At 50.2% G+C, this 71,479-nt stretch overlaps 1 long non-coding RNA gene across 1 annotated transcript; it reads left to right on the forward strand.

Moving 5' to 3' along the window:
* The first annotated feature begins 6,323 nt into the window (after positions 1 to 6,323).
* Positions 6,324 to 52,823, forward strand: LOC116591857. The gene is made up of 3 exons (XR_004286182.1): positions 6,324 to 7,099; positions 7,376 to 7,704; positions 50,380 to 52,823. It is a non-coding gene; the product is annotated as an uncharacterized LOC116591857 (long non-coding RNA).
* The last annotated feature ends 18,656 nt before the right edge of the window (positions 52,824 to 71,479 follow it).

Below are 71,479 nucleotides of genomic sequence, written 5' to 3' on the forward strand. Positions count from 1 at the left end.
AATGGCCACCAACGTTCATTTTTCTGGGAAGAGACCATTTTGCTTTTCTTTGCAACGCTGCTTGGAAAGAAAACACATCTCTGTTAATAGCGCTGAGCAGCAATGTTGTCCTGCTGGATAAATGCACCTGGCTGAGTTAAGTCTCTCGCTGCCTTTGGGATGTGACAGATTCTTCTCTCACTCTGGCCGAGCTAGCTGGGGCCTCAGCCACCAGCTCTTCAAGGTCTGGCGCTGAGTTTGCTGAATGACATCCCCAGAGACCCCGACAGAAGGCGAATGCAGCCAAGTTAGCTTATACCGCAGCTAACCCCTTCGTGTAACACGGTAATGTGTGAGCCTCGTGGCATGCTGGTGGCCCGGAAACGATCGTCGCAGTGATTCATCAATGAATTGGCACGTGAGTGCGTCTCTCCCAGCGGGAGAGGCTGGGGTGTAAAAAGGTTTTCCGCACACGTTCACCCTTGGGACTGCCTGAATTTGCACATCGTCTATCACGGATGAAACAGGCTGAGGAAACTATCACTCTCTTTGACAGGCTTCAGTCTGGTGATGGAGACCTTACCCCGTGTGGCCCTACTGAGGCAGCTCAGAAGCGGGATGGCTTATCGATGGTTGTGACTTTTGGGATTGGCGGGCAACAAAGAAGTTTGAATGAGTAACTGAGTCATTTGAGTCATTAAGTGTCTCTTACTGTCTTACCATAACTGGACTCTTAGCCTTTCAAAGGGACTTTAAAGGTCATGTGGGCACTTTGCAACGTCACCGCTTAACAGGTCTCAGCTTTTGCTTGAAGACTACAAGAGATGGGGAGCTCACCACCTAATGAGGCAGCCCCTGGGGGACTGGGGTTGCTCTAATTCAGGGGTTGGCAAACCGTTCTGCACTAAATCCGTTAGGCTTAGTAGGCCATTCGGTCTCTGCAGTAAATAGTCGACTCGGCTCTTCTGGCGTGAGAGCACTGTGGGCAAGACACGAAGGAACGGGCAGGCGACAGTCCAGCAGAACCTGGCTGACAGAAGTAATCCGCGGGCAGATTTCATGGATCGTTGCTCTTCTAAGTGCCATGCTCCCTGGTGGTCTAGATCAACCTTGTCGGGCCACACCTAAGAGTGGACAAAGCCAGATCCGATAAGGAATCCCTTTAGCTTCCGGACGTGGGTGATACCATCTTCACAAGTGATCTGTTTCCTTGTCTCCAGTTGTCTCGTCCGTCCTCAGGGGTCCTGAGCAAGTGTCTCCCCCCTTCTAAGTAGGGTGGCTTCAATGATCTTATTTTCATAACCACTCTAATATGGGTGTTACAAAGGAAGAGTTCAGACTCCAAAGCCTCCTATTTACAGGGAAATGATGCTAGAGACCTCTTGGTTTCATTTTACCTGTCCTTTGTGTTATCCGTAACCCTGCTCGCCCCAACACACACACACAGGCCCTGTCTCTCCCCGCCACAGGCTGCCCTGTTCACAGAATGCAGATGATTCTGATCAGCCCCCTTGCTGACCAGGGGGCTGGTGTTTTCTTCCTTTGAGGCTGGAGACACTAACACAGTCAGGCAACGTGGACCGCGGGAGGCAGGCATGCTTGGTGAACCACAGGGAGTCAGGTAAACTTATTAGGGATTCTCAGGACCAGACCACCCAGGAGGAAGGCCCAGGTTCAAGTTATGGGGTCTGCCAGGTATCAGCATTGAAGCTGAGGGCCCATCTTGACCAAACTCCCTTGTATGTGACAAGGGCCATTGAAACGGGTTGTGGAAGGCTCTGGAAAACCACAGAGTGCTGTGAATAACTGGGAAGTCATTAACAAGCAGAGATACCCATTCTTTATTTTATTTTATTTTTAAAGACTTTATGTATTTACTTGAGAAAGAGAGAGAGAGAGAGAAAGCAGGAGCAGGGGAGGAGCAGAGGCATGAGCAGAGGGGTTGAGTCCCGCGTCCCTGAGATCACGACCTGAAGTCAGACACCTAACTGACTGAGCCGCCCACCTGCCCCGGTACCCATTTTTAAAGAGGAGGAATGCTTCTGGCTTTTCCCGAACCATTTCAGAGGAGTTCCTTCCTCCCTCCCTCCCAGACTCCGCTGCCCCCACCCCCACATCAAATGCTTACTGGGCTGGACTACACATGCTTGTTCCCCACGAGTTACAGCAAGGTTGGACTTTTCTCAGTGGGCCGTACGTTTCAGTATTTGGGATGCCCTGCAGTTCCCTGCGCGTGGATAACTTTGCCATTGCCTTCCACTGGGCTAACTCCCACTCATCTTGGAAAATCTCTACCAGGAAGTCCTCCCCAACCCCTGAAATCTGGGGAAGGGCCCCGCTTACCACCACGCAGCCCACAGGTGCCATAGCGCTGAGCCCAGGTCCTGCCACACACCCCGTTGACTGCTGTGTCTCCCCATGAGACTGTGAGTGACCTGAGGGCAGGCCGCGGCAAGTTCAGGGCTGAACGCCTGGAGGCAAGAGGCGGGTTGGGTAGTAAGTAAGTGCTCAGTACACATTTATCAGATGAATGAGTGCACAGAGGAATGAATGAGGTGGGGGGAAAAACTCGAGTGCAGGTGAACTAGTCAGGCCTCCCATGCGTACAATGTACCCAGTCCAGGTGACAAGTCCTGTCTCACACACGGTGAGCCTTGTGGTGGACTATGTCCCTCGCAATGGCCTTGCCAAATGCGGAGGTTGGCAGGGATTATGACTCTCTTGTCCCTGAGACCGGAGATCAGGCACAGCTGGTCATCCAGCCGCCTGCAGGCTGGGCACTGTCCTCTAGCTCCTAGCTTGCTGTCTGTCCCGACTTGCCACCGAAGAGACCAGTAGATGGCTTTGCCTGCGCCTTCGGGGAGGGGACCAGCACTAACAGAGGCCGGTCCTGTCTTCTGCTTTCCTGTCTTGGGTCTCTCTCAGCTCCAGCCCAAGCAGGCTGCTGTTCGCAACTCTGTGCTTCTCCCATTTACATGCTGGATCAGCTCGTTCCCGCTCTCCACCACCTAACACTTACTCACATATGGAGACCCCATTCAGATGCCCCCTCCTCTATGAGCCCACGAAGTCCCTGCAACAAATAGAGTGGCTTTGGTCTACGCCGCCCAAAGTATCACTTGGTGAAACTTATAAGATAGATCTTATCATCAATGAAACAAGATGGAATTGGGAGGGAGACAAACCATAAGTGACTCTTAATCTCACAAAACAAACTGAGGGTTGCTGGGGGGAGGGAGGTTGGGAGAAGGGGGGTGGGGTTATGGACATTGGGGAGGGTATGTGCTTTGGTGAGTGCTGTGAAGTGTGTAAACCTGGTGATTCACAGACCTGTACCCCTGGGGATAAAAATATATGTTTATAAAAAATTAAAAATTAAAAAAAAAGATAGATCTTATCACTTCAAAAGAAAATCGAGGGCCTAATGACAATGACAGATATCGTCTGTTGAGAGCTTTCTCTGTTCCAGGAACTACTCTGGGGACTTCAGGCACACATCTCATTTGTTATCCTCAGTGTCAGATAGGCACGTTCTATATTTTTGTTGTCCCATTTTCCTTTAGTCTGGCAGACAAAATAGGGTAATGGCTAGGAACGTGGGCCATGGGGTCAGGGAGACCAGGCTGCGACTCCCAAGCCCGTCCTTTGCCACCTGTGCAACTTTAGGAACCCTATGTAAGCTTTTAATGCTTCCCCTGTAGAAGGGAGAAGCTGCCCCACAGGCTTTGGTGAGGTTAAAATGGGCTCTTGTTGATAAAGCCCTTGGCACCTGGAGTGTCTGCACAGGTTTAAGCCTCCATAAGTGTCCCTAGGAGGCCCCGCGTGAAAGAGGGCTTATCTGATTCCTCTTTGCATCCCAAGCGCCTAGCGCTGTGCTGACTTTGGTGGGTGTTGGTTTCGAATTTGAGGTGTTCTTCCACTGGACTGCGGAAGGACATCTTGGAAAGATGCGGCCGTAGGGATTCGTGGGCCTCCTGGGTCTCAACCTGCTCTATCGAGAAAAGTGCGTGGAACGACCACGCCCAGCGTAGGGGAAGACTTTCCCGCGGCCTCCCGACCCCAGCCCACATGCAGACCCCTACAGGATGAGCACACTTGCTTCGCCTACCGCATAATCTAATGTTTTTCTAATCTCTGTGTCCTGTGAATGAGACGCTTCTGCCCTCAAGGCCCATCCCCCCCTCCCCCAAGCTGCCTGCTGTCCTGGAATAGTGGGGCCCCTGGTACTGGTTGTGGGTAGATTACAAGGTCTGAGGTCTCATTTGTTAGGTCTCGGTTACACCCGCACCTGGGGAAGTGTGTGCTGAGGAGGAGGGAGCTGGCTGCCACCGAGGCACCGAGGCACCCTTCTCCTAGAATCCCCATGGCCCTGGCTGTCACCAACCATAAAAATGTGGTTGGGGTTTCAGAGGTGTTGCTTCCATTTCGCTGGAGCACATCAGACTTCAACCACTGCACCTGGGCTCAGCTGCAAAGTGGTTTTCCTAGAAAAGTGCTGCCTTTGGCCTCAGTTTCTGAAGATCCAGGCTTCTGTTTGGATGGGATTGTAGGGTTTTCCCACATGAGTTGCGACCTCTCAATGGCGTTGATGATGACGATGATGGAAGAAGTATCCTATCACTGGACCAGCAATACCCACACAGGTCCTGCTGGTTCCCAAAGCTCCCGAGGGAGGGGGTCTGCACGGTGGAGATCCACAGCTGGGGTATGGGGTGTTCTTGGGCAGGTAGGATGCTGCTTGTCCTCTGGAGGGCGTGTCTTCTCCCTCTTCTTCCCCACATGCATACCAGAAAGGAAAAGAAGACACCAGAGTGGGGAAAGGGCATGAGTTTGGTCCTGCGGCTGTGGCCACAGGTGGCCCCTATTCTGTCACAGGAATAGGAGGTCATCTGAGAAGTAGAGAGGCGAGACTCCCTGAACCCAGCTGTTGAAGAGGGAGCAGTGATGAGGTATGAAAGCCTGGGAACCAGGAAGCCTAGGTTCTGGGCCCAGATCAGCCCGGAAGCACCCGGTGGACTTGGGCAAGTAACTTTGTAGAAGCAGTGATCCCTGCCCAGTATGACAGCTTTCATATGTCATAGCATCATGCCCTGGGCACTGGGATGTATTTTGGTGAGGTCCGAGCAAATCCATGTTCACATTCACGGAGCATCTTAGATGCTAGTACTTAGCTAGGAGTTCTGGGGACAAGCACTCCAGCTTATTTATGTTTTATTTTGTTATTTACATCCAATTAAGCAACATACAGTGCATCATTAGTGTCAGAGGTAGAGGGCAGGGACTCATCGGTGCCCAGGGCTCTTTCCGTCACGTGCCCTCCTTAATGCCCGTGCCCCAGTTACCCCAACCATCCCTTCCCCTCCGCTTCAGCAGCTCTGTTTGTTTCCTGTGATTTAGAGTCTCTTACAGTTTATCTCCCTCTCTTATCTCGTCTTGTTTTATTTTTCCCTCCCTTCCTCTATGCCCGTTTTGTTTCTTAAATTCCACATATGAATGAAATCGTATGATAATTGTCTTTCTCTGATCGAGTTATCTCGCTTAGCATAACACCCTCTAGTTCCATCCACATTGTAAATGGCAAGATTTCATTTTCCGGCGGCTGAGTAATAGTCCATTGTGTGTACCCACCACTTCTTCTTTATCCACTCCTCTGTCAATGTCCATGGACGTCTGGGCTCTTTCCATAGTTTGGCCATTGTGCTCACTGTGGCTGCAAACACTGGGGTGCACATGCCCCTTCGGATTCCTGCATTCGTGTCTTTGGCCTGAATACCCAGTTATGCAATGGCTGGGTCCTAGTGTAGCTCTAATCTCAACGTTTTGAGGACCCTCCATACTGTTTTCCAGAGTGGCCACACCAGCTCACATTCCCACGCACAGTGTAAGGAGGTTTCCCTTTCTCGCATCCTGGCCGACACCTGTCCTTTCCTGACTTGCTGACTTCAGCCATTCTGACCTGCGTGAGGTGTTTTCTCATTACGGTTTTGATTTGTGTGTCCCTGACAAGCTCTCCGGTTACTGAAGATGTGAAGTAACTAAAGGAGCATCCGACGTACTACAGACAGTTGAAAAGGCCGAAATGTGAACCCCAGGCTGCAAGGCCCCAAACGCAGAAACAGGAAGGCACCCTAAGGCACGTTATAGGGTCCCCAGGGCAAGCTGGGGGACGCGGGAGTTGGGGTGGGGAGGCATCGCCAGGGGCCGGGGAGGGAAGGTGGTGGTGGTGTGATCAGGACAAGGCAGCTGCCCCAACCTCCTGTTTTCAGAAAGTAGGAGGAGCTCAGAGCACGGAGCTGAGGGACCTGCGCTTCCATGACGAAGAGACAGTCGTCGCTGGAGCAGAATGTCTAGGAAGGAGGGAGGGAAACCAAGGAAGCAGGAGGCTCCTCCTTCACTCGCGTCCTCCGGTCCCCATGTATGCCACGTGGGTGGGAGGGTGTCACACACACCCACGCGTCCACAACCACACTCGCCGCGCTCCCGCCCGGGCCGGACCCGTCTCCACGCGCCTGTAGGCGCCGGGCCTCAACCGGCCACGCCGCCACCTGCTGCTGCGTCCCCAGTGAGGGAGGAGCTTCTCTGCGCATCCCCTACCCGCTCCCGCAGCCTCCCCATCCTCCCCGGCGGGGCTGAGGCCAAGTCTTTCCCCGGAGCCCCCTCCTCTGCGCTGAGGGGGAGGCGGAGGGAGGAGCTCCGGCCCCAGCCGCCCGCCCTGCCCCTCCCTCCCTCCCTCCCGCCGCTCCCCCTCCCCTCCCTTCCCCTCGGTTGCCGCAGCCCGGTTAGTCGCGCGCGTCAGCGTGGGCTCCCCGGAGCGAGTCGCTAGGTAACGGGACTGGCTCCGCAGACCCGCGGCCCAGGGAAGCCCGCGCGCGCTGTCAGCAGCTGCGCGCGGGGCGCGGGCGGGGGCGCACGGACCCTCCCCTGGGGGGGCTGCAGACCCCGACCCGCACGCGGCCCCCTCCCAGGATGCCTTAACCCGTTCGGATCGCCACCGCCCAGGTGCCCCTCCCTCGCAGGGACCCCGACCCCGCCGGCCCTCTCCTCTTCCCCCCGAGCCAGTGCACACCGCTCTGCGCGCAGCCCGGTGGGCGCCCCACCTCCGTGGTCGCCGTTGCCGCCGGTAAGCTGGGTTCGCGGGGCGGGGGCCGGGACTGGGGCAGGGAGTGGGGGACTCGCGCGGAGCCCAGCACCTCCCGCGACCGCGGCCGCCGACCGGCCATGTGCTAAAGTTTCTGGGGCTCGGCGCCCCGCCTGGCGCGCAGCGCGGGGCTCAGCGGCGCGGTAGGTGGGGCGGCGCGGTCCTGCCGGGCGCCCGCCGTCCCCGGCCCCCGCGGGGTGCAGCTCTGCGCGCTCTCACGCTCTCTTTCTCTCTTTCCCTCCGCGCTGCCTCCCCGAGGTCCTCCTGCCGAGCCCCTGCGCGGGGCATGAGGAGCCCCGGGGCGCCGCCCGGAGACGACCCGGCTGCGCGCACACCTCGCCAGCGGCGGACGGGGACATGAGCGGCGCGCACGGGGTCCGTCGCCCGGCGGCCAGCCCCAGCCGGCGGCGGCCAGCGGGTCGGCGCTGCCCGGGAGAATGAGGCAGGAGCCCGCGGCAGCCTCCTCCTTCACCACCTTCTCCTCCTCCTCTTCGCCTTCCTTCGGCTCCGGCGCCCGGGCCCCGGCCGGGCTGTGGCTCTGCTGCGTGCCCCGCGCGCCCCCCGCCCGCCTCCGGATGCGCTGCTCGGTAAGCCAGGCCCTCCGCCTCGGGAACAAAGCCCCTTCGCCCGGCCAGGAGGCCGCCTCCGAGCCCCTTGCTCGGCCCCCACCGAGAGCCTGGAAGCCTGCGGGGCTCCCGATTGAACCCCTCCATTTCCTGTATCCCCAAATCCTGCCTGGGAGGCTAAAGCTCCCGGGCGCCTTCGAGACCCGGAGCTTTCCTCTGCCACTGCCATCGGGCAGGCAGATGCAGGCTTGACACACAGGCGGGAGACCTGTTTGGTCCAGATAAGGATATATGCATCTTGGCTCAGACTGGTCTGTGTGTGTGTGTGTGGGGGGGGGACTCATTTGTGCAGGGAGACGACTTCTATATAGTGACTACGTAATGGGCGTCCAAGCTGTGCCGGGTAGCGTGCTTGAGAAACACCCAGGGAAGTAGGTCCCCCTTCTTCCATGGCTCAGATTTGGAAACTGAGGCCCAGAGAGGTTGGATGACTTAATCAAGGTCACAAGGCCAGAGTGCGAGAGACCAGGTTTGGAAACCAGGGTCTTCTTTCCGCCAAGCTGACCCCTTTGTAACAAACACGCTTGTCCCAATTCTACAAACTGCCTCCTTCTGGAATCATTGCATGTGTGTGCGAGCACCTGTGCCGGGGAGGATCTGCTGGGGGAAATAAATTGCCTAGAGCATGTATTCTTCTTGTCCTTCCTCTCCACCATGGCCGCTAAGCCCTCTTGTGAACTGTAAGCACAAGATTACTTCTTAGTTAAGGGGGGAGGTTAACATGGTCCCCTGGGTGCTCCCTTTCCTGCCATCCTGTTTCTCTCAGGCCTCTTCAGGGATGCAAAGGGCAGAGTTGGGGTCCTCTTCCCAGCCCCTCCTAGGCTCTGTCTGCTGGCATGTGCTCAGCCCCGGAATCCATGTCCTAAACCTTTCCATGGGGTGAGGGCTAATCCAGGCCACCTTCCCCTGGTTGTGTAAGTCTTAGAGACGGTTACTTCGCAAGCACAGGGGGGCTGATCCCAGAGGGGCCCCATTTAGGAACTGACCCTGTCGGAAACATCATTTTGGCTCACACTTGCCCAGCGGTCCCTGTCAGCCCAACTGCACACTTGCTAGCCCAGAAAAAAGAGGGAGGGGCTTGATGTAGACATGGGGCCTTCTGCTGGTGCCCATTTCTCCAGCTTGCGGCATTTCAAGCAACCTGGTCTGAGTGGCTCGTTTACTGATCAAGTGTCCAAATGTTGGGCTTGGCAGTTGTCTCCCCGACATGTATAGTGTTAGTATTGGTGCAGGGAGAGCCCTTAGCAGGAAGGGCCTCAGTTTCCTGACTCCCGGAGCTGGACTGGATGACCTCTTGGTTCCTTTCCAACTAAATGATCCTGGGATCAGGAGGAGAGTGGGTTGCTGGCCTGAGCCGGGGTGCGTGAGTTCATCAGACACATGCATTCGGACTAACAGCTCTGCCCTGAATATGCTGTTGATTTCCAAGAAGAAGACATGGTTGAAGGGGGGACTGCAAGATTTAGCTTCTACCCCAAGGAGGGCAAGGCTGAGCAGTGCCCTGGTGGATGGATTATTTATTGGTCTAAAGCATGGTGGCTGTAAAGTGTCCCAAGGTGCCAGATTAGGGTTATGGGGTTAGGCTTTCATTGGGAGAAATGACATTGACCCCTAGGAACTGATCAAATACAGTGCATCAATTAGAGGTCCAGCTGGCTAGAAATCGGCAAGCTGGTGAGCCTGCCTATCCTTTCTGGAAAGAATCCATCATAGTTGAATAGGTAAAGACTGCTCAGCTTAAATAATTAACCATGTAAATAAAGTGGTTTTTAGAACCCCCCCCATCATGTTTGCTGGTTATATTAGCGACAGGTGCAACCCACCCAAGTTGGGACCCAGAGGGACTGTGACAAAGAGTTGGCCATAGGAATGTTTAGACCCTGACTTGTTCTTTGCCTGTTGCAGCTAAATCCATCAACTTGACCTATGGGCCCTTAATGGGGTTGTCATAGGTCTTTTAAGATGTGGATTAATGAAGCTTTTAAAGTGTTACTGAATCCCAAGTGAAATGGGCATATCTCACCTTTTTCCCAGAAACTAAGCTCCCCGCGGGTTTCATGACTGCTTGAAATTCACAAAACCAGAGCAAAGCTTTCATTTTGACAAGGTAGGAGAGTCTGGAAACAGCAAGTGATGCATCTCATGCGGGCATATTAATCTAATCTCCCCGCATCGTGGATGCCATGCTTCAGCTTGTCATGGCTAACGTGCCCAGTTTGGTATAAAAACGAATGCAGAGAAACAATCTTTGTTGAATTACTTTTTGAAAATGGTAATGTAATTATGAAAAGACACTTTTTATGTCATAGATCATACGACTGATATCCAAAGCCAGATCACACAGTAAAACATTACTTCCGTGCCTGATAATCTAGTTTTTAATTAGTCAGTTCTTTCCCTTTCTTTTGCCCCCCCCACCCCAGCATGAGAATGTGTAATCAAGAATCAATCCTCCCTTTTCAGTTTTGGGTTTGTCTTAAACCCACCTTTTTTGGAAGATCTCTAAGGCTGGGTTCGTGGGTACGGTACATACAGTGGCCTCATGTACAAATACATTTGGGGTGCCTTTGATTTCTTTTGGGAGGACAGGACGGGCTCGTATCACAAAGGCATAAGAACAATGAGGTGTTACCCTGTTGGCATTCTATCTGTGAATCGGGAGCCTAGACATGAATCCTTGCTTAGAGCTGAGATGCCCGGCATCCCGGGAACCTAGGGGGTGCCGGAAGTTTGTGTAACATTAAGGATGTGCGAAGGTACTTAAGGGATGTGTCAATGAAAGGAACATCCCCAGAGGTAAGGAAGTGGGGGATTTGTCCCTGACTCTGTTGTTCCTTGGCTCTGGGACTTTGGACAAGTTATGCCTGTTCTCTAGGCATCCGTGGGTGTACCTGCGGCGAGTGTGGCTGTGTTCCTGTGTCTGTGTGCGTGCCTGCACTTGTGTGTGTGTGTGTGTGTGTGTGTGTGTGTGTGTGTGTTAGAAAAGGTGATCTCTCCAAATCTAAGTGTCAGGAGTCCTCGGCTGGGGATACAGCTGGTTATTAATAGCTCGAGGATGCTCTCTATTGTAAGGTTACATAACATTTCCAATTAGACATCTGTATAAACAGTAAGGCGAACCAGTCATTATAAAACATTCCCTTTAGTACCCTAAACGGGGACTCTCCCCTGAACATGTGATGATGGGGCTTTCATTCTAAAGGCGATTATGCCGGCATCCCCGCCCAGTGGAGTCTTGGCACACATCGGAGAGGGCTAGAATGAGCCGTGACCCTCTCTAGGGTCCGTGTGGCCGGAGCCGCAGGAGCCTGTATGTAATTTGGGTCATTGGGGTAGGAAGAGCATGACGTTCTGTGTGTGTGACTTGAAGTCCTGGGGAAGCTGAGGCTCTGCCTCTGTCTCAGGCTGTTCCTGGAAGGTAAGGAGGGGAAGTATGTAATTACTGTTTGCCGTTGTTTTGCAAATGGGAAGTACTTTAATTAGAGCCTAGAACTCAGCTGAAGCTGAAAGCTGGTGAGAAGTTTGGAGGTTTGGCAGTGGTGTTTTTGCCGGGTTCTCTGCACGGGCTTCCCTGTAACACTTGAAGCAGGCTGCTGTCCGAGGTCAGGCTCCCTAGCAGAGCTGCAGTCCCCGGCAGATACCGAGGGGATAGCGGTGGCTAAGGGAACCGGAAGTCCTCAAACACACTTTGTCTTGTCTGCAGAGGAGACGTCGCCAACTGGCCATTCTAGATGAGGAGCCTGGGGCTCGAGAGAGTGTCCCCTGGAGCGTGGCGCTGGGACCCGCGTAGTTAGTGAATTGACAGAACCACAGAGGATTTAGAATTAAGTCACCCGCGCCACACCTCATTGCCACCATCCCTGCAATGTGTCCGGCAACCAAATTGTGTCCTTTCATCCCAAATTTCTCAACAGCACCGCGGCACCGAGAGAACAGGCAGGGGATTCTATGTGGGTGACCTGTGGGGCTGATCTAACTATCCTGAGAATTTTGAATTCGCTGGGGGTTTTTGTAAGTCTATTGGATTTCTTTTAACTCTTGCGTCAGGTGTATTAGATTCTGGACGTGTTCAGAAATAAGTCAAAGTTTCCCCCAAAAGGGTTAGTGTTGGTAGTTCTTCCGGGGAGGCTAAAAATAACTTCTCCAGGTCCCGTGTCACCCTGGGGATGTGAGCCCACCCTGGCACATGGGACGTTTCGGGAGGCGTTGTCAGCCTACACCTCCGAGAAGGACCTCACAATCAAAGTTATGTAACAGAAGCTTCCCAAAGGAGCATGACCGCACCTCCAAGATGCTACATGGGTTAATCCTCCCTAAACAACGAGCTGGGAGGAAAACAAGAGGGACGTAGACCAGAATCTCAAGGTTTAGCTGCAGCTTGTAAGAGTGTCCAGGACTGGGGCACCTGGGTGGCTCGGTCGGTGAAGCGTCCGCCTTCCGCTCAGGCCGTATCTCCGGGTCCTGGGATCCAGCCCCGAGTCAGACTCCCTGCTCAGTGGGGAGTCCGCTTCTCCCTCTCTCTGTCTGTCTCTCCCCCACCCTGGCTCATTCTCTCTCTCTCTCTCTCTCAAATAAATACATAAAATCTTAAAAAAAAATGAATTTCCAGGACTTGGAGGAAATGCAGGTTTTGAAGAACGTTTCAAGCTACCGCCTAGAGATGCCATCACCACGAGCTTTTCTAGGGGCCATCGGAGTCTGCGTGCCTTCGCTGAGCTCCGGCTGATCTTTGCCGATTGGCCTGCAGATCTGGACAAGCGGCATCCAAACGTAGGACAGGAGATTCCAGACACACAGTTTACAACCAGTAAGGGAGTCCCCGAAGTCACCTGTCCCTCCGTTCTTTTTTTTTTTTTTGTAAAGATTTTATTTATTTATTTGACAGACAGAGATCATAAGCAGGCAGAGAGAGAGGCAGAGAGAGAGGAGGAAGCAGGCTCCCTGCTGAGCAGAGAGCCCGATGCGTGGCTCGATCCCAGGACCCTGGGATCATGACTTGAGCTGAAGGCAGAGGCTTAACCCTCTGAGCCACCCAGGCGCCCCTGTCCCTCCATTCTTGTAACGACACTCAGGCTGGTTCTCCTTGCCGGCGGCTTAAAATCCTGTGGGCTGCAATGCTGGCCTGGCCGTGTCCTGCGAGCGAAGTCTTAACAAACCAGACCCTCCCTCTACCTCGCCTAGATTCCTAAACTGCTTATCTGCCAGAGGTTTAAGTTCTGTGATAGGTGATTAACGAGAAAAAGCGGACAGAAGGCATTGGAAAACTCAACTGTGATTCATCTGCCATCAGCGAGATACTAAAACATCTTCCTGGCCGGCCCAATTTTTTGATTCGGCGAATTAGAAAGAACATTGCACGGCTCCCGTGAGACCCATTGAGTCTGCACCTTTGGCCCCCAAACCTTGAGAGAACAGATGCCCAGGCTTTGCAGCTCTGGGCCAGATTTCTAGTACATATGGCTATTAAGTGGCAGGAAATGCAAAAGTGGCCGTACAGACGTATCGGGCGTAAGGCAAGAGGGCACCGATGTTTGTGATCTGTGGTTATTATGAACGGTATTTAGGACACGGTCGTAGAAATGATTTAATGTCTGCTTACAGCCCCAAGAGTCCTGGCATACATTCACTAAAGGATTTTAGAAGTTTTCGTGCCGTCTGTGTGTGTGGCTTACAATGAGCGAGGACAAGAGGGGTGCTGTACGCGGGGCTCAACCGCCCCCTTCACAGGCTCTCCGAATTTGCGAGGCTCTGTGCTTGGGAGGCTCAGTGTGGCCCTCATTGGTTCCTGTTCTTAATAATCTGTGATGAGCCGACCTTTACCCCACTCAGCATCCTGAAGCAGACCGGCAAATAGGGAATATGATATCCACGACCTTGGTCACCCCTGTGTCTCAGCCTCTACCTACTCACATTGTCCCAGATCCTGGCCGACTTGCTGCTCTGTTCCACCACGGGTAAACCGTCCCAGTTCCTAGTGGCCTTGACGTGACCCCCGTAGGATCCCCGATTCCTTTTAATTCAGGAAGCGGATAACGGCAGTCAGCATTGGCGTCACGATCAATATTGACCAGTCTTCTATTTTTTAATACAATGCATGTGGCCTGAGAGCACAGTGCCCGGCTGAAGATGATGTATGAATGCGTACAGCTAACTTGCTGAGAGGGCTTTATCGAGTACTTTGAGAAGAGTAAGCCTGGCCGTTGCGATGTGAAGTCTAACGGGAGAAATGGAAGTCTGCGCCCCATATCCGCCCCCAGAAAGCAGGTGGGGAACAGTACACCCGGCTTCTAGAAGGGAATGTCGAGACCATCCTCGGTCCGTTTGCTGACAGTATTGACGTTGCCTTGATCGGTCCCTAAATTCTCTCTAGATGAGGCAGTGTCCCTGCTTGTCCACAGGCCTGCCCCAGGACATGGCTGTGGACTGGGATGGTGGCTCCGTCCATGGGTGCAGGCTGGGTGCCATCTCCTCCTGGCATCGGGTGTGCCTGCCCCTGGTCCTGCCTGAGCCCTGGGAGCCGCCCCCTCACTCTGCCGTCCCGTGGGTGCTGTCCGACGTCCATCACAAGCACGCTGAGCCCCAGCTCTCAGTGCGGCTGGGCTGGGGGCTGTGCTGGGAGACAGCGGGCAGCAGCAGAGTGTCTATGACCTGCTTCTGCTCCCTGAGGCCTGGGATGAGGCCCCCCACCCCCACCCTTCAGAAGTCCATTCAAAATCTGGGAGACGTGGCTGGTGCAGCGGAGCAAAGAGCCCAGCGGGGAGAGCCTCGGGGCGAGTTAGGCACCTGTCCCTCAGGCCTGCATTCTCTCTGTCTCACCTGGGTTCCTGGGGCAAGCCTCTGCCACACTCTGTCCTCGCCCCAAGCTTCCTGGGCCGTCAGATGGAAGGTTTATCTCCAGTGTGATCCAGGGGACCACTTCCATGAACGTGCCTGGGAGCTTACTAAAATACAGGTGCCCTGAGCCCCTTTGCAGACCTGTTGTATTGGAACCAGGTATATTTTTAACCCCTGCCCTGTAATTCCTCTCTCAGGCATGACGACATTCCAGACCCAGGGGTTCTCACAGCTGGTTGATCACTAGTGGCCCTTCCTGCTGCAGAATCCTCAGAATAACACCCCCACCTGGCTGGCCACTCTCATCGGCTCCACCCAGGCCCCCCTCCTCTCTCCCAGCCACTCTCCCGGCTTCCCTCCTGCCCTCTACAGTTTGCTTTCCAGCGGGTCTCACCACCCTCCTCTGTTCAGAGCTCTCGGGGGCTTGCTGTCTCCCCAAGAGCAGTGGCCAGCGGCTTTGGGAAGGCGCCAGGCCCTGCACGCGCTGGTCCTGGGTCTGTCTCCTGCCTCCCGCCCCTCGCTTCTGCCCTTCGAGCCACACTGCGTTCTGTGCCATTCCTGAAACCGCGCAGCCCCCCAGCACTCCCTCTGGCCTGTGGGGGCCGGGGACTGACGAGGCTGGGTGCTCCGAGGGTGGTGAACGGTGCCCCATTCCAGGGGACACGCTTAAGTGGGCTGGGGCAGAGCTCAGTTTCTGGGCCCTCCACCAGATACATGTTGTTTCAGGTGAAGCCCTTTAACCGGGCACCGTAGTTTAGGGTGACTCATCCCTGGACAGGGTTATCAAAGTGGATCTAGAAATCTCTTTCAGAAGAACTTTCTAGAATTAGGCCAGATCTCTCCTGACCTTGGGCTGCACAATTTCTTCAGCTGCCATTAATCCTGGTGGTCCTGCTGTCCTCCCTGCTCTGCCTCCACAAATGCTCCCCGACCCCAGCTATGTCCAGGCAGTGTTCTGGGCCCCAGGATGTTCTGGAGGAACAATGGTTCTAGAGGAGCAGAGTCTGTCTGGGTTCCTGTCTGACTCCTGCTCTGGCTTTCCTACAGATGGGACAGTGAGGCCCAGACATTATTCCTCGGGCCCTTATCTTCTGCCACCGGGAAAGAGAAGCTCTGGCCTTTTTACCAGGAGCGGCCCTCCTGGGTTTAAGCACAGCAAATCTCACTCATAAATAGTGATCGCACGGTGAGTAGGAGGGAGAGAGGGACCACCTTGTACATTTGCCTCCACAGCCAGCTGAGTGAGTAACGGGGTGCAGTTATGTAAGATACAAGGAGTCTCGCAGGTGGGATAAGTGGTTAATACAGGGCCCTGGTCCAGGTCCCCGTGAAGCCAGCCTGCCCAGCTGTATATCAACACGGAAAAGGCCGAGAATATTCAGACTCTTCCCGGCCCTGCTCACTGCAGATGCTTCTCCTCGAATCTTATAGGAGGAGGAATTTTCACTGTCACCTTTGGTGTTCTTGCCAATCCCTGTCACCGTAACATTGACCAAACCTCTGCTGATAGTAGACAAGGTGTCCCTTGTCTTCAACAGACTCCCAAGACCCTTGGGAAACGTGTTACGTCACGCCCGTAGCTCACTGCAGTGGTTGCTGTGAGCGAGCAGGCAGAGGTGGGGAAGGTGGGTTTGGATGCGGGACGCGGGGCCATCTGACGTCAGCCTTGAGAGATGGGCAGCAACTTGTCAAGCAGAGATGAGGGGGGCAGGGCACCCCAGGGCATCCCAGTATGAGCAGCCGTGCAGAGGCTGGACCGCTTGGGATGGGTGAACTGGGGGAGGGGGGGGGCTGGCTGTAGGGTCAGGCCGAAGAAGCAGGTGCTTCCATCCTGGCCTGGTGGGATTGGGTCTTGGATGCCAACAGAAGGAGCATTCCATGTCTTATAAGCGATGGGGAGCCATGGAAGGTGTTTGAGTGAGGGTGTGGGTTTGACAAAGCCAGCTGGTGGTCCTGTTTCATGCTCCCTCCGTAACTTCCGTATTACAGTGAAGATGTAGAAGGCGCTCACGGGGGCGCGCGGTGGGAATGCAGGCGGGACTGTCCGCAGACAGTGCGGGAGTGACCTCCAGACCATGCTTTCCTTGTGCTCCACTTGCTGCAGTTCCCGAGTGGTCTTCCGGGCGCTGCTGCCCAGACCCCAGCTCCGCCGACCCTGCGGGGGCTCGGAGGGAAAGGGAGGGAGCTGCTGGCTCAGGCACTTGCTGCCCAGACATGGTGGACTCCGGCCAACAGGAAATGGAGCGGGCAGTGTCCCAGCCTGATTCACCGAGCCGTGGGTCTCCCTGCGCCTCTGCAAGCACGTTCAGGCTGCTCCTGGCCTCAAATAATGCTCCCAGACCTACATCCACAGCTGAGAGAATCCAGGGCACGCATCTGCCGGCCACCTTCCCCAAGCGTCCCCCCAGCAGGGGGCCTAATGGGTGGGAGAGGGGGTCAGTGTCAGGAGCCGAAGCCTGGACTGCTCTTTGTCCTTCTGCTTTGAGATCACCGCGCTTGGCCGGGCGCTGACCTCTGCAGAGTGGACAGGGTAGCTGGGACACAAGGAAGAAGGTTCCAGGGGTCACTGGTGCTTTTCCCACCTCTGTCCTTCTCATTGTGACAGGGCGGAGCACGAGAAGGAAGAAAAGCATGGTCCACGGGCCAGTGGGTAAATTCGTAACTGTTTCTGGGTAGTTGGGACCTGGCCAAGAGCCTTTCCTCGTTCTAGGCTGACTGCCAGATCATGCCAAGGGCAAAGCATCCCGGGCAGGGAGAGGAGCTGCCGTGGGCTGGAGAGCTCACTGCCCCAGAATGTGGGCCCAGCGAGGGAATGCACCTCTACCCTCACACTGGCCCCATTTATAGGTCAGCAAACCAAGGCCCAGAGAGGGGAGGCCACTGGTCCAAGGTTGCACAGTGGGCTTGTCGCCGAGCAGGGCATCAAATCATTCCGGAGTCAGTGATATTTGAGGCTGGCCAATGCCCAGTGTTGGCGGGCGTCCACGTGGCGGTGGACAGTTTGTACTCATACCGCCTTGCTGCCAACCAGGCACGGAGGACATGGCTTCCTCCTCGTTCCTCTGCCTGTCCTCTTGGAAGCCAGCGCCGGAGCCAGGGTCCTGGGCAACCAGCATTGGAGGGGGCTGGGCACGCTGCCTACGTCTCCGGCCCTTTTTTCACTCCTTTGGTTTCTGGAAGCTTGTGTGGATGTTTAATGCAAGAAAAGGGGGATAAGGGTGCAAATTAGAATGCTTCAGGGTCTGGGCAGAGAAAGAAAGGAGGCTGAGATCTCCGGAGCTCTGGGTATCATGAAAAGCCCCATCAAATGTCCCAGGAAAGCCTTTCATATTGGTTCTCCAAGCCCCGTGGACGGCCATGGCATCGCACAAACCACCCCTTGGCCTCCGCCTCCATGCGTCTTGTCTCCTCACAGCTGTATGTTCCCTGGGTCCCCAGCACCGGGGACAGAGCTGGCTCAGTGCAGGTTGCTCGCGGCGTCTCAGTGGCCACGCGAGGGGTGCCATGTGTGAAGGGATTTGTCCGTTACCAACCCTGGCTCTCCTGGCTGCTTCTCGCCTTTGTCAAGTGGGTTCCCCCAGATGCGAGGGTAAAGCCGACAACAGTCTTGCTGGCTGCCCCCAACACAGTAAAACCTTCCAGGCTTGAGTAGATAGATCTAGAAATACAGTTCCTGCCCCTAAACTGTGTCTGTCACCTGTCACTTCCCCAGGTTATTATCCCCAAACTCGGGAGGTACTTGCATTAGGTGAGTAATCTCGGGATTACTGCAGTACACACGTTACTGCAGCTGGGATCAAAAGAAATCTGCCTGCCGGCCCATTTCGTAGACATCCCCACCTTACTGACTCTTGATGAAAGCGGGGAGCGGAGCTGTGACAGGTGGCAGGCTGCTGCTGATGAAGACACTTGGAGCGCCTGACCTCAGTCCCTCTTGTTTTTCTGGTCAAGGTCCGAGCGCCTCACAGACTGGAGTGACCTTTCTTCGGGGACATTGTGATGATGGTCACGGCCGCTGCCAGGGGCATGCACTTTTATTTGAAGCTGTTCTCAGGGTCAGACTGTGGGCGATCTCACTCACCATGTGATTCTTGAATGATTTGCAATCATCATTTTGCGTTGGTCTTTCGGAGTCCCGTTCTTTCTTATGGACGATGGCCAGGGTGATAACAGCGAGTGATAATCGCAGCTTTTATATACTGGGTGCTTCCTCTGGGTGGAGATTGTGCTAAATAAGGGCTTTCCGGGGACCCCTGCATTGGATCTGAGCAACAGCACAATAGAGTAGTTGCTCTTATTCCCATTTTATAGACATGCAAGCTAAAGATTCAGAGAGTATTTCTTGCTGCATATAAGATATTTTCAAATAGTGGCTTCAAACACTAATCACCCTTTTTTTTGCTCATGAGTCCAGTGGCTGCCTGGGCTCAGGTAGGTGGTTCTTGTGGGAGGCCTCATGGGGGATTGCATTCAGATGGGCTGGGACTGGAATCATCTGGAAGGCTTCCTCACTCACAAGTCTGCCCCCCCCCCCCCCGCGCCCCGCCTCCCTGGGGGTGTGGCGCTGGGAAGATCCACACAGCCTGGGGACATGGAGAGGCTCCTTGATCTCTGTGTGGCCTGTCTGTGGGGTCTTTCCTGCCTGGCTGTGGCCAGATGAGCCCGACTTCCTATGTCATGGCACAGGCTCCAATGCACATGTTCTGGGAAAGAGCGACATAAGGGGTGTGTCTGTACCTCGTTCCTTGGCCCAGCCTCCTGAATCACACAGTGTCCTTTCTGGCATACTCTGCTCCTTAGAAGCAAGTTCTTGCAGCTCTCACCTTGGGGGGAGGGCAGTGGCACTCAGTCTCTAGATGGAGGATCATCGGCCTCTTTTCACCGAGTTATTTCTAAGCGGGCACAGAGCACATGGTTGGGTTGCACTGGTAGGCAATGGCAGTAGAGTGGGCTGTGACTCCGGAGGTCGGAGCACATCCTGTCACCCTCAGACATAAACACCTTGACCACCTGGCCCTGGCGGAAACCCCTGCACTTCTCCTGTTCACCTGTCGGACATTCTCCCTGAAGAAACAAGCAAGAGTATGTAAGAGCACAGGTGTCTCCTCCTTTGGTTCAAAGAGGCGCTAGTACAGACCCTACAGCGGCCCCCTCCCATCCCCTCCACTTCTCCCCTCCCCTCCCATCCTCTCCATCTCCTTGCCCTTCACCAGGCTTGTGAGCTCACTTTCTTGGGCCTTAGCCTCTGTGGGCCCCTTCCTCCACAAAAAAGTACTGAAAATTATTATCTTATGACTGAGTTGATTTAAAGATGAGTATTTTAATAGTATATGTTCAAACATTTTCTTCTAACTAAAATTACTTTTAGATGGCAGGATTGCTTGAACCTCCTCTCCCTGCCTCCTCTCTCTCCCCTTCCCCCACCCCCTACCCGCTTTCGTCCACTTCCCCTGTCTCCTCCTGCTCCTCTCTCTGCCTGTCCTCCCCACCCTGCACTACTTCAGTCTTTATTCTGGTCCCCACTTCACAAGCCCCTCTCCCCTCCTGGACTATGAACCCCACGTTCCTGTCTGTGTCCGTTAAGCTGGTCTCCACACTGGGCATGGACTGTCCCCACTGCCTCTGGGCCTATTCTGTCCTGGCCCTTCCCTAGGGGGTGGACCCTCCTTGTGGGAAGGGACTTCAGCAGAGGCATCCCTGTCTGGTTTCTGGCTTGTCTCTGAAAGCTGAACCCAGGGAGCACCTCCCTTTTTTCCCTGCAGCTCAAGAGAGGAGTCTTGCCCCCCCGGCTGCTGCAGCCATGCAGGGTGGCCAGTCTCAGACGCCCCCGGCCAGCTTGTAATGAGCCTCCCATCCATTTAGAAGCTTTACTGAGCTCCTGTGCCAGCAAGACCTCCCAGGTTTCTATCCTCGTGGAACTTAGAGAGGTACGGAGACAGAAAAAAATCAACACATGAATTTTATAAACAATAGGAGATTTTTGAGAAGGAGTCAGCATTTCATGAGAACCAAAGTGAGCACGGTCACGGGAGACTCTGCGGCAGCAGCCAGGATGCCTGCCTTCCTGTCCATTGGGGGGTCCTCATCTCACCACCTGGCACTGCCCGCCCCCACCCTCCCCCTCACCACTGGCCATCTCCTCCTGCTCCTCTGAGCACAAAGACAACTGAGACCCTCCCCCACATAACAGCCTCATCAGGACTTGCTCCCTCTGCTGGGGTCCTGGGTTCCTGAGAGGGAAGCAGAGTGGCCTGGCTTGGGTTGGGGGTTGCCCTCCAGGCTGAGCAGCTGTGGCTGGGCAGGTGGGGCCCTGGGGTGGGGTGAGCTACCTGTCCTCAGATACCGTTGGGACAATTGCTCATGGAGGGTGTGTGGGGTGGGGGAGCCTCAAAACTGGCTCATGTTAAGGTTGTGTTTAATGTACAGAGACGAGGAAGTATGTTGAATCAAGGAATTGCACGAGATTGTGAAACTTTCACTTGCCAAGTGTTACCACTGTGATATAATAAATAATTAGAAAAATGGGATTGGGGGTTGGGGTGCCTGGCTGGCTCAGTCGACAAAACATGGGAGTCTTAATCTCGAGGCCATGCACTGGAGCCCTGCATCAGGTGATCTTTGAAAAAAAAAAAATCTTTAAAAGAAAGAAAAATAGAAAGATCCTAGCATTAGAATTTTCAAAAAAAAATTTTTTAAAGATTCTCTTTATTTATTTGAAAGAGGGAGAGAGGGAGCACCAGCAGAAGGGAGAGGGAGAGGGAGAAGCAGGGTCCCTGCTGAGCAGCGAGCCCGATGTGGGGCTCAATCCCAGGGCCCTGGGATCGTGACCTGAGCTGAAGTCATCCTCTTAACAGTGTGAGCCACCCAGGCACCCTCCAGATTAGTTATTTTTAATTAATTCGTTTCACGAAGTTCAAATAATTCACCACTCAGCGTGCCTTGTTCTTGGACTTTTCATTTTGCCAAATGCATTTAAGACTGTGTTCACAGACCTGGAGTGCTCTGGGGACACACACTGGGGACTCATGGGCAGGAAGGGGTCCTCAAAGGTGACTTAGCAATAGTACCAGCCCCCTTAGCAGCAGGAAGGGCTGACACCCATCAGCACTGGGTTCTGAGCCTCGCGGGCTCCATGCTGTCCTGAGTCCCCCGTGGGCCACTGCTCGTTGGAAGCCGGAGATGACACAGCTCAGGGAAGCTGCTGGCCTCATCCGGGGTGCACAGTCCATGAGAGCAGGAGCAAGATTTAATTCCAAGTTGTTGGCTGCTCTAAGCGTGTCCTTTTAGGGGAGGGAGAGGAGTGGGGTTCCGTCAGCTAGAGCAGAGGCAAGCTGTGATGTGGGGGTGCACACAGCAGAATGAACCGACTGTTCAGAGACTGTGAGGGGTGGGGGGAGGGGGGAACTCGGGAAATTTCCCTGAGGAGGTGTTGGCTTAGGCAGACCTGGACCAGGATGGAAGCATCCGAGCCAGGGATGGACACAGAAGCACAGACGCAGGTGTGAGCGAGCGTGGAGAGCCCAGCCTGGACATTCCTGTCCTGGCCGAGTAGGGCTGGGGTACTGGGAACGGACGTGATCCAATCTGGAATTTAGAAAGACAGTCCTATGGCAACACAGAGGTTGAACCAACATTTGCAAATTAGAAAACGGTGCTGGCAAACACGTTTAAAAGAGCAAATGTTTGGCATATGCAGATACAGTCAAACTGATTTCTGAAAACGCATTCCAGTTTGGAAGTGACGCCAAGGTCCCGCCTCCTTCGAGCCTTCTGTGGAACTCGAGGGAAGCCCCGTTTGCTACCTGCCTTCCCGTCTCCAAAGACACAGGCAGGGGGCAGACATGACAGTGCCGTGGACTTTGGAATGTTGATGGTTTTTTCAGACAAAACACCGGCCTTTAATTTTTTTTTTTGAGATTTTATTTATTCATTTGAGAGAGAAAGAGCGTGCATGTGAGCAGGGAGGAGGGGCAGAGGGAGAGGGGGAAGCAGACTCCCCGCTAAGCAGGGAGCCCAATGCAGGGCTGCATCCCAGGATCCTGAGATCACGACCTGAGCCAAAGGTAGACGCTTAACCCACTGAGCCACCCAGGTGTCCTAAACATTGGTTTTCATTAACTTCCACCCTCTTCTACAGAGTCTCCCGACTCAAGCGACTGGTTTTCTGTATGCAGCCGTATCACGGGCACAGTCGAGTTTGCAACTCTGGGGCGTGGGGCAGGACCTCATGTCCCGAAATGACAGATAAGAAAGGCTCAGGTGGCCTTGGCAGCAACCCCAGGGTCACACAGGTGAAGAAGGAAAATGGACCAGGGTCTCCTGGCCGCCAAGTGTCAACCCTGAGGACTTCCTACCCTGTTATTATGCAGGACACGCGCGTGTGGGAGGGTTTCTCCGGTCTCTGCTCCCTGTTGTCATGTGTCCTTGCCGAGCCCTTAGTTCTGGGCTGCGGAACCATGCAGCAAGCTGGGTGGCTGAAAACAAGAGAAACGGCTTCTCTTGCTGTTCTCAGGGGCAGAAGTCCGAAATCCAGGTGCTGGCAGCGCTGTGACCTTCCGGAAGATTCTAAGGAGATCCTGTTCCATGCCTGTTCCTGGCTTGGGGATGCGGCGAGCAAACCCTTGGTGCTCCTGGGCCCGTAGCAGCATCCCCTTGTTGTATTCTCGCCAGCCTCCTGTGGCATCCTGTGTGTCTGTGTGCCTGCCTCTGCGTGCAGACCGCTGGGTTTAGGGCCCACCTTCACCCGCTATGACCTCGTTTTAACTTGATCGTCTCTGCAGAGGCTGGATCTCCCTATGAGTCACAGGAGAGCAGCAGTTAGGATTTGAACTTACCTGATGAGGAGGCACAGTTCAGCCCATTGCACCCTGAGAGATGGACCGCCCCGGGGGCAGGTTTGTCCTGGACCACACCCTCCTCTAGAATGTTCTGAGAGCAGTCAGTGCTACCGGGCTGTGGGGATCTCACCTGTCCCCTGCACAGGTTGGCTTGGCACATGCCCCCAGTGGGCTCCTGTGGCTTCTGGCCCCTCAGCCAGGAGGGGCGTGAAGTCAGCGGCTGCCAGCTCCGTGCTCCGGGGATGGGCTGTGATGCTTTGGTGTCCGTTTGGGATGCTGCCAGCATCTGGATGTAGTGAGTAGGTGGCGGCTTGGGCACACCGCGTGTCCTAGGGAGCAGGGCCGCCCCTGGCTGGATATGGTAGCCTTCCGTGGGCTCCTGGCAGCACCTGGCACGTGTCTCGGTCTGCGACCGCTCCAGCAGCAGGGTGGCCAGGGGACAGCTGTGTCTGGGGAGGCAGCACAGGGCTGAGACGTTGGAGCGAGGCTGATTCCTTTCCCCCACCAGACTGCAGACCTCTCTAGGGCAGGGCCGTCTGTCGTTCCTGCACAGGTTCAGATGTGTGGCAACTGCCCCGTGTTCTCTGATTCAGTCACCGTGTGGCTGCTCCTTGGAGACTCTTGAGATTCCCCTGGGCGAGTCTCTGTGCCCATGGCTGGGATTCAGTGAGATTGTGAATATTAATTTAAAACTATGCACGTGAGAGATGCCAACTCCAGGTATAATCTGGAAGGTGGCTTAGGGAAGAAAGGTCAGAGTGTGATGGAGAAACAGAGCAGAGTCCAAGACGGCACCTGGCTGGTTGGCCGCAGGGATGGGTGGTCGGGGGGCCCCAGTGGGGACAACTATTGCTGGGGGGGGTGGCGCTGGGTTTGGGACAGAAATGTGTTCCCCTGTGAAAAAGGCATTGCTGCTGCAAGTGAAAGCATGACCTGTCAGGTCTACAGGGACTGTGGCTTGTGTGGTGGGAAAAATGTTCTCACCCCTGGATCCCAGAGAGGGGGAAACAGGGACCCTCTCGAGAGTTTTGTTAGGGGGTCTTCTGCCGAGGGCGGGAGGAGACGAGGGGCAGCAGAAGGGCTGGAGGCCACAGGGGAGCTTGGGCAGGGGCGTCTGGCCCGTGGGTAGCACCGAAGCCACCCTAGAAGGTGAGGTTTGGAGGATGGGGATTTGCGGTCTCAGGAGACGGGAGTCAGGAGCAGCCCTTGTGGGCAGGGGGTCGGCAGACCTGAAAATAGCGTCTGCTTGGCCCTTTAAGGGAATTCTTGTGCCAAGAAGAATCGGAAGTTACGGGCAGATAAGGACCCATCCTCTAGGAACTCTCTAGGGCTTGAGGGTGTGGGTCGGCTCTCACCCGTGCGGGGGCCCGGTTTCTCCAGCTGCATGAATGCCCCTGGGGGGCAGAGATTGCTCTGGAGAGACCGCAGGACGTCAGGTGCATAGTAGGTGTGTGGTTAAAACTAGAAGACCTTCTTGTTGCCTAAGGTATTGTGCTCAAGGAGTGGGATTCTGGGAGCCCCGGAAAAAGCTGAAGCCCACCCCACCCCCCACTGCGCGTTATGGTGCAGCTGCTCTGAGACCTCTGGTGCCTGAGCACCAGCACTTTTAAAAGCTCATCGCCAACACCGCACCCCGTTGGCGCCACCCCTGGGCCCCCTTCCCGCCTTGCTGGACGGGGCTCCTCATGGCCCCAAGGCACTGCCTTGCAGGCCTGAGGCACGAGGAGGGTCTAGCCCAGCGCCTGGCACACAGACGCCCCCTGCTACTCTTGATTCAAAGTAGAAAGAGGACATTGCTGTGTGTTGAGGGAAATGGGTCTCCTTTGGGTAAAACCAGTGCCATCTTTGTCACTGTCTCTCTGCTTGGGGATGAGGTCATGCCATTCCTGTTAGGGAACCGCGCCTGAATGAGGGGTTGGGGACCCCTAAATGAATTAGTTGGAGCCCAATGCACTGGGACGCCCTCCCGCCACCTCCCCTGAACCCGGGGTGGCAGGAAAGCTGGGGAAGGGGTGGGCAAGAGGGGGCGTGGAGGCCGTGGTCAGCCATCTCGTGCCTATCGAAACTTTTTTTTTTTCTGGGTGTAAACGGTTGCCAGTCGAGTGAGAGAGGGGATTTGGAATCAAGCCGGTGAGCTGCTGCAGGTGCTGAGCCGCGGGTCTATGGATTCTTCCGTTTTTTACATTAAAAAAAAAAAATCCTTAAGGCCATGCCTGAAAGAACAAGGCAGGCTCTCCAGCTGACCTGCTTCTCTTTGCACCATTGCAGAGCCTCAGGACATCTCCAGAGACAAGCAGCCAGCCCCTTCGGCAAGCCGCAGATGGGCTTGGTGTGACATGCGGCCCGGGTGTAGACTGAGTTAGGGTGTAGGGTGGCCGAAGGACCCAGACTCGCGGGGTTGCCTCATTTGGAGCAGGTGCTCTCGGACGAATGTGGGGGGCTGGGGGGTGTCCTTGTCGGGTGGATTGTTCCATCACTTGTGGCTCTGCTGAGCGCCTTCTGGCGCTTCTGCTGGCAGCTGGGGGGCAGCTGGGCCTCCGAGATGGATTGAGCGGGCCGTCCCCACCCTCCGGAGTCGGGTCAGACAGCAGTGTCTCTGGGGATTCATGACAAATCCTGGGAGCCCAGAGCCAGACCTGAGAGCAGGTGAGGGTCAGACAAGCCTTCGTGGGGAGGAGGGAACCTCCGAGCTGTGTTCTGAGAAGGGGTAGCCATCAGTCCCTTGAAGGAGGGTGGTCCAGGTACAGAGAACAGCTCCTGTGTCTTAATGGGGAAGAGAGAGCCAGGGAAGACGCACCGGGACTTAACCACAGGCTGGTGGCAGGAGGGACGCTAAGCCTGGGATGAGAAAGAGAGATTTGCACGCAGGTTTGCTTTGGTGGGAGAAGTGCTGGGACCACCCCCCAGTCTAGCTCCGTGTCCAGAGAGCTTAGTTCCAGCAGAGCGCACCTGTGCCTGCATCTGGTGTGTGTGCACCTGTGCATGCGTTCGTATGTGCTTGCGTGCAGGGGTTGGGTGGAGAGCTGTTAAGCCCAAATCCAGGCCATCAGATGGTCAGGTCACCTAGTCAGCGTGCTTCTGTGATACGTACCAATACTAGGTCCCAAGGCTCCGTTCCCCGCCCCAGGTCCTGGTTCCCTAAACCTCACATTTCTGCAAAGTGGGAACGGTTGTCTGCGTTTACCGATGCTTGAGAATCCTTATAAGGAAGCCTCAGGGGCTGACAGAACCTCAGATCTTCCTGGCAGGGTTTTCTGAAATCTGGCCCACTCTCTGCCCCAAACCTTCAGAACTTCCTTCGATCCTTTTGCTTTATTTGAGCCATTGTACCTACCGTTTGCACCTCTGGACTGTTTTTCTGTTTCTGCTCCTCCTTCCTATCCGAGCTTGGGTCTCCCCTTCTCCCTCCCCTCAGCCCCCCCCCCCCCCTGCAGCTCCTGCTCCCATCTCTCTGGGTGACTCCTGCACAGAGCGCTTGCCCTTCGGAGCACGCACTGCACTGTGGCTTTTTCCTTGCCAGTTTCTTTGCAAACATGCCACACGCGTTGTGCACCTGGCATGGTACCTGGGCCCAGGGAGGGTGGTTCGTGAAGTATTTACTAAGTAAATTAGTGAATCCTGGAGAAGGCCAGAGCTCAGTAAGGTTCAGAAATGTTCCCAAGGTCACCCTGCCAGCAAGTGGCAGAGTTGGGATTCAGCTGTCTTTTTTCGACCCCCACACCTGTGTGGGTCCTGCTGCACACCCAGCCTCTGCTGCCCTTGTCAGGCTGAACAGTCCCGCAGCCAGCGGTGGGAGGAAAGGGGGCTCAGTGAGACTGGGCCGGTGCTGGGAGGGCACTGGGAGAGCCAGGTGGGGTGTCAGGGCCTCCGTATTTGGGCTTCATTGGGAAGCTAAGGCAGAAGCCCAGAAATAGACATCGGGCTGATCCAGCCAGCTGGGGAGACGTCGGGCCTTAACTCCGGGCCCGCTGGAGATGGAATCTCTGGCAGCAAGCTTCATTCCAGCCCCAGCTCCAGGGACGAGGTATCCCCTACCACGTTTGTCTCAGAATAAAGCTGGAACTTCTGGGAAAGGTCAGCGGGGGTGGGGGCAGAGTCAAACCACAAGCTGCTGCATCACACCCTCCAGCCATCCTTCTGAGCCTCTGTTGTTTCTCTTTTCCCTGGAAACTTAGCGAAAGTTTCTGCATGCAGCATTTGCTTTTCCTGCAATATAATGTAAGTAGTAGGGTGGCAGTTCGGACCTGCTGTTTAAAAAGTCCCCAGGCTCCCCCCAAAATATAGAGACTTGTGATTGCCAAAAAAAAAAAAATAGTAATAGCAATCATGTTCCATCCTGTCCGTATTATGCAACTGTAGAGACGTTTGCAAACGCTTGGGACACTCAAAGAATGGAATCTCTGTCCAGGCTGTCTCTGGGAAGCCTTCTTCACCAAAGAAGAGGTGGGTCACCTGTTAGCCCAGTGCAAGTTGCCTTGTCTTACTTAGCAGACTTGAAAACTGTTGTCGTACATTATATCCTGATTTGGCTTCACTTTTGCATAGATTTCTTCAAATTGTTCTGCTTGACATATCTTTTTACTTCAACCCTTGAAGCTCTTTTCTGGTCAATATTTGCACATCGTAAGGCAGGGGTAGGCACAGTAAAATACCTGATGTATTTCGAGCCCCGCAGATATTATACATCTAAACTCGTTTAATCCCCAACGGGACCCTTTTCCATGTTTTTACATAAGCCACGATTCCCACCCAGGTAAATTGGTCACCTTCAGGCTGTAGCTGTGAGTGTTCTAAAATCAAAAAGGAAGATGTGACTCCTCCTTTGCCTGTTCTTATTTTTATTCAAGTGCTTCTATCAGTTCCTTTTTAAAAAAGATTTATTTATTATTTTAGAGAGAGAGCACGCCAACGCAGGACTCGATCCCGTATTCCTGAGATCATGCCCTGAGCCAAAGTCAAGAGTTGGATACAGACCAAGCCACCCCAGTGCCCTCATTTTTAATCTTTAAATAAATGCTTTTCCCCATCACCCTCTTACGCTGCTTCTGTCTCTTCTTTTTGTGAGAAGATGTGACTAGCGCCCCGCTCTAAATCCGACCTTTCCTCTTGCCCTCGGCTTCATGCACCTGAAGCACTGGGGTTGACCTTACAGCAGAGTGGCTTCTGTTGACATCCTGTACTGTACTTTCCACCATGTGTTTTGTCCGGAGCCCGACTATAGGAATCAATACGGGTACTGCTATATCAGAAGTACCTAATACTTCATGAAACCCTATGCTGGGATTACTTTTCCTTCTCCAGAGATCAACTTCTCCGCCCCTGGATCACTCAAGATAGAATGTCCCAGAACAGAGTCAAGTGCATCGTATTTGTTTGCATTCCATCCACTGCCTCACATCATGCCTTTTGTTAGTTTCCTTTGTGTTTGGATCATGACTTAATTATGCAGGATTTTGTGTTTATGTGTTTCCTAGAATTGCTAATTGCCTTTCTTTTTCTTTTTCTTTTCCTTTTTTTTTTTTTGTTTCATTTATCGCTGTCATATTTCCCTTTCTTCATACCCTCTGCTCTGCTGAGCTCCTCCCTGGTGTGTGTGTGTGTGTGTGTGTTGGTTTTGAGTTTTTGTCCTCCCAGGACCCTCCTTGTCCTGTACCAAGCTGTGTATCTCTTCTGCACACGCCCTCCACAGTGGTCATCCGGGGCCCATCCTTTATCGCTTGGAGCTTCCTAGGAAAAGATATATGGATCGTAAGCTCTCAGAAAATGTCTTTATTTCATACTCACACTGAGGGTAGATCTCCAGGTTCAAAATCATTTTCCTTCAGAATTCTGAATGCTTTGGAGGTTTCCAGGTTGCTGATGAGAAGTCTGATTCTAGGTCCCTTGTAGATTTTCTCTTTTCTTTTTCTGGCAGATTTTAGGAATTTTTCTTCATCCTTGTCATTCGTATATCACATGAAGATTCTCTGTGGGGGTCTTCCTCCACCCTTCTGGATACTCAGTGTAATCTGAAGGTGAGTCCTTATGGTCTGGGAGATCCTAAAGCATTTTTTTTTTTAATTTAAATCTCCATCTTTTTCCCATTGTGCATTTCTGAACCTCTTATTTGTTGGCTCTTCCCCCTTCCAAGTAAATGGGCCTATTTACTTCTGCATTTTTTTTCTATTTCCTTGTTTCATTGCTGTTTTGCTCCTTATTCTAGATTTTGTCAGTGTCATCTTCCAGTCTATCTTTTTCTTTTGTTTACTTTTAAAAGACATTTTGGCACTAGTTCTTTTTTTTTTTTTTAATTTCTAAGGGGTTTTTTTCTTTCTTAAAAAGATTTATTTATTTATTTGAGAGAGAGAGAGAGTGTGTGTGTGTGTGTGTGTGTGTGCACAAGCAGGCAGAGGAACAGAGGGAGAGGGAGAAGCAGACTCCCTGCTGAGCAGGGAGCCCGATGCAGGACTTGATCCCAGGACCCTGGGACCATGACCTGAGCTGGAGGCAGAGGCTTAACCCACTGAGCCACCCAGGCATCCTGAGAGCTTTTTTCTTATTCCTTTCTTGCTCCTTTTCTTAGAATCTCATTTTAGGTCAGTTCTGAGTGTGTCTCTCTTGATCGTTCCCTTCATGGTGCTTATCTCCTCGTGTGCCTGCTCATCTGGGGTTGGGATAGTCTAGCTGCTCTTGACTTTCTTCGTTGGCCAATAAGTCATTAGACTCAGAAGGACTGAATCATCAGCCAAGGTCACACAGTAGAAATGGCACAGCAGTTGAACCCCAACTTTTGGATTTCTGACCTGCCTTTTTTACCTGAGAGCTCTGCTTCTCCGTAGCCCTGATATTTTCTCCTTAAACATGGTGAACCCCTCCTGCCCATACCCTGAGCACCCTTGGGGGCAGGCCTCCATCTATCATGCCTAAGTGCCCTTGCTTTGGCATCCATACATTCTGGAGGTTTCTGGGACTCTGCATGTCAGTTTTTCTGTTCTGCTGCCTCTGTCTGACCTGTGCTTCCCAGACCATGTAGCCTGATTTTAAGGTTACGAAAAGCAGACAGCAAATTTAGGGCATCCAGCCCGGTGTTTTCTACCTAGTAGGACCTCCGTGTCTGTGTTCTGCTCCAAAGACTTGACTGATTTGAGGTAGACTTTAGGCTCAGATTCATCTGCTTTGCTGAGTGTGCAAAGATCGGAATTTTCTGCAAATAGTAGGTCACAGCACAACTGTGGCACATGTGTATCAGTAGGAGGACATGAGATCTGGTCCCCAAAAACCCTAGAAACACCAGTTCCAAAGGAAAAATGGCAACTACGTTAAGCTTTTTAACCACCCTCCCCTTTCAAAATGCAGCCATTTTCTTTTTAATGTTTGTTTATTTATTTTTAAAAGATTTTATGTATTTACTTAACAGAGAGAAAGAGACAGCGAGAGAGGGAACACAAGCAGGGGGAGGGGGAGAGGGAGAAGCCAGCTCCCTGCAGAGCAGGGAGCCCGATGCGGAGCTCGATCCCAGGAACCTGGGACCATGACCCGAGCCGAAGGCAGAAGCCCAATGCCTGAGCCACCCAGGCACCCCTCCTTTTAATTTTTAAATGATAGAACTAACGTATTCATAAGAGCAAGCAACGTAACCGTCAGACACATCCCAGAGATGTACTGGCTCCGATACCGTGGGGGTTTATTACTAACATGTAAATAGTCTTGGTGGGTGTCCCTGGTTGGGGGACGGCTGTGTTCCAGGCAGTGATGCAGGACTCGGCTTCCCCACGTGGGCTCCACCATGCTCCGGGTCCTCGTGGGCTCCACCATGCTCTGGGTCTTCTGACATCCTCGTCATCTGTTCTAGGCTGGAGGGAAGGCAGAGAGCGACTGGCCACTTGCCCACCTGGAGCATTTTGCTCACATTCCTCTGTGAAGACCTGAACAGCTGCACCTCACTGCAGGGCAGATGGGCAGTGTAGCCTGGCTGTGCCCCAGGTGAAGGCGGCATGTGGATTTGGTGGGACAGCTAGCAGTCTCTACCCAGGAGGGTGTCTGAAGCCATCCCGGGCAATCCGTCCCAGCCTCAGCCCGCCAGCCAGCGTTTAGGGTATGCCCATGGCATGCCAGCCCCTGGACCAAGTGCAGGGCTGCAGAAAGATGCACCTCCAGAGTGCAGCTGGAGAGGGTTAGGGGAGGTCAGAGAGTGTCACCGAGATGCTGCGTGCTCTGTGTGGTATCCGCTGAGAGCACCTGGCTTGGCATGTCTGCGAAGGAGGAAGAGTCCATCTATTCTTCTTTCCTTCCTTTTTTTTTTTTTTTTTGATTTTTATTTATGGGCACAAGCAGGCAGAGGGAGAAACAGACTCCCTGCTAAGCAGGGAGCCTGAGGCAGGGCTTGATCCCAGGACCCCATGATCATGACCTGAGCCAAAGGCAGACGCGTCACTGACTGACCCCTCCAGGCACCCAGAAGGGTTCTTTCTGTTGTTGGTCCCAGTGGCTCTAGTAGATGCCTGGCTTTCTGACCCCCCTCTCTCTCACAGAACTTTCTCAACTTAGGCTATTGGATAATGGGATGTAGGAGCAGGCAGCAAACCCAGAGATCGTCCGGTAATCTGTCCACTCCAGTCTAATGGAAAGATGGGGACAGAGACTCACGAGGGGAAGGGGCCGGCTGGGAGTCCCACAGCTGAGGCCTCTTTCCATGCCCCCCTGCAGGGACAGACCCGTGTTCTTCTCCTTTTCTCTAACTTCCTTTTTGACTAGTTTCGGATTTCCTGTCCACCTGTCTCCACTGCCCCGGCAGGGGGCAATGCTGGAGTTCCTTCTGAGTCCTGTGGTTGTCAGGGGGCATGCAGACCCTTCCTGAGACGGATGCTTCTCCCCTGCTCAGGGCCTTTCCAAAGGCTCTCCACAGCTCCCAGTAAAGACGTGGGCTTGTCCCTTGCAGGCAGGAGAGCCTCCAGAGCCTGGGGGGCTCTTAGGGGGGAGGCTGTTGTACTCACTGGCTGGCTCTGAGGCAGCGTTCCCCAAGAGGGACTCCTGAGTCCCTCAGGAGGGGGGGGCCGCATACAGGATTCAAGCAGACAGGTGCCAAACAGAAAAATGTGGAATAAACATTCACGTCAGTCCTAGCTCACTTACCCTCATCTTCTGCTCCTGAAAACTTTCTCCTTTGAACATTCCAACTTTCAGGGAGGAAACATATAACCACTTAAGAGCATTTAGAGCGTCCCGGGCTTCGGGAAGCCCCTCCGACCCCCCAGGATCTGAGACGGACACATTCACCGGGAGCCGTTATTTTTCTTTCATTTTTTCTCCTGTGCTCAGCTAACCTGTATGAAATCTTCCTGTAATACACCTGCTTAGGGCTGGGGGTGTGGAGGAGGCTGACGGGTTCAGACCTAGTTGCTGCTCTTGGCTGAGTCTCCGTCCCCATGTCCTCGCCGCCGCAGCAGTAGGAGTTGGTGTTTCTGGGGTTCTCTGAGCGGGCGGGTGGGGGCCACGTGGTCAGGAGCCCGGCAGCAGGGGGTTTGCCACTAGAAGGCAGATGGGTTTCTTGTTCGGGGCAGGGCACACACAGTTCCTACCTCGTTCACAGAGCTGTGCTGGGGAGTAAAGGAGCCGGCCAGGACAGGTGGCGGGCACAGGGACAAGGACACAGTAAGCATGTGGGCAGTTACCACGTGTGACAAGGTGGCTAAGGACCCCAGGCAGTGAGTGATTTGGAGGGTGAGTGCTGCTGGATTGCACGGCTGGCATTAACAGACAGTAGCAAAAGGGAGGGAAGCAGCTCGCCCTTAGAAAGAGTGAGACCACCAGGCCTGAACCCCGTTTTATGGACAGGCAAACAGAGGATCATGGAGGGAAAGCATGGCCTGTTTTTGTGTAGTTAGACAAGAATGCAGACATAGGCTTTATACATGCTTTGTGATTCCCTTTCTTACTTTCTTTTTGGCATTCTTTACCTGTCTTTAAAGAGCGTATTTTTCCCTTTTTATTTCAGTGATCACTTATTGATTCTCTCTTCTATTCCCTTGACATAACGTTTGAGATGGTGTGAGGTGATCCAAGAAATCACTCTAGAAGGCTTGTGCTTAGCGGACAAATAAGCACGCGCTGTTGTCTGGTTGGGCTGAGAACCTGCCTGCTGCCGGCGTGGACCAGAGCCTGCTTTGCGGGAGGTGGGGATCCAAGCAGCCCCCTGAGGTGCCCCGGCCGAAATCTGGGAAGTCTCGTGACAGGCCTGTCGCAGGACGGGCTGCGTGTTCTGCGAGGGGTCACATGGGAAGAGCAGGGCCAGGGGTTCTGCTCATGCATGCAGACCTCCTTCCTCAAGCATTCTCTGAGCATCTTCTGGGTACCAGGCCCCTGGGGGATGGCAGGAGAGACCAGGGAAGAGCCAGTGTGGTTGGATGGAGTCAGAAAAGGTAAATTAGGCAAGTGTAGAATTTAGGAGTTAATCTGATTGATTTGAGTTGACGCCCCCAGCTCCTGGCTGTGTCATTGTGAAAAAAATCACTTGCCCTCAGGGAACCACGGCTTCCTCTTCTGGAAAATGGGCAGTTACGTACTCCCTCAAAAACAGCTTACTGTCTCTACAACATGGCACTGGGTCTCCCGTGGAGGACAGGATTGCTATCACGTGACTTATCTTCAAATGGAGGAGGAATGGTGAAAAAATAATATAGCTTTGAGTTGTGACCAGCACTTTGATGAAAGTAAGGCATGTGGGCATGTAAGTAAGGCAGTAAGGCAAGTAGGGCATGTGGATGGAGTGAGAAGAGGGGGCCCTTTATCAACAGAGCGACCAGCAGAGCTTTCTGATGTGTGATGTCTGAGCAAAGCCTGATATGCCAGGAAAGAGCACCTCAGCACAAAAGCTGGAGCAACGTGTGTTATGATAGTGGAGAGAGCAAGTGCAAAGGCCCTGGGGTGACAGTGGAGACAGCAAGTGCAAAGGCCCTGGGGTGGTATTTTCCAAAAAGATAGAGGGTACCAGTCTCGTTGGTACGGGAAGGACTGGGAAGGGAAATAGGAACGTGGATAGGGAGGTGGCAGCTGAATCATGCATATTTTTTCAGAGACGACACCTTACAGCAAAATCCATTTAAAATGATTTTCCCCCCTGTTCGTTTTGGGCAAGCATTGGCTTGAAATTGTAACCCTGATTTTTCTCTGGATGTCAGTAGCAATTTCTTCAAAAATGCTGTCATTCGGATGGATGCAATTTCCAGCCTGGACACAAACAAACTTGGAGAGATCCATACGCAGAGATGAGATTTTGGGGTCTCAGGAGATGGGGAAGCCCACCCAGCTGTCCAGTTGAGATCCATACGCAGAGATGAGATTTTGGGGTCTCAGGAGATGGGGAAGCCCACCCAGCTCTCCAGTTGTGTTGAAAAAAAAAATCATTTTAAAATGCAGATGGTCCTGAGTCAGTGAAATGTTGATGGGTACAGCTCTCCAAAGAAAAATGTTCATGAAATACAAAATGTTGGTCCCTAGCTAACTGGCCGAGATGTTTGTTCAGCAAGAGACGGGGGCCGAGAAATCTCAATTACAGAAGCTGTTCCGAAACCCTGGGATCTCCCCAGGAGTGTTTAGAAATGGGGATACCACGCATACCGGGAAATCATGGGCTGGGCTTCCTGGAAGGACTTTCTGGCCACATCCCTTCCATATTCTAGTTGGACCTCTCACCATGGAGCTTGGGGAGAAGGAATAAAAATCGATGCCATCATGTTGCTAAGGAGCGACCCACCTTCCGTCACCCCTGTTCAGCTTCTGGTTCTGGTCTGAGCAAGATCTTCAAGTTAGATGTCCTTAAAAAGGATGATCCTTTCCCTTATGGGGACTTTGCAAATTAAAAAGGGGGCGGGGAAGCCTACATTTTCTTAGTAAATATGCTTCCTTTGCAACTGGGAGCCATACAGAGTGCAGGTGGAGAGAGGGAGAAACGTGCCGCAGGAACTATGAATGTCTCATGGGGTCCAGACCTCAATTATCGGGTACGTGTTACCATCCTACTTTGTAGACAAGGAATAGGCTTAGGGATGAAAGAAGAGAACGCTGGGGTCGCTTGCCAGAAAGCCATACACCAGTGTCCCTGGGGGCGTGGGCCTGGTCCAGATGTGCGGGTTTGTTCCAGCTCTCTTGCACCTGCCAGCTGTGGGGCCTGCCAGGGGACGTCCTTCCGTCCGCCTTGCTGGCCCCACTTTGCTCGTTTATAAATGTGATGACAGCACCATCCCCTCTTCATCTGCTGGGCAGATTCAAATGGCCTGTGCGTATGAAGTGCTCAGAGCACTGCCTGCTCCCGGGAAAGTGTCCGGGAGCCCAAAGGGTCCTCAGACCGCCTTCTCTGTGGCCCAGATCGCTCGCGGGCCACACCGGTCTTCCATGTGAGGGGCGACGAGACCCGAAACCCAGAGACCTTGCTTGTTTCTTGGGATCTGTGACTACTGGGAACACAGGTGCACGACCCCCTTCCCATGCACACATGCAGTGACATACAGGGACGTAATCACAGGCACAGCCAGCTCCATCCACAGCCCGGCTCACACAGGGCTCATGCTATTCCTCAGGGAGTCATGACCCCCATTCTACAAATGAGAATGTTCCTAATCTTCGTTGTTCCCCCAAAAGGGTCTGTCTGTTTGTTTATCTATCAGATTCTGCTGGAAGCACTTGCTTGCTTCTGCTTGAAGAAGAAAAGCGTTTCCTTCAGCATCTCCCACAAAGGAGCTCTTTCCGTCACAGTCCTGTTACCTCTTGTTAACAAGCCTAACTAAAACTCCATGGTTTGGGACAAAAGTCGTTATCCTCTCTCCTGGTCCTGGGGGCAGATGGGCCCATCTGGGCAGTTTGGACTTCAGACCGTCCTGCCCTGAAGTGGCTGGTGGCCAGCACAGGAGTGCCGAAGGCTCCCCTGGGGGGACATCTCTCTCTCCAGGCTCCCATCCGGGTGACCAGCTTGGGCTTCTTTGCAGCAGGTGGTCCCAGGGAGGTGGGACTTCTGATGTGCTGACTGGCTTCTTCCGGAGTGGAGCGCTCCAAGAGACAGGCCTTGACAGTTGCTAGCCTCTTCGGGCTGGATCCAGAACAGTCCCTGTATGTTGTCACTCGAGGGGAGGGGACTCCAATGTTTGCCTCTCGATGGTGGAGAGTGTCAGAAGATTTGTTGTCCTCTGATAATAACCGCAGCTGGGGAGGAGGGGTCTGGCAGGCTCTGTGGGGTCCGAATGTGTTTGACAGCTCCCTCCCATGCAATGTAGATTCCGCTAACTCTGTCAGAACAGATCTGGGGCCTTGTCTGACTTACCTGGAGACAGACCACCTTGGCTTCAGCTGGGACCTGCCTCTTTTGGAAGGTGGAAGAAAGTCCAGCACATAGATGGAGGCCAGTCAAGCAGTTGAGGTTTAGGGTAGGGGACAACATCCCCAAAGAGCTAAGGGGCAGAGGAGTGGGAGAGGTGAGGTGGACACAAGCAGGACTCGGGAAGGCTCAGCCTGAACCCCCAGCCTTGGGAGCAGAGCAGGCTTCTAGAGTAGAATATGTGTCCCTGGAGGGTAGGGAACAGGCATAAGAGTCAACAGCCCAGACCCAGGGCTGCCAAGCAGAGGGTAGGAACTCACAGAGCCTGTGCAGCCAGAGGCCTAGTCCTAGGAGGAAAGCCACAGATGTGTGCTGGCAAAGCCTGGGTATTAGCCCCAAAACACAGAATCTGAAACGACTCCCAGGACCCTTGAGACTCAGCTCCTGAAAGACGGTGGCCTCGGATCCGATTGCTTCTGAGAACCAGGGTGGGCAGTGTCTGCAGAAGGGTCTGGGAATTGGAGAACCCAAAGGGCCTAACTATAGACCCCTCTCCCTCAGGACGGCTGAGAACATTAGACAGAATGTTCCAGAAATTCCCTTCAGTTCTGGGGATCTCTGTAACCAAGGAGTGACCTGGAGCCTGTGACCTAAGGCCCTGGAAACTCTGGTTCAAATCTCGGACCCCTTCGCCTCTGTCTCCCGACCACCGCCACGATGGATTCACAATGAAGCAAATCCTAAGTAGGGCCTGGCAAAGGCCAGCTGGGTTGGCTTAAGTGTTTGTGAATTGACCCCTACCTCTCTTTTCTTAACAAACACAGTCACTTGAAAGTTGCAGAAACAGTTCAGGAAGTTCCCCTCACCCAGCTTATTTGCGGGTCCTCAGCATGCATGACCAGAGTGAGGTCAGCAAACACAGAGAGGGAGCCCCGTACAACCCTACGCCTTATTCACACGCCACTGCGTTTTCTACTCATGTCCTTTCCCATCAGGCCCCATATCGCTTTACCCGGGTCTCCTGGTTCCCTCCTGTCCGGAAGTCTTGCTTGTTCTTTCCTTGTCTTTCATGACCCCTGACACTGCTGGAAAGTTCTCACTAGTTATATTTTATAGACTGTCCCTCAGTTTGGGTCTGTCACACATTTCGTGCGGAGTGGGTTGAGGGCGTGCATTTTTGGCAAGAACTCCACAGAGGTGATGTTGTGCTCTGCTCACCCTGCCTGTCGGGGGGTCATGCTGTCCATGTCCCGTCACTGGTGATGTTGACCTTGTTCACCGTGAAATCTGCCAGACTTCTCCACCATAAAGCTTCCATCTTTCCTTGGTGAAATTCCTTACGGAATGTACTTTGAGACCATGCAAATCCTGTTTCTCCTTAAACTCCCCCCCAGTCATTTTAGCATCTGTTTGTGAATCTTGCCTCCAACAGTGATTGCTGTCAAGTTTGCCTGGTGGTGATTTTCTTATTTCCTGCTTTCCTTCTACATTTATTGCTTAGAATTATATGGGAAGAAAGAACTAGCCCTTCTCCCCCATTTATGTATTTATGATCATTTATTTTTGTCAATATAAACTCTTGGATATTTACTTTATTCTATGAATTACAAGCTGATTCAATGGCTATTTATTTTCTGGCTTAGATTATTCCCAGCTTGGCCTAATATAAGGAGCTCCTTCAGTTTTGTGCTTGTAGATTTGGCCAGCCCATGCCCCCTTGTCTTTTGGGGGGACACTTTCTTGCTTTCTCAAATCACAAGGTGTACCAGGCTCATCTTGTCTTTCCCCAGCCCCTCAGTCAGCTGCTTCTCCAAGGAGTCCTGGGTCCTATCACTGGGGTGTGGTGCATAGAAACCAAGGTCTGAGAGCTGGGTGTGCTCATTGCTTCTGGGGCATCGCGGCTCTCAGGCCCTTTCAGGGGACAGAGCTGGGTGTGTATTGACACATCATGTGTGTCTCTATGCCTGCCTCCTTGCATGTACATTGAACACCTCAAGTCTGCTCTGAGACTGTGAATTCCAGTATCAACAGCAGGAGCTCCATGTTAGACTTCTCCCCTGTCCACATTTGTAACTTCCTTGGCCAACGGAGAGGGACCAGCTCCTGATAGCTAAAACAAATTCACTTAATTCAAGTATGCCTGAGTTCCAAATGGCTAACACACACCCTTGGGAGAAACACTTGCTCTGTCAGTGACTGCATCTGTGTCCCATGTTTTATCTTTGGCCTTCCACCATTTGATCAGGCTACCGTTTCCAGAGTCTCTGAAGTGAGTACTTCTCTTTCCCACCCCCTCCTGTGTGGGCATGCCATATATTTGTAATGGTTTGGTCCATTTGTTGGTGTTTATCCTTGACTTTGGGTCTCCCTCACATTTGGTTGGTGATGATCATCTTGTGCGGAGTGCGGGGGGGATCTATGAAGGTCACATGAACATTGCAGTGCTTCTAAATCAGGTCTTAGAAGATCTCAGACACTCCGAAAATTGTCACTCCCTCTGTCCTTCCCGTCCCAGTCCCTGCCCCCTCGTTCCACCCCATATCACTCACCCCTGCTAGGGAGCCAGTCTGTTCTGCATCCGGTTGACTCTTGCTGGACACAAAGTGGGTTATATATTTTGTCACCCTTTCATGAATGTAGCGTACTATAAATATAAATACTCTTCACTCTTTGCTTTTTGAATGGAATGGTGTGTCCTGAAATTTTCTCCAAATCTGTTCATATCATGCCTGCCTTCTTTACAGCTACAGAGTGCTCCATTGTGTGGGACCAGAATTGATTCGGCTGCTCCCCTATGTCTAGGCACTGATGTTGCTTCCCGTGTTGTGGTGTTCACAGATGATGCTTCAGTGAATAAGCTTGCATGTGCATTGTTGTAGAGCTGGGGGTTGTGTTCATGGTAGAGTACAAGGAGTGGGGTTGCTATGTTGGTGGACTGACGCATATGTAGTTTTGTGAGGTGCTGTCCAGTTGCCTTCCAGTAAGTTTTTTGCTCAGCTGTTGGAAAATATTTGCCTCTTGTTGAAAGTCAACAATTTGTGTCCATCCTGAGTCAATTACAGGTGAGGACTAAGGGTGGGGGGGCAGGGATCATGTATTTCAGTGACACAGCTCCCTAGGTCCCAACAAGACCAAAATCTGGCTCTCCAGAGTCCCAGGCTCCTTTTCTCCTTCCTGCTGGTCCTGGGAATTGGGGGTGGAGTCTATTGGCAAGTGGAGCCCATGGCCAAGTGGGGGTATAGCAGATGGGTGTGACATTGCTAGTGAGGCTGGAGGACCAGACCACAGGCCAGAGCCTTATTTTCATTGGTTGGTTTCAGCAGCCTTACCACAGAGCTCCTTGGGGAAGACTAGGCTAATATAAGTCAGTTTTCCAGAAACTGAAAAATGTGTCCTCATCAGGGGAAATCCTGATTCATTTACTCTTAAGTGTTAGCATAGGGAGCTGTTTTCTTCAGTTTGTATCAGTGTTTAAACTTTTTTTTTACTCCACATGCAGTAAACTAAGCCTCCTTTCCATCAGACTTCAAGGTGAAGGAGAAAGAAGCAAGTCTGGCGAGGGTCCTTGTACCTTACCAGGTGGGTCCCCCCTCTCCTTGGTCACATGGACAAATGGAATCCAAGGAGGTTTACTGAGGCTCTTTCGCACATAAGAGCAGAGCGGGAAGGCAGATCCCACTCCGTCCAGGGCTCTGAGTGGGACACTGTGCTCCAGAGAAGGAAGAGGCCAGGAGCTGCTGGTGTGGGAGCTGTCCTTCTGACCTGGCCTCAGAGCTGATGACCCACCGTGCATCCCCGCCCCCACACTCACCAGCCCAGCCTCCCGGCCCTAGCTGACCCCTGCTTGGAGTGTCGGGAAAGAGGGCATACTCATTCGACACTGGTTCCCTCACTTCTTGTTCCTTTCTAGTGAGGTCCAACTGGGTGGGCTGGAGTGTTCCTGCCATGCACTCTACTGCCTCCCACAACTTTCCCCTCCCTTGACCTAGAAGCTGGGTTCCGCAGGCTCACTTGAGGCCCCTCTTTTCATTCATTCATTTACTACACTGAGCACTACTGGTATTCCAGGCACAGGGGCAGGGGAACGTGGAGAAGACTCAGACCCAGGCCTGCCCCTCCTGAGGAGATCACAGTTCTGTGGCGAAGGCTCTAGATAAAGAGATAGTTACAGAATCGGGCAGGAGGTGCTCAGATTCAGCCTGGGGCAGGCCTCCCAACATCAAGGAGGCGGGGTCCCTGGAGACGCTGCCAACAGAGCTGAGCCTGGAAAGATGAGCAGCAGTTGTCCAAGCCAAGAAGAGAGTGTGAGCAAAGGTCCTGTGGCAGAAGCTCAGTGGAGCTGGGGGCTGGTAGGGTGGTAGGACAGGGTGTGGGGAGCACGTAAGGGTGGGCAGGAGATGGGTCATGTCGGGTAGCAGAATCGACTGCTGAATTCAATCCTGACGCCGTTTTTGATGAATTCTTTATTTTATTCACTCCTCTGTCCCTGCTGCCTGCAACACTGCCTGGTGTCTTATGGGTGTTCAGTCATTATTTTGAGTCTCGATTCCTTATTTCTCAAACAGGAAGAGCACTTATTTTTGTCTGTGTCCCAATATTCTCTAATAGCACCTAAAGTATAAAGTAGGTGCTGGGTAAACACCTGGCGAGTGGCTGACTGACGGAATGGTCTGGGGCTTGGCCTACTGTGTGCTTAGTCATTAGCGGCCATGGGCACTAGAGTCACCTGTGGCTGGAGAAGCAGCCACAGGCCACAGTGTGATGGAGATCAGCCTCATGTGCCCGTGTAGATCCAGCAACCTCTTGGCAATTCATGACTTCTTAACAAGCACTCTACTTGTTAAGAAGAAGAATCATGAACTTCTGCTGAGCAAATTAAATGCTTTACCCATATCCTTTGTCTTTAGTGACTCATTGGGACTTGTGGGAGTAAATCCCGGTCCCCGGGAGCTGTCCTGGCTGATGTCCCCTTCATAGCCTTCAGGGGCAGCCAGGCCTTGTGGCCACCCAGGATGGGCATGGGGACATGTGGAGGAGTTTGTCCTCTCAAGACGAGCCCAGAGCCTGTCCAGGACCTCCCCCCGGGGCAGGACACCTGTTCCTTGGAGGGAACTTGCAGTGCATTTCCCGAGGCCCTGGAAGGCGAGGCGCTCCTCCCTGTGGAATGGTGGTTAGAGCTAGAGGTCCCCGAGCACCATGTTCCGTCAGGGAGAGGAGGTCACCAGCTCGCTCTTGTGCAGCCTGATGGAGCTCTTAGGAGCTAGATGGGTTTTTTAAATTCAGGACGAGGTATCTCGGGCACACTAAAGAGACTACATATGTACAGGTACCATTGAAGAAATAAGTACGAGGTGGGCATCACGGATGCATCTCGCCTACTGAATAAATTCCAAAGTCTTCTGTGTCGCTTGCAAGAGCCCCTTGCGGCCTCCTCTTCCACCCGCAGCCTCCGCGCTGCCCAGGCTCTCTGGGATCCTTCATCAACCCCGCTCGCCGCCTCCCTCCACACTTCTCCTTTCCCTTTGCACTTGCTCGCCTCCTGACTGCGCGCCCCTCCCCTGCCACCATCGCAGAGCGAGTCCCCCTAGACTTCCACATCTCAGCCACAACGCCGCCCGTCTTCCAGGGACAGTGCGGGACTCCTGCATTCTCTGAGGCCCCCAGTGGCCAGAGTGATGGGCCCGAGGGGTCCTGGAGGGCCAAAGACGTAGCATGGAGCTTGGGTGAGCACAAGGGCTTTGGGGATATTTGATGGACGCCCGGGCCTTGGGGTCCCGAGGGGTGCTTTAGGTGACCCCTGAGGTCTCTTCTCTGGGAAGACGTTCTTGCTGCATCCACTCGACTGGTCACCCAGGGTTTCTGAATTTCTAGGCAGGAGCTCATCCTCAGAAAGAGGATCAGAGTGATCTTTCTTATCCCAAATGTGGATGTGCCCTCGAGACGGAGAAACACTTGGAGTTGCAGCTCAGCCTGACCTGCTCCTGAAAAAGAACACAGTCGGCGAGCTGTGGGAGGAATTTGGACGGCGTGATTCCTTCCCTTGTCTTGCCTGTGTGGTACTTTTCAGCACAGATGTAGTCCCCAGACTGGCATTATTTTTGTCTAAGATTTATATTAGAGAGAGAGTATGAGCAGGAAGGCAGAGGAAGAGAGAATGTCAAGCCAACTCTCCTCTGAGCGAAGAACCCGACGCAGGACCTGACTTCACGACCTGAGATCACGACCTGAGCCGAAATCGAGTCAGATGCTTCACCCACTGAGCGCCTCCCACCCGCCCCCCCACAGAGTGGCATCATTTGGAAAAAGAAGAATTCTACTAGAATTCAGTGAAACCAAAGTCGACTCCTTTCTGCCTGAAGGTCTCTGCTCAGTCACGGAAAGGCTGTTGGAACCTTCTCCATGGCAAGGGCCCCTCTCTGGCTGGAATTCAGCGGGAGGTGACTGGCTAGTGCGCTGACATCGGGATGTGTTTTTGCTTGGGTCCTAGTCATTCCCATGGTTCTGGGGGTCCAGGCTGCTGCAAGGCTGTGCCATTTTAAAGTGGAACTGTCGGCAGGTGGAGTGAGCTGTCCCGACCGGACAAAGTCCCAGAGCCACGGGAGGTGTCCGGGAACCATGTAGTAGAGTGCTAAGTCCGGGGGGGATCTCAAAGGTCAAGTGAGGAAGCAAACAAGATACAACCGGGATGTGTCTTCTGTGCGAGTGGAAGTTCCTTGGGTGTAAGCGGCAGGTATCATAGGAACCGGGTTCTGACTGCCTTCAGTGAAACCATGCTCTTTTTTGCCGTAGAAGGTTGTAGATGGTCATTCATGGGATAGAAGGAACGAAGAACAGAATCTGAAAAAGGACAAGAGTCATGTTGCCCAGGTGGCGGCAGCTCACAGAGGCTCATTCTGGAGCTGCTACCACGATGACCCAGCATTTACAGCCCCTCCAGCCGCCCCCTCCACCCCCCCCCCCCACGAAGCACCTTCCCCCAGGTGGGGCTCCCTGAGTGTCTGATGAGCTTCACCTGGGTAGAGGTGTTGTTTCTAACAGAAGGGCATGGACTCCGGACAGCCCTGATGGTCAGCAACCGCAGCACCTGCTGGCCCTGACTGGCTGCAGCTACTGTCCAGGCTCCCCTCCACTGCCCTGCAGCCCTGACTCCCAACCCACACCCAGCCCTGTGTCCTCATGTAGCTTCTCTTCCAAGGCCCTGCGTCCCAAAGGGGAAAACTTTGCCTGCCCTTCAGCTGTGTTATCCAGAAGCAGCCCAGCAGAGGACTGGTTTGCTGGAAACCATGCTTGAAACTGAGCTGTCCATCCCTTTGGCAATGCTGGGGGGCGCTCTCTCTCTGCAGCGAGGGCGGCTGCCTTCATGGTTACAGAGCACACCGCTGCGTGGGGCACAGAGCATGGCACTCAGTGCCCCTGTCTTTAGGCTCCTGTGGTTATTAAGTCTTAATCTGTCTTCATCAGTATTGTTTTACTATGAATCAGTTATTCCATTGTCATGCTCCTGATTTCATTAATTGATTTATTAGTTGTTAGATAACAGAAGCATCTTTTTTATTTTTTGAAAAGAAAGGAGAGTTTTATTTATTTATTTTTTTTTTATTTCCAGCATAACAGTATTCATTATTTTTGCACCACACCCCGTGCTCCATGCAATCCGTGCCCTCTATAATACCCACCACCTGGTACCCCAACCTCCCACCCCCCGTCCCTTCAAAACCCTCAGATTGTTTTTCAGAGTCCATAGTCTCTCGTGGTTCACCTCCCCTTCCAATTTCCCCCAACTCCCTTCTCCACTCTAAGTCCCCATGTCCTCCATGCTATTTGTTATGCTCCACAAATAAGTGAAACCATATGATAATTGACTCTCTCTGCTTGACTTATTTCACTCAGCATAATCTCTTCCAGTCCCGTCCATGTTGCTACAAAAGTTGGGCATTCAGAAGCATCTTTTAAAGATATAAAGTATGCAGAACAAACTCCCGTGTAGCCACTGTCCTGCTTAAGAACTATTGCCAGTAGTTCTGGCGTTCTCTGAGCACCCCTTCCTGACCTGTCCACTGCCCCTCTCCATTCCCTAGGACGGGCTGTCCTGCCTTTGTGTTTATGATTGTCTCGCTTTTCCTAGTGATTTTATCACATTTGTATCTCTGGACAACATATTGTTAGATTTTCCATGTTTCTGAACTTCCTATAAAGGGAAACACCCTCTGTGTGGTCTTTGGCAGCACACTTTCTCATGCAGTGTTACATGAAGGATCCACGCATGCGTTTGAGACTTCTGCACTTTTTTATGTTATTTTTTGATAAATATTAAGTTTAATGTCATTGACTTTATTAACATTTTCCCTTACAGCTTGAGCCTTTTTGTCTTATTAAGATAACCTCTACCACAGCATCCTAAAGATAGTCACTTACATTGTCTTCTAAAAATTCTTCCGTTTTCCTTTTCACAGTTGTCTGTAATCCACCAGGAATGGAAGAACTATTAGTTCGAGTTTCCATTTCCCCCCCTTCTGGATACTTAGTTATTCCAGCACTGTTTACCCAAAGGCCCATTTCCTCCCACTGACTAGTACTGTCCATGCACATGAAGCTCTGTTTCTGTTCTTTAGCCTGTTTGTCTAAGATGTCATTACTAAGGCGGAGTCATAATTCTTGTGGCCTCTGGAGGCACATCCCCCCCCACCTTATTCTTCTTTAGTCCCTTTGTACTTTGATACACATTTTAGAATAAGCCCAGCAAATAGCAGGAAAAACCTTGAAGAAGCTGACAGGAACTGCAGCAAATCTGTAGATCAATCACACTGGGAAGAACTTGTGGTTTCAGAATATGGACTTTTATACTCCATGAAGATGGTATAGCTCCCCCCCCCCTTCTTTTTTTTTAAGATTTTGTTTTTAAGTGATGTCTATGCCCAGCACGGGGCTCGAACTCACACCTCTGAGATCAAGAGTTGCAGCCTCCACTGACTGAGCCAGCCAGGCGCCACAGTCTCCCTTTTTCTGTTGATCTAATTTTATGTCCATTAGTAAAGTTTCTGATATTCTTTATAAAGATTTTACACATTTTTTATTATATTTATTTCTAGATACTTTGTCTTTCAGATACTACCATAAATGCTAACCTTTTGAAATAGACTTTTGGCGGTCCCCTGGGTGGCTCAGTCCGTTGAACATCTAACACTTTATTTCAGCTCAGGTCATGATCTCAGGGTAGCGAGATCGAGACCCACCTCAGGTTCTACGCTGAACGGGGAGTCTGCTTGAGATTCTCCCCCTCTCCTTCTGACCCTCTCCCTGTGTGTGTGTGTGTGTGTGTGCACATGCACTCTGTCTCTCCCTTCTTTCTGTCTCTCTAGAACATAAAGAAATAAACAAATCTTTAAAAAAATGAAATAAAATAGACTTTTGAAATATCTTCACATTTTCATAAATAATTTTAAATAAATCTTCAATAAAATACAATCTGCAAACCACAAAATTCATTTGTTTAAAGTATATGACTCAGTGGTCTTAGTATTTGCAGAGTTATGGAACCATCACTGCAAATCTGTTTTGGAATATTTTTATCATCCCCAGAAGAAATGCCCTCCCCATCAGCAGTCACTCCCCATTTCCCTTGCACCCGGTCCCTGCAGGAAGGGTCCAGTGACCGAGGGAGGGAGGGAGCGTATACTGGAGTAGCAAGCTTCGTGTCACACATCGCCCAGCCCCAGCCTTTGCTTTCTGTCTTATTTCAGTTTTGTTTCCCCTCCCATCTCGAACACTCCTATAGCTTCCAAGCTCATCTCTCATTCTCTGTCCTCACACTCTGCCCAGACAACCTTTTCCAAGGAAAAGAATGTTCCAACCACTTCTCTCCTGGGAAGCCCTCCATAGCTCCCTTGGCAATCCAGCTACGCGGCTGACACGGTTCCTCCAGGGAACTGGAGGCTGATGAGTCAAGTGCTGTAGAAACAGGCTTTGGGGTGTAACTTCCTTGGGGTGGAGAGAGCCTCTCCCGGGCCCTTGGTCTGCTGCAGTCCTCAGAAAGTAAACACAGTCGACCTGATTATTCCCCGCACTTCCTCCTGAGTCAGAGCTATCTCGGGTTAAGTCAGGGAAGAGGCTAAATTAAGCCTTGAAACCAAGCTGCCTTGGTGACAGGCACTTTGTTTTGCTTGAGTGACTGTGATGATGGGTCTTTGGTTTTAAGGACAGCACTAATTGCGTCCCTTTAGACCAACCGTGGCGAACATTCCCTGCCCTGCAGAGACAGGGAGATGCCGGGTCCCTCCGCAGTACCCGCTCATTCATTCCACATGCTTCTCCCAGCCCCTGTCCCGTGCCGGGCCCCGAGCTGGGCGGCCGACGTCAGCAGCTTGCCCTCTCAGGGCTCGACATCTAGCTAAAGAGACTACAAGAAATGAGATCCACGACATCACTGGTACTTGGTTAGAGATCTGTCCAGAGCAGAGGAAGCTGTGGATCTGGAAGTACCTGTACTTTCTCGTGCCTTCCCACCAGAGGAAAAGAGGCGATCTTTCTAGCGTTCTCAAACAAGCCAGCCGATCCAACCCCTTTGAGCAACTGTTTAACGCTGTCCAGTAAATGTACACATGCACCCACTGTGGCTCAGCGATTCCCCTCCTGGGTGTAGGTAGCCAATAGGAAATTGCATGCTAGAAGCTTTATGTCCAAAGAATAAATTGCAGCAAAGATTGAACTCTGGTTAATATACGCATGCTGTAGTACATAAGGGGCGTGTAGTATTTGCAATTTACTTGGAAATACACCCAAGAAAGGAGATGGAAGCAAAGACACACGGATAGAGAGTCGGTAAAGCAAGTAGAGTAGCATGTTAATGGTGGAATATGGGTGCTCCCTGTAAATTTTTTTTTGTATGTTGAAAAATTTTATATAAAACATTAGGGAAAAATGCAAACGTAGATTTGCCAGCAGACACATGCAGGAATGTTCAGAGCAGCATAATGGCTCAAACTGGAAGCAATCCAAATGTCCACCAGCAATAGGTAGAGATCTAAATTGTGAGTCTCTTTGTATCATGGGATACTGTTCTCAGTAAGATTGAATGAGCCACAGGTCTACAACACAGATCCATTCAAGCAGGTGAATTTCACCCATGGAACACTGAGGGGGAAAAAAAAAAAAACGAGACTCAAAAGATAACATGCTGTATGATTCTATTTGTATAAAATTTACAAACACTCAAAACTAACCTCGGGTGTAGAAGTCAGGATAATGGTTTGGGGGGCAAAGGGTGGGAAGAAAGGAGAAAGGATAGTAAGTGCATTCGGGTGCCATGGGGGCCTCCTGGGGCACTGGAAGTTTCCGTTTCTTGATCTCGATGCTGGCTAAAGAGATGTGAATATTGATCAAGCTGTGCATTTAAGGTCTGTGCACTTTTCTCTGTGTGTACTATGCATCATTAAAAACTATACTAGGAGAAAGGAAACCAAGTAGAGCCACCTGGAAGCTTTGCTTAGCTGAGCTGCAGGGTTAGGATCCCACTCTGAGCCTGTCTAGCATACCAAAGCTGTGAACGAAATGAAACGTTACTTTAAGACATTCATTCATTCCTTTCTGCTTATATTCATGCTGCATTAATTCCCCGGCTTCCACTATGATTGTCTCTCCTTTACACAGACGTCTGCCTGCGTATGCTGTGTTCCAAATCTAGACTTGATCCACACATCCTGACCTAGCCCTTTCCGGGTTCAATGCCCAGAGGAAGGGGCGTGCAGACATTTCAGTTTGCAGCCATACCCCCCACTTTCCTGGATTTCTGTTTGTGATCTTTCCTGGATATTGGCCCCCAGATATCTGGACCCCTCTATTGGTCAGTTCTCCAGAGAAAACAGAAACAGTAAGAAAGATGATAGACTGATGATAGATAGGTACAGATAAAGAGATTTATTCCAAGGAATGGGCTCATGTCATTGTGGAGGCTGGCCGGTCTCAAGACCTGCAGGGTGAGTCAGCATCCCAGAGACTCAGGAGAGCCGATGGGTTTAGTTTCAATAGGAAGACAAGCAAGATCAAGACCCAAGAAGAACCAGAGTGATTCAATCTGAATTCAAAGGCAGGGGAAAGCTGATGTCCCAGCTCAAAGGCAGTCAGGCAAGAGAAATTCCTCCTACTCGGCCCTTTTGTTGTATTTAGGTCTTCAACTGATTAGATGAGGCCCACCCACTTTAGGAAGAGCCACCTGCTTTATTCAGTCTACTGATTGAAATGTTAATCTCATCTAGAAACACCCTCACAGAGACACCTAGAATAGTGTTTGACAAATGCAAGGGGACCCTGTGACCCAGTCAAGATGACACACAAAATGAACCATCACAACCGCAGAGCATGAAACACTTTCTGGCTCTGAGAAAGGAAGGGCAGAAGCCTCCAGCTGCCCACCAGTTCCCCTCGATGAACATGTTTATTATCTTAGAGAAAGAAAAAAAAAGGATGTTAGTGACTGCAAAATGTGTCATGCAAACAAGTCTGAAACCTACAAATATGGTTCAAAAGGTAATGATAATAATGAACACCCGAGACCTCCCCACCCATTGTAACAGATGGAAACGGCCAGTGCGTTGAAGGCTCTCAGTGCTTCCTCCAAATGGCCTCCCACTGTCCTTGCCTGTGAGACACCTATCTCCTGAATTTGATCATTAATCATTCCCCTGCTTTCTGTAAAAACCAAATATATGTCTATAAATAGTACGTTATTTGGTTTTGCCCGTTTTAAGCCTTTGTGCATTGACACTTGCTGTATAAAGTCATCTGCATCGCACCTTCCATTCTCCATTATGTGTTGGGGTTTTAGCCACGTCATCACTTGTACCCTCAGCTCATTCATTTCACTGCTGCATAATATTCCATTCTGTCTAGCCATGTCTCATGTCCGGACCACCATGTGTCCATCTGTTTTATACTTGGTGCATGTTTGGGTAGTTTCTGGTCCTCTGCTATCACAAAGCTTGTAGGCTTGTCCCATCCACATCCCCAGATACAGGAATTTCCCTAGGGTCTACACCTGGGGGAACCGGTGGCCTGCCTAATTGTGCAATATGTCTCTTTGTTTTCTAGATAATCCCAAGGAACTTTCCAGAAGGGCTATACCAGTTTATACTCCTGCTAGAGACTATGCAAATTTCTTACGGGGGTCTTCTCATCCCTTCTGGTCCCAGGATATCACCTTCCCCAGGTCCCAGCCACCCTGCCCACACTGCCACCAGTGTTCCCATAATGTGTCCTGTATATTGTGCCTTCTTTGTACAGATGCAGGGCAGTGCATACCTGGGTGGGATCTCATACATGAATGTGTGGAAAATTCCTGCCTGCCTGACCGCTATTCAGTGGCCTCTGTTTCTGCTTCAAGGAACAGGGAGAGAACAGGGTCAGAAGAGTAGGTGGCCCCTGGCAGCCCCCACCCCCAGGGTGATCTCTTCCTGCCAGTGTCAGGACAGTTAAGCCGTCCTTGAAATTGACAGGCCGCGTGCTCTGCTCTTTCTCTGCGGCCCAGAGCCGTGTGTCCCAAGATTGGATCCACAGGGGATTTTTCCGCTCCCAGGCACACTCTAGTGCCCAGGCATGGAATCACCCGCTGCGCCGGGTCTCCCTGCTACGGAGAGGAGGTCTCCCTGCTAACTGATCGTCTCTTGTGCTGCCTCTTTCCCATTACAGGTTAGCCTGGGGCGGAAGATAAAGACATTTGCCACCAAGATGGTAATCACGAGTGGAAATGAGGAGGACAGAGAAGGCCAGGAGAGAGAGAATAAGGAAGAGAGTATCTTGGCGATGCTGGGGATTATCGGGACCATTCTGAACCTGATTGTCATCATATTTGTATACATCTACACCACTCTGTGAATGGCCCGGAGGGTGCTTGGAGCCCACGGGGGTGGCCGGAAGACGGGAGCCCTGCGTGTCAACACAGCCATGATCAGACGCTGTGCAAACAAGCGGGCTTGACCTACACACGCTGCTGGAACAAATGCACCTTCGAACTTTATAAAAGGGTCACACAAACCAAGCCTGCCGCCAGGAGCAGACACTAAAGCACAATGAATCCAACAAGACTCATTCACACAACAAGGAACTCAGCGTCTTTGGCCCAGGGCCCACGAGACCGCTCGGAAGACCAGCCTTTGACGCCGTCGGTGAGCAGATGGGGGCAGAAATCCACGGTCCCAGATCTCTGATGGCTCTCACGCCTCGGGCAAGGGCAACAGGGCAGTGTGGCTCGGGGGTGCATCACCCGGGACATGCGCTCGGCCTCCACTCCACGGACCGTTCGGAACAAAACCCTTTGACACACATCCCACCCATCAAAAGTGTCTAACTATTTGATACTGGGGAGATAACTTATTTTTCTTTTTTCATTGGCTTGACGTGTGTATCTGTTCATATCAAGGTTTATAAATATATATTTTTAATAAATGTGCTCTATTTTTTAGCATGAACCAAATATTTGGAGAGGCGCTCCTGGAGTCCTAGAGCCTTCTTTGGTTTTATCTGCTTTGCCCCGTAGACTCGCAGGTGTTCTGTGGTATTGCCATTCTTGTCCTGCTTTGAACATCTTCAGTCTTTTACCTTCTTTCTCTCTCTCTCCTTTTCTCCCTCTCTCTCTCTCCCCCCCACTTTTTGGTCTGGAGGGCATTTCCCATAATACCAGCCATGGTCCTGGTCAATGCATGTTTTCAGATTGTCCGTTGAGCGGCTTTTTGTTGTTATAGGGGAGATCTAAAACGATCGTGGGCATGGGGTCCTTTGTTGCACCGTATCCTTATTGAGAATTTTGCATGAACAAGGGCTGAGTGATAGATCAGCTTCTGAGAGATGTAAAAAGGACTGTCATGGAAGGAGAGAGGGCAGCAGTATCCACAGATCATCTCTAGGATGGAACATTCAGCTTCCTCCTGGCAGCATTATTATTTCATGCTTGTTACCATTTGTCGATCAGATTTTTATCTTAATGGCCACATGCCGTGAAAGATAGGGGAGACGGAGGGGGTAGAGGCCAGCGTGAGTGCATAATCCCTTCCTTAGTGAACTGCCTGGGACCATAATCAAAGTAGTTGGGATGTAAAGGGCATGTGGAATCAGTCCCCGCAGGAGAGATCTGGGTGTTTCAGGCTGCAGAGATACCCCTGTGACAGGTGACCTTTTAAGGGCACAAGAATGGGACAGAATGATCACCCCCAAAAGATTGCTGTGCTTCCTTAAAGCTCCTGGTTTACACCCCCGCAAAGCCACTTCCTCCCTGGTAGGGTTGGGTGAATATATATGAATTTGCCCTGTTCTCCCAGCTCCCTGAGACGGGTCTTTGCCTGGCTGTGACAAAGAGGGTCACAGTTCCTTTTGCCAGTGCCAGACTTGCTCATGGACGAAAGAAGCAGCAACTTGCCTTGTTGGGTTCAAATGACGCGCGGCAGGTCTCTACCGCCAGATCTCTCCCTCCCCTTGTTGTGGTATCTGAAATTCCACCATTAGAGAGTCATTTCTTGTGCTCTTCTAAGGGACCAGGTTCTTTTATAAAGCAGATGCCCTTGAGCACCTGGCTCTGACATTATTCATCTGGTGTCTTCTCTTCCCTACCGGAAGCAAGTAGACATGCATTTAGGGCACACGGTGTGCCAGACACAGTGCCGGACACTTTATATTCCTTAGGTCATTGAATTCCCCCTGTATCCCTGTGAGATGGGGAGGTCTTTTCCCAGCATCGTGGAAGAAAGGCGGGCTCAGAGAGATCATGTGGCTGAAACGCCTCCTCCCGATCTGATCGTTTCCTTAGCCCAGCCAGGACTGGGCTTCTGGAGAGAGAGGAAATGCTCAGGAGGGGAAGGCGCTGGAAAGAGCCCTTGGGGTCAGGTCACAGACCTGATAGCTTTGCTAAGGGCCAGCTCTGCACACCTCCCCACCCCCTCCTCCATAAAAATAAATAAGCCTTGGGAACTCCTTGGACACTGACAGAATATCATACAAATAAGGACGAGGGACGAGAGGAGGCTGGTTAGAAATAAAACGGGATGTCGGGCGGGGGGGAGTTATCTACCAGGTTCTTTGTGATTCTAGAAAGACTGTATGAAAATTCTGAACAGTGAACAGAGTAAACAATAAAGGTGCAATGGATTAAAAACAAATCAATGTCTTCTCTTCTTTAACATCAGGGTGTTTTTTTTTTTTTAAATATGGAACGCTTCACGAATTTGCGTGTCATCCTTGCGCAGGGACCATCAGGGTGTTTTTAAACTTCTCTCTCATTCCTTCCTCTGTACTTTTATTATATTCAAAAAACACACTAAAGAAAACCCAGAGTGTAACGCTTTTCAACAGAGACTGTTTGGGCCCTAGAAGCCACAATGCTTTTTCAAGTATACTAGTTCAAAATTTATTGAGGGAAAAACTTCCTTTCCAACTCTCTGAGCCGCCTCCCGATGGTTCTTCTAGCCTGGAATCTGGAGCCTGGAAAGAAAGCTGCCCGGTCAGTGCATGCTGGACGCAGGAGCGGCAGTCTCCTGGGTATCTGGCATGCATGGTCTGATCCCCACTCTCACTTAGCAGAACCCAAGAACGCACGTGGCACACACTCACAGCTCCCCTGACAATCTGGAGGAGTCTTCTGAGAACAGTGAAGGGAGATGCTGCCTTCAGCCCTGGGTCCTCAGAGTCTTATTAAGTGTAGGGAGCCCAGCCTCGGGGAACGTAGCAATAATCCCGACCACAGAGGGCCTGTGCCCTCCCCAGCACTTTGCACCCACTCTGCAGGACCCTCCCAACCACCACCCTGGCCATGAGATGTGTCTGCTTATTCCAGTTTGACAAGCTAAGAAGGCGGTTGGATCATTCCAAGTTTGCAGGGTGAGGAACCAGCAGAATAGACCTTCTGATTCCGGATTCCGTGCGCTGTCAGCAGCTTGTGTGGCCCAGGCTATGGGGGGTCAGCTCCGCGGGCATCCGGCAGATGCTGGCTCAGAGCACACTGCTTCCCACCACTCCTGGCGCTCCCTGATCTCCATGCAGCTGGCCCGGGCAGCACGGCTGAATAGACACCTCTCACTTCGGCCCCAGGGGAGAAACTCAGAAAGCCCAGTCCAGGAAGCAGAGGTTTGGGGCTGCAGAGTGCTCGCCTGTGGTCCGAACCGCATTTGGGGCTCCTACGCGTGGGCATCCCACCCCAACTCTAGGACCCCTGGTGTTCCTCACCTGGAAACCGGGGAGATAATGGCCCCCAAATTCCATCAGGTGGATACATCTACTGCATTCAACTGAGGCAGAAAGTGGGACCAGCAAGGTGAGTTACTTGTCAGGGGCCCAAGGACTGTGAATTCATGCAGCAAGGTGCCGGGCCGAAGTCCTGGGGACCGCTGCCTTCCCCCGTGCAGCCCAAGTATGAGATGGAGGCCCCCAAAGAGCGAGCCCCGAGGAGCCTGAGGTCCACTGGAGGGAACAGGATGCCTCAAAGACCTTCAGGTTCAATGTGAATGACCCAGACCCTGCGAAGCCGAGGAGGGGCTTGGGGTCCCACTGACTCTACCAGATAGGGGAGGGACAGGACCAAGAGACGCTTTCCCTAAGACTTTTTTTCCCTTTTTTTTTTTTTTTTTTTTTAAAACTCATAAAGCCAACTGACACCTAGGCGGGAGCAAGTCCCCAAGTCACATAGCTCAGGAGTCCAGAGACGTCAAGGGAAGTCTGGGGAAATTTTATAAAGACTTTTTTCTTTTTATTTATTTATTTTTAATTTTATCTATTTATTTGACGCAGAGGGAGAGAGAGAGTGAGAGAGGGAAACAGGCAAGGGGAGTGAGAGAGGGAGAAGCAGACTTCCCGCAGAACGGGGAGCCGGATGCGAGGCTCAATCCCAGGACCCTGGGATCATGACCTGAGCTGAAGGCAGATGCTTAATGGCTGAGCCACCCAGGTGATCTGAGACTTTTTCTTTTAAAAAGAGCTTCCTGAATTTTAGTTTTGGACTAGAGGGTATTATGCTGAGCAAAATAAGTCAACCAGAGAAAGACAACTATCTTATGGTTTCACTTTTTTTTTTTTTTTAAAGATTTTATTTATTTGACAGAGAGCACAAGTGGAGAGACAGGCAGAGAAAGAGGGGGAAGCAGGCTCCCCGCTGAGCAGAGAGCCCGATGCGGGACTCGATCCCAGGACCCTGAGATCATGACCTGAGCTGAAGGCAGAGGCTTAACCCATGAGCCACCCAGGTGCCCCTTATGGTTTCATTTCTATGTGGAGCATCAGAAACAATATAGAGGATCCTAGGGGAGGGGCGGGGAACTGAAGGGGAAGTCATCAGGGAGGGAGACAAACCAGGAGAGACTCTTAATTACAGGAAACAAACTGAGGGTTGCTGGAGGGGAGGTGAGTAGGGGAGTGGGGTAACTGGGTGATGGGCAGGGGACGTGACTGTAATGATTACTGCTGTGATATGCACCTGACAAATTACTGAATGTTACATCGGAAAAATAAAGAGCTTCCTGGATATTGGCTGCACCACAAGGCCTTTTTCCAGTGCACGTTGCTGTGATTTCTATGCAAAATCTAAGACTGAGAAATGCCTCTTTATGCCGCAACAGAAGGGTCCTTTCATTCTTATTTGTCTTTTCATGAATCACACACACATGGTCACAGTTGAAAAGAGCGAATACTTTTTTAAAAACTCTTTACAATTTTTTAAAAAATTAAAATAATCTCCAGATACCGCCACCCAGAATCAAGTTGATATTTAGTGCTTTCATTCTAGACCCAGGTGGCAGGCACATCAGTTTGGTGAGACCGTTTTCCTTGAAATATTAAAATGTTGTTGCCTTGAGGCAAGGCACGCTCTTGGTCATTGGGGATGTTGGGGAGCCATTGTCCCCACATTCCCTGTTCTAATGGACAGCTTCCCTTGTTTCTCTTACTTGCTGGGTCCGAAGGCATCCTAGATGGCCATCCTCCACAACCACTCAGACACTTCAGCACGAGCAGTTGGAATATTATAATTTACACGAACAGCGCCACGCTGTGAACACTGCTCTCAGATATTTTGTCTGTAACAATCAGGAATATGTTTGCCTATCAATGAGTCTTGGGATTCTGTCGCTTAGATGTACCATCACTGATGACCCTGTTTTCTTACTGTTGGACCTTGAGGCTGTTGGCAGCGTTTGCTCTAAAGCACCGGCCCAAGCACCCTGGGATGGTCCCCTCCAGTGGTATCAGTGGGTTCCTTCACAACAGTGTGGAAGAAGTCACTTTCCCAAACTAAAGTGATGGTGGGAATCCCGTGGGTGCAGGAAACATACGCTTCTTCTCAGATCTCAGCTGCAGAGGGCAGCCTGGCCCGAGTCTTCAGAGAGGCTCCCAGCTAACCAGGTGTATTTGTAGGTGGGGATGCAGGTGGAACGCACGATGATGACCTGGGCCAGGACCCCGGGTCGCAGGTGGTAATGCTGGTCTTAGACGGACCTCCCAGATCTCCAGGTCATTAGGAAAGCCGAATGAGACAATGCAGATAGAGCTCCCTGCGGAATGCCTGGAGGACAGGTGTGCTGTCATACATTGCCGGATGGCAAGTCACAGGAAGTCTTTCAGTTAGAGTGTCTGTCTCTATCTCCCTCACCACCTCCTGCCTCCCTCTGTCCTTATTTCTCTTCCTCCCTCTCCCCTTTCCTCCCTCTCCTCTTAGCACCTGGACCTCTGCCCACTTTCCTGTGAACACTGCCATCTGCCACACTTGGTCTTAGGGCATCTCTCTCCCCCTCAGGAGCCTACAGAGCATCAGAATGCCCACCAGACTCCTTGCATCCTGTTCTCTGCAGACACAGTCCCGTCTGCCATGCAAGCACTTCCCTGATAGCGACTTCGGGAGCCCAGACTGGTTTCCACAATGTCACACGTTAGGAAGAGAAAGTTCCAGAGGCCAAATTCCCGATTCTGCCTCTGAGAGCGGTCTCCTAGAAGACCCTGTGTCTTCTGCTTCACTAAAGGCAGGATTTCTATGATGGGACACCCTGAGAAAGACCCCATTGTGGGCCAGGGGACTGTCTGACATCACTACATAACGATTCTTCCCTCTCGCAGGAAGCAGATGGAATGAACAGACAGCTGATATTTTCTGTTGTTCGTAAACAAGTTACACAAAATGGTGCATGCTTCTGGAAGAAAAAGAGCAACATATTGCTGTGAGAAACAAGATCACAAAATAGATGAACTTTTCCCTCCAAGACTCTGTTAAGAGGCATGCTTGTGAGACAATAATGGGGGAATTCTGCAGAACAGGAGTCAGATCGGACGCCTCTACTGCAGACTAATCAAGGGTCAGTGCACCTCGCTGCCTAGGATAGCAGCCTGCCAGGTACATACCCTCGGCCTTAGAGCCTGGAGTTCAACTCTGTTGCCTGTTTTGGTCACTGAGAGGACAGCACAACTTAATGTCCTGTTTGGATAGGAGGAGCATCCCACTTCCCAGCCAAGGGCAGGAAGCTGTGGGGTAATAGCCGAAGAGTCTTAAGCATTACAGTTAGTAAGGAAACAAAAGGACAATGTCTTTAACTAGGATCGGTCTCACTGGGACTAAAGGAATCAAAGTTAGAACAAGCAAAGAGGTGGGTCAGCCTTAATTCTGGCAAAAGCCAAAGTTCACTCCCCCAATCTTCCCTACCCATAAGCTGCCATCTTTCTCTTCATCAGAAAGTGGTCACTTCTGTCATGAAAGGCCAAAGGCATAGACCGATGATGACCCATCACTATGGACCAGTTACACATCCAAGCTTCTGGGATGCCTGTGTGTCACTTAATCTGTGGGACCTCCAGCCCAGGAAAGGTCACTTCAGGCCTTTCCTCACAAATTTGCATATTCCAGAAGAAACTTGTGGGTTCCTCTGGGAGTCCATACACATTTAGCTTACCTACCCCTTGAGTCAGCTCCCAAGAAGACTTGTGTTGATAATTCATAGAACAGGAGTCAGACGACACCCCCACAATGCTCTTGTCTCCCTGTGCATTAACACCCTCCTCCCTTCTTGCCCTCTGAGACTCTATTGTCCCAGCGTCTGAGGCCATTATCTGACCCAGGTTGACCATGTTTTTTTCTTTGGTAACTTTGTATTTAGTTCTGAAGAGTCCACGTTAATGTTTTTGATTCTCAAGACTCTGGTGTAGAACTTTGGATTCTGAAGTTCTAAGACTCTGCCTCAGCCTTAGAGAGGTATGAATTCAGCTTCAGTGCGGTGGTCTGGTTGGACGTTGGCTTGGCCACCAGAACTGGGCAACAGTTCTTTCCTATCTCACTTCCCTCTGGAAAACTCACTGGACAAGTCTATTGCTTTGGGTATTTGAGCAAATAACATGATCAGAAAGCCCATCTCTCAGTCCTTGCTAGTGACTACCCCCAGCTCTTCCTGAGAGCCAGGAAGTCAACCAGAAATGAGGATGGGGTTTTGAACCTGACAAGTCTTCTGTTCCAGTCCCCAGTCTGCTCCTGATCAGTCATAGATCTCGAACCGGAATCTTTTTATTTTTTTTAATTAAATTAACTTATTTATTTTCAGAAAAACAGTATTCATTATTTTTTCACCACACCCAGTGCTCCATGCAATCCGTGCCCTCTATAATACCCACCACCTGGTACCCCAACCTCCTACCCCACCCCTGCCACTTCAAACCCCTCAGTTTTTCAGAGTCCATAGTCTCTCATGGTTCACCTCCCCTTCCAATTTACCCCAACTCCCTTCTCCTCTCTAACACCCCTTGTCCTCCATGATATTTGTTATGCTCCACAAATAAGTGAAACCATATGATAGTTGACTCTCTCTGCTTGACTTATTTCACTCAGCATAATCTCTTCCAGTCCGGTCCATGTTGCTACAAAAGTTGGGTATTCATCCTTTCTGATGCAGGCATAATACTCCATAGTGTATATGGACCACATCTTCCTTATCCATTCGTCTGTTGAAGGGCATCTTGGTTCTTTCCATAGTTTGGCAACCGTTTGGACCAAAATCTTGATGTTTTTGAACTTTGATTCTCTTGCCATGAATTTAATAAATCCATTCCCTCAGTGTAATTGTGTAGATTACATTTTTATGTTGGGAAACTAAAGAAAGTAAGCTTCTATTAACTATTAACAGCAACTAAATGTGTGTGTATGTATTTAATACATTTTTCCTACTAAGGAATAACGATAAGGATACAAGAATCAGATTCAATGTTTCAGAATCTCTTTAGGGACAAAATTAACCATGTAGCTTCACCTGAGATGGTGGCAAAGGTCTATTCAATTGAAAAAAACTAAGTATTAGAAACTTGGAAGTCACTGCATATTGAAATGTGAGCATAGTGAGCTCCTCATAAGTCATTCCATATTTTAGTTATGTCTTCTACCCACAAAGAAAATGAACACAGAAAAATGTTTAGGAAGACAAAGATGTGTGACTTGTAAAGAACATGGCAGGATGGGAAAATGTGTAAGTTTTCTGTATAGATAGAACTTACCAAGAAACTTAACCTTCAGAAGAATCTTTGTGGAGTGGATGGGGCAGAAGGAGACCAACTGTCAGTCTCAATCAAGAATTAACAACATCATTCTTGAATCTCCAGGCCACTCCTTATGTCCCCTATGCTATCTTTCTCACTGTTGCAGAAGAAGACAGAACCTTAGTCAAGGCTTCCAGAAGGGGTCACCATAGTGCTCTCCATCTGTGATAGTAGATGGCACTTCTCTTCCTGAGGTATGTCATTTCTCTGAGCCTTATCTCATCTAGAAAACTGGATGATACTTTGCAAAGATCCGGTGAGGATTTACAGATCATGCTTGTCCAATGCCTAGCAGGTGCTTGGCACGTAGAAGGTACTTACTGAGTGAAAGTTATTACCATTATTTCCCTAAGATAAAAGAGTAAAGAACTTGATTCATCTCCTTGGAGGTCAGCCTTAAAAACCACCTCTTCCAACACAGCATCCCAGACTCTCTCTCTAAGTGATGTCACCTTGGAAAATGGAAGGAGTTGAAAGTTTCTACTACTGGACGCCTGGTTGGCTTAGTGGGTTAAGCCTCTGCCTTCAGCTCAGGTCATGATCTTGGCGTCCTGGGATCGAGCCCCGCATCGGGCTCTCTGCTCAGCAGAGAGCCTGCTTCCTCCTCTCTCTCTGCCTGTCTCTCTGCCTACTTGTGATCTCTCTGTCTGTTAAATAAATAAATAAAATCTTTTAAAAAAAAAGGAGAAGAAAGAAAGAAAGTTTCTACTACTTACTAGCTGTATGACCTTGAGACAAATGACTTGTGTGGGCACTTTTTGTCTTAGAGGGGTGGATAGGGACACACCAAGATTTAATGTTGGTAGCCCATTCTTGTTAGCCAGTTCCCATACTGTATAGGTTAGTAGACATTTTAAATGATCACTTTGCCTCCCCTGTTACCTTATCCCCAGGCTTCCCACAAAAAATCAGTACGCTCCACTCTTTGCTTTATCCTCTGCCACTATCCCCCAACCTCTGTCAGCCTCCACCACCTGCTTCCTCCCAGGTAAAGAATCTTTGAGAAAAATCTACAAAACTTCTCGTGATTTACCCCATGCTGATCCTTATTACAAGATATGTCAGTCATGATGTTGTCCTTGCCCCATCTTCCCCTTCTGACTGAGGCTGCCTCACCAATTGTACCCTGCAGAAAGCAATACCAGATTCTTCCTTGCTCATGGATAGCCACCAAAGGTCCAGGAATAGGGGCACCTGGGTGGCTAAGTGGGTTAAGCCTCTGCCTTTGGCTTAGGTCATGATCAGGGTCCTGGGATCGAGCCCCACATTGGACTCCCTGCTCAACAGGGAGCCTGTTTTCCCCTCTCTCTCTGCCTGCTTCTCAGTGTGCTTGTGATCCCTCTCTCTATCTGTCAAAGAAATAAATAAAATCTATTTTAAAAAAAGAAGAAGAAATAAAAAGGTCCAGGAATGGATGACTGACCCAAAGGTGGCCTTTCCACTGATAGGACACTTGATATATGTAGCCTGACTTGGAAAGATGGATTCGGCCAATGAAATTTCCAAGAGATATAGATAGAAGATTCCAGGAAAGATCTAGTCAGAAGGATAAATATACTGAAAGCTTCCATAATGTAGAGAGGGCTGGGAATATCTAGGGACCGTGTCCACAGCCTGAAATCTTGAAGATAATGATCAGAAGAGGCAAATGAAACTTACAGACAGTGTGGTCAATGGAATTACTGGTTCTGATTCTTCACTACTAGATGGTAATATCACATGCTGTCTTTTCTCTTCCCACCTCTCATTGTTAATTCTCCAGTCTTTACTTTAGGTTTGGCTATATAACTTGCCTTGGCTAAAGGAATACTAGGGAGCGTGGTCCAAGTTGAGGTTAGAATTTGCTTTTGTATTTGGCATTTTCTCCTTAGAGCTTGTGACACAGTCATGAGAGAATATGCCCTAGGTATCCGGGGCCACAGTAACCTGAGTCTGAAAATGGGCCACTAGGATCAGAACTTCCCCAACCACCCAGGCCCTGAGTCACTCTCGTCAACCTGAGGACATGCGATGGGAAATAAGTCATTACTGTCGTTACCCCTCAGCTTCTGTGGTTGTCTCTCATCAATAGCTGACTGATACAGGCAGAGCAAGGTGGATATACCACGGCAGGGAGAAGCTTCTATTTCTGACACTTCCAACTGGGAATTTTCCCAAAACTGACAGTGCCCTCATCCCTCCTCTGGGTTTTCATGGAGCTCTTTGTAGTCGTGCCATAAACGCTTTTTTTATTTTTTAACAGTTTCATTAATGCAAATGTGACATGCACGTAAGCTGTCTATTCATTTTCTTCACTGAGCAATCTGGCATTGGGATTGGCCACTCTGCTGGCCAGCTGGGCTGCTCTCTCCAGGATGGTTCTGTGGTCCTTGGAGGAGACACCGTGAGCAATCTCACAATGAGATTTGTTCCACAACAGCAGCACTTCAAGCTCCTTGACATTGTGACTAGGCACTTCCTGAAGCCCCTGGGCAGCATGGGCTTTGTTTCCTTGTTGTTCGTGTAACTAACGCTGGGCCTCAAGACCTGGTCCTTGAATCTTCTGCATACCCTCCTGGATTTCTGCCAGTTGCATTTTATTTTATTTATTAGTAGTATTAATTATTAATTTAATTAATTTTGACATATCTGTCCGACTGGGTGCCAGATGAATTTCTTAGTCCTCTTTTTAATGATCTTGGGCTTCACCACAGGTCTGAGGGTGGCCGTGATGCCCAGTGGCAGATGGTCGCCACCTTCACTGGCAGTGCCAAAGAAGAGAGTATGAACTCTTATCTTTATTCAAGAAAATAGTCTTAGCTCTTAATCTCACAAAACAAACTGAGGTTTGCCAGGGGGAGTGGGGTAGGGAGAGAGGGTGGTGGGGTTATGGACATTGGGGAGGGTAGTGCTATGGTGAGTGCTGTGAAGTGTGTAAACCTGATGATTCACAGACCTGTACCCCTGGGGCTAATAAAACATTATACATTAATAAAAAAATTAAAAATTTTAAAATTAAAAAAAAGAAAGTAGTCAGGAGAGACAGATTTGGGGGAGTCTACAGTTTCTACAATGCACAGGCCTCCTTAAGAAAAAGGACACAGAATTACAAACACAAAATGAGGAGCTAAAGTGAACCCTTATTTATAATGACAAATAGGTCACAACAAATATTTTAAGAATTTGAGCAGACTTCTTATTTCTGTCCAGATGGAGTAACTGGTACCAAACCAGCCTTCCTGCCATAAATAACTAAAAACTAGACAAAATATATGGACATACTGTCTCCAACATCATCAGGCAACAAGCAACACAGGACTGATCCCCAAGAGAAAGGGAATAAATGAGATGAGTCACTACACACCGTTATCTCTCAAGAACATAGATGCAAAAATCCTTCTAAAATCCACAAATCACATTGAGCAATATATTTTAAAAATATGCTGTGACAAAGTAAATGTAATTTTTCTCAGAAATGAAAGGTTGAATGAAACAAGACAAAACCAGAGAGGGAGACAAACCATAAGAGACTCTTAATCTCAGGAAATAAACTGAGGTTTGCTGGGGTGATGGGGTATGTGGAGGGTTGGCGTGGCTGGATGATGGACACTGGGGAAGGTATGTGTTGTTGTGAGCGCTGGATGTTATGTAGGACTGAAGAATCACAGACCTGCACCCCTGAAACAAATAATACATTATATGTTAATCCTAGAAAAAAATCAGTCAGTGTCATTCACCACATTAGCAGGATAAAGGTTGAAAAGCATACGATGATCAGCACCTCATCCCAATAGATACAGAAAAAACAGTTGGCAAAATTCAACACCCCTTCATGATTTTTTAAAAATCTTGGAAAATTAGGAGCATAAGCAAACTTTCTTTTTAAAAAAAAAAAGAAAAAGAAAAAGATTTATTTATTTGAGAGAGAGAGCATGGGGAGGGAGGGGTTTAGGGAGAGAGAGGGAGAAACTCAAGCAGACTCCCCGCTGAGCTCAGAGCCCAAATGGAGCTTGCTCTTTTGATCTTGAGATCATTACCTGAGATCATGACAGCTAAAATCAAGAGTTGGATGCTTAACAGACTGAGCCCCTCCGGTGCCCCATAAGCAAATTTTATAAAAGTGTTAAAGGATGTGAATCATGAGAGACTATGGACTCTGAAAAACAATCTGAGGGGTTTGAAGTGGCGGGGGGGTGGGAAGTTGGGGTACCAGGTGGTGGGTATTATAGAGGGCACAGATTGCATGGAGCACTGGGTATGGTGAAAAAATAATGATACTATGCTTAAAATAAATAAATTTTTTAAAAGGATGTATAATAAGAAAATCCATAGGTAAAATTACAATTAATGGCCAAAAACTGAATGCTTTCCCCCTAAACTTGGGAGAAAAATGCTAATACAAAAAATATGAAGTAATGAAGAATAAATTTAAAAATATAGGCAACATCTGCTCATTGAAATACAGATTTTTGCTAAGAGACATTTTAAAAGATTCAAATAAATGGAGAGATATTCCACATTCATGAATTCAAAGACTAACATGGGTAAGGTTTCAGTTTTCCCTGAGTTTGAACCATGCATTCCACAAAATCCCTATCAAATTGCAGCATCCTCTTTGGGTGGTACCTGACAAAATGATTCTAAAATATATATGGATATGCAAAGGACATGTACAAGCCTGAATAATTTTTAAAAGAACAATTCTGAGGATTTACACCACTTAATTTTAAGATCACTCAAATTTACAATTAATGAACTGTTGTGGTCTTGCTATAAAGCATGACAAAGGGATTGACAGAACAGAGTAGAAAATCTAGAAAGAAACCCACACTTAATAGGCCAACTGATTTTTAGCAAAGGTGCCAATACAGATTAATGGGGAAATTAAAATCCTTTCATCAAGAACTGCTCGATCAATTGAAAATATATATGGGGGGGAGCATGGGTGGCTCAGTGAATTAAGCCTCTGCCTTCAGCTCAGGTCATGATCTCAGGGTCCTGAGATCGAGCCCCGAATCGGGCTCTCTGCTCGGCGGGGAGCCTGCTTACCCCTCTCTCTCTGCCTGCCTCTCTGCCACTTGTGATCTCTGTCTGTCAAATAAATAAAAATCTTTAAAAAAAAATTAATTTTTTAAAAAAAGAAAGAAAATATATATGGGGGAGAAATTGAACCCTGACTTCCTATCTCATACAAATAATACAAAATTCATGTGATGTGACTCAAAGGACAACGTAGAAGCCAAATTTATAACGCTTCTACAAGAAACCACAAGGGAATATCTATTCAACCTTAGGATAAGCAAAAGTTTCCCAGGGAGGACACAGAATGCACCTATTAATAAACAGTAAATTGATAAATTATAGTTCATAAAATTTAAACCTTTTACTCATCAAAAACACCATTAGACAAGGAATAGTCAAGATACAGGCTAAAAGGAAATACTGATGATATATTTATCTGACAAAAAACTTGTAATCAGAATACATGAAAACCTTATACAACTCAACAGTAAGAGGAAAACAACCCACTTTTTAAAACATGAGTAAGAGGCTTGAACAAACATCTCACAAAGGAAGACATACAAATGACCAATCATTATGAAAACTTCATTAATCATCAGGGAAATACAAATTTAAAATATCAACTACACACCCACGTTTTGGATAGTTTTCCCATTTTGTTTATGTCTTCTGAGCCTCCAAAAATATTCACCAGGCTCTCTGAGATATCACTCACCAAGCAAGGCGTGTATGGTTTCATAAAGTGTGAGGGATTTTTTGTTGTTGTTTGTTGTTGTTTTGTTTTGTTTTGTCTTTGCTCCTAAATCCAAGTTGTCATGTGCACTTAAAACCATCCAACTATGAGACTCTGGACTCTTGAAAGAATCAGAAATTCTGCAGAGAAGCTTCCTTCCTATTATATTCCAAACTATATTCCTCCTCCATTATTAACCACACACTTCTGGTGCACTTTTGGTCATAATGCCCGTTAAGTCAGTTAAATGAGAGACAGTTTTCCTGGAAGCTCTTCTTGCACTGGGCGAGCTAGTAATAGCTTAACTATATATGGAAGTAGCTGAGAATGACATACATTTATTTCACAAAACTAAAAATAAATGTGTCCCTAGCTCAACATACTTTTAGCCAGATACCAAAAATGTTCACAGCCCTGCCAGTGTCACCTCGTCCAGAAAGGGACGTGACCAAGGGGAGGTCAGATTGGAAGGAGACAGCAGTATTAACCAATTGTGGTTAAAATATTAGGTTGGGGTACCAGGTGGTGGGTATTATAGAGGGCACGGATTGCATGGAGCACGGGGTGTGGTGCAAAAATAATGAATACTGTTATGCTGGAAATAAAAATAAATAAATAAATAAATAAATAAATAAATAAATAAAATATTTTACTTTTATAAAAACATATGACCCTCTGGACACATTGTTGGTACCGCACCATGGGCCTTGTAAAAAACCTGTTCAGGTCTGAGAGGTCCTGAAATGTTGGCTTTGTTAGTTGATGGGGAATCTGCTACTAGGATCTTACAGCGGACACCTACAATCTTGTTTGTAAAAACAACCCATTCTCCTCAACAGTGCTCTTCTCTTATTTGATGTGGTTCTAGCAGGACTTACCTCCCACAGGCCCAGCATGAATGGGGATAGTCACCTGACCCAACTGGGGACAATTAGCACTAAAGACGGGAAACAGCAGCAGTCCCTTTGATGGCAAAGCTGTGAGATGCCAGTGGACATTATTGTCATCATCATCACCAAAATTTGCTGACCACCATATAGCATTTGCAATACTATGTCTATTTTAGGTGGTAGGCTCCAATATCATCCACATTTATACAGATGGGAACACTGAGGCTTGAAGAGGTTAACAGACTGCTGATGGAACAGAGCTGGTAAGTAGAAAAGCTGCAGTTTGGGCCCAGGCAGATTGACCTGAGGGCACCCATGCTTCACTACTCTATACGGCCTATTTGATTTCTGCTGTGGGAGGAAGGCTTTCTGAGAGAGTGGAGCCCACGTGCGACAGGACACAAAGATGAGTAGGAGGTGTTCATCTTTCCCTTCCTGGGCTGGGGTCTTGGGAATTTAGAAAAATTTTGTGTTTCCTGTCACCGGCAATCAAATCTCTTCTCGCACTCTGTCAGGGTAACAGGATAGGAGGAAGACAAGATAGGACACTGTCCTGGGATCCTGATCACCCAAGCGTTGCCTTTCCTCCCAACCACACTTTACTTAACACATCTGATTATAAAATTTGCTAGCACCCTGGGGACCTTCTTCAGCGTCTGAGCCCCTGGCTGTCCAGCATGCAGGGACCCACAAGTTAACAATTATACAGACACAGCCAAGGGATCTTCGATGTCCTCTGGTGCACCCCTTCTGCTTTACAGCTGGGGAGACAGGCTCAGGCATGGGAGGGGAGGAGCCCAAAGTCACACTGGGAGTGGGCGGCATGACCAGAAGAGAACTACCTACCTGCCTAATGACACCAGGAGGAAGGGCCGGGCCTGGTGTGACTCGTACTGTGCCGGCTGTTTTTGGCTACAGGCTGGCTACCCCCGCAGAGGCTGTGGCTGCCAGCTGGTGGGAAGAAGGCACAACCCATTTTCCTGATGTCCCTTGGAAATGTGTCACTCCTTCCTGCCAAGGAATGTGAAATATTTATTTTCTTTGTTAACAGCTGGCCACAAGGTTTTATGCCCTGGAATCCTGATCCAAGTGGAGAATATATATTGGCATCCTAAGTCTGGGAGGCAGACAGTCAGGTAGATAAAAAGCTAGATTTGTTCCAAAACCCAGACTTGTGTAAACACCACTAAATATCCATCCATGGACTAGAACTCCAAATTTTTGGCACAGTCAACCCTACAGTGCTGTGTAGCTTGTCAAGCAACAACGAAGAGGGAGACAGGTATAGAGAATACAGAAGGGAGGTCTGGGCAAAGCCATCTGACCTCAATTCAAGATGCCCATGAATGGAGGTGTGACTGATCAGGAGACTGTAGAGGACAGTGATTAAGACAGTGTCTTAGAGTTCAACTACTTGGTTCAGAGCCTGTCCTTACTACTTACTAGCCAGAAAACTTTGGCAAATTACTCAACCTCTTTGTGTTTTAATGGTCTTGCTTGTGAGGTGGGAGTATTCATAATAGAGCCTTTGTTATAAGAATTAAATGAGTTTTCATACATGTGAATAACCAAGAACAGTGATTTGCTGTTATGATGAAAGCCGGTTATGACTCTGTGCAATTCATGGCCTTCTTGAACTTTAATCACACCCCCACGAAGTGCTTCTGAAATCATATTAATGAGAACACAAGGACTTGCCTGCAGTCCCATGGGCAGACCTTCCAAATCTCCATCATTCACTCTGATCCTTTCAAAGATATCTTAGCTTTAAGGTCAAGCTATCTTAAAGTTGGCTTGCCTTTCCAACTTTCCCCTGCAGCTATTACACAAAAATTATATAATGGGGTGTCTCATAGCTTTGACTAAGACACCAAGGTACAACAGATATTAGATGTCAAAGTGGGTGTTGAGATAGCCTCTTACTCATGCTGGGGTATTAAAGGGTCAAGCATGGAGCTTGGGAAAGAGTTTGTAGGGAGTATGTCTTTGGAAAGGATGAGGGGCAGTGAAGCCCATTTTTCTGGAGGATAGGCAATGTCTCCCCTTTCACTTCTAAAGAAGGGCTTCAAGAAGATAACTCAGAGAGTAATGGGGTGCTCCTGTAGGTTGAAAGTAGGTAACATAGGGGACTAATGTCTTTTGTTTTGATTTTTTTAAATTTAAATTCAACTGGCCAACATATAGTACACCATTAGTTTCAGATGTGGAGTTCAATAATTCATCAGTTGCATAGAACACCCAGTGCTCATCACATCACGTGCCCTCCTTAATACCCATCACCCAGTTATCCCATACACCCACCCCCACCCCTCGAGCAGCCCTCAGTTTGTTTCCTATAGTTAAGAGTCTCTTATGGTTTGTGTCCCTCTCTGATTTCTTTCCATTCCGTTTTCCCTCCCTTCCCCTATGATCTTCTGTTTTGTTTCTTGTATTCCACATATGAGTGAAATCATATGATAATTGTCTTTCTCTGACTGAGTTATTTAGCTCAGTGTAATACCCTCTAGTTCCATCCACATGGATATAAATGGTAAGTATTCATCCTTTCTGATGGATGGCTGAGTAATATTCCATTATATATACATATCTATATATTTACCACATCTCTTTATCCACTCATCTGTTGATGGACATCTCGGCTCTTTCCATACTTTGGTTATTGTGGACATTGCTGCTATAAACACTGGGGTGCAGGTGCCCCTTTGGATCATTATATTTGTATCTTTGGGGTAAATACTCAGTAGTGCAATTGCATCTCATCGTGGTTTTGATCTGTACTTTCCTGATGCCAAGTGATGTTGATCAGTAATCAAAAATCTCCCAACACACAGGAGTCCAAGGCCAGATGGCTTCCCAGGGGAATTCTACAACATCTAAAGAACTAATACTTATCCTTCTGAAGCTGTTTCAAAACATAGAAATGGAAGGAAAACTTCTAAACTCTTTCTGTGAGGCCAGAATTACTTTGATCTCAAAACCAAAGACCCTAGAAAAAGAGAAAATTACAGACCAATATCCCTGATGAAGCTGGATGTCAAAATTCTCACAAAAGTACTAGCCAATAGGATCCTACATTAAAGGGATTATTAACTACAACCAAATAGAATTTCTTCCTGGGCTGCAAGAGTGGTTCAACATTCACAAATCAATCAACATGATACATCCTATTAATAAAAGAAAGGACAAGAACCATATGATCCTCTCAATAGATGCAGAAAAAGCATTGGACAAAATACAGCATCCTTTCTTGATTGAAACTTTTCACAGTGTAGGGATAGAGGGAACATACCTCAATATCATAAAAGCCATGTATGAAAAGCCCACAGCGAGTATCATTCTCAATGGGGAAAAACTGAGAGCTTTTCCCCTAAGGTCAGGAACATGACAGGGATGCCCATTCTCTCCAGTGTTGTTCAACATAATACTAGAGGACTAGTTTCTTTAACAGAGGGGTTTAACTGACTGACCATAGGCACACACCAACAGAGTATGGCTATGTTGGGACTGGCTGCATTCAGAGTTTGTCGGTACATAGGAAATATGTTTCCCCTGGGTTACATGAGTGACACTGGACTGACAGCTAGGGAAATCCATTTCCAATCCTACCCAAGAGGACCACCTGGAGGGGCAATGGACTTCTATAAGGAGAGCCTTGTGGAGGAGATTGCAAAAAATGAAGCTGAGGCCAGCTAGAGGAAGATGCTCTGGTCCAGGGAATGAGAGATAGGTGGTCCTTCATACCGGAGTGGAATAGAGTCTCTGAAGAATCTACAGAAGTGCTCTCTGGGAAGAAGAATCAGCTTTAGACATCTTCTAGGCTCAGTGAGCCTAAAGCAGCTCTTTCAAAGGTCTGGGTCAGTTAAGAGAAACAAAACAGAATGGAGCAGGAGCCCAGGGCTAGCAAGAGTACAGAGATATTCCCTCCCCTAACCTGAAAGCCTCACTGGAGAGAGAAGTCTCCAGAGCCCAGACGGAGTAGCCACAGGAGAGAGCTGCTTGACAGGAGCTGTGGGGACTCACCAACTCAGGCAGTACATCAGGGAAGGAGCTGGTAGGTCTCCTCCTGACTGCTCTCCCACTCCTAGTCTCCCACTGGAACTTCCTATGAGGTGGACCAAGTGGAATCCGGAGGTCAAGGACACTTGTTGATGGTCCCTGCAGATCACTGAAAGAACTGGCTGGAGAGCAGATCAAGGGGGCCAGTGTAAGATCCCACTACATGCAACACCCTTGGCCTGGAGCTCCTCGAAAGGCTATCAATCTACCACTCTTAATCCCAGCAGCGATTTGAAGATTCTGTGACTAAACCAGAAGCTCAGGCGAAGTAGAGATTTTAAACTTCTGGTATATACTGGAGACCCAGGAACAGTGTCTGGCATACAGTAACCATTGACTGGATGGATGGGTGGATGGATGGATGGGTGGATGGATGGATGGATGGATGGATGGATGAACAGTCTCCCTCATGCATGGAAAATAGCTCTGAAGCTGAGGGGAAATATCATCTATGGCAGACAATATCCACAAAAGTTGCTTTGTCATTTCAAGAGAGAGGAGAACCAGTATGGTGCTTCTTAGGGATGAAGTGTTCAACAGGTACTTGCCAATGACAAGAGGTCCAAGATGAAGTGTGGCTAAAAAGAGCCATAACATGAATGGATGTCCCATAAGAGCTTATAGGAAGCCTTTTACTTAGATTTTCACCTTCTTTTGGCATCTGTTTGCTCTTCAATTCAACAGATACTTGTGGAGCCCTAAATGGCCCTGCCAAGCACTGCAGATAAGTAATGAGTAAGAGAGAATGTCATTTGGGTCCTCTGGGAAGCAGATGCCAAAGCCAAGTTAGGAATTTAAAAGACTTATGGGGGCAGCACAGAATGAAAGATAGAGGAGAGGAAGCGGAAGTGAGCAGGGACCCCTAGGACCCCGTGCAGATCTAAAGGTCAACAGTGAGCTCCGGTGCAGGCTGCCCACCAAAGCAGCCCTGGGTTGGGCAGCAAATGCAAGGCCAGAGTACCCTTGCTGTGTTCAGTTGTAGGCTGGGTCTCTGATTGGAAGCTGAGGTGGAGCCTAAAGGTGCTGGGGAGGGAGGCTATCATGAGACTGCACCCCCTGCAGTGGAATGGGGGTTCTGTCCTGAGGGGAGATGTAGATGGCACCCCTCCATAGCTTCCACAAATACACCTGGCACCATTCACATGTTCTGGTTTGTTCTCCACTTCACAGAGCTGGACAGGAAGTTCTTGGAAGAGCAAGGTCAACAACTTATGCTCCTTTGCTGTCTTCCATGCTAAGTCTATGGCAGCTAGATATCGTTGAATCAGTCACTCATGAACTCATTCATACACTCACTCAGTGCACATTTCCTGGATCCATACCCTGTGGTAGATATAGGCTGGGCACTGGGATTGGATGCAAAGACCACATAGATGTTACCTCTGCCCTCGAGGTGAGGACATTCAGCCTAAAATGACAGAAAAGATTTATTTATTTATTTATTTATTTATTTATTTATTTATAAATATGTTGTTTATTTATTTGAGAGAAGAGAGAGCACACGCAGGAGGGAGCGGCGGAGGGAGAACAGGATGTCTGGAGCAGGGCTTGACCCCAGGACCCTGGGATC

This window comes from Mustela erminea, chromosome 5 (genome assembly GCF_009829155.1).
Source record: "Mustela erminea isolate mMusErm1 chromosome 5, mMusErm1.Pri, whole genome shotgun sequence".
NCBI lineage: Eukaryota > Metazoa > Chordata > Mammalia > Carnivora > Mustelidae > Mustela > Mustela erminea.